General features: G+C 43.2%; 1 protein-coding gene across 3 annotated transcripts; it reads right to left on the bottom strand.

The window, feature by feature from the left end:
* Positions 1-49,414: 49,414 nt before the first annotated feature.
* Positions 49,415-55,942, bottom strand: LOC117353995 (elastin-like). Of its 3 annotated transcripts, XM_033930674.1 has the most exons (3): positions 54,596-55,940; positions 52,080-52,180; positions 49,415-51,103 (listed from the first exon to the last, which is right to left on the bottom strand). In XM_033930674.1, the coding sequence occupies exons 1-3, from the start codon at positions 55,650-55,652 to the stop codon at positions 50,987-50,989; spliced, it is 1,275 nt and encodes a 424-aa protein (XP_033786565.1). In that variant the 5' UTR covers positions 55,653-55,940; the 3' UTR covers positions 49,415-50,986. The 3 variants fall into 3 exon arrangements, with proteins under 3 accessions (XP_033786565.1, XP_033786564.1, XP_033786563.1); XM_033930673.1 differs by lacking the exon at positions 52,080-52,180 and having other exon boundaries at positions 54,596-55,938; XM_033930672.1 differs by lacking the exon at positions 49,415-51,103 and having other exon boundaries at positions 51,122-52,180; positions 54,596-55,942.
* Positions 55,943-72,089: the final 16,147 nt, after the last annotated feature.

Here is a 72,089-nt window from a genome sequence, read left to right as displayed (position 1 = left end):
ATGAATTATAAAGATGCTCCTAATATAAGCTCTTTCCCCAAAATAAGCCCTAGTTAAGATTAATCCCCAAAGACCCCCCCCCACACACACACACACAAATGTCCCTGATGATCCCCGACTCCATCCCTGACACTAGTGTTGCCCAATTCACCTAAAAAAATAGGACTCATCAATTCAGTGATCCCCATCCCGGTGAGACCTGACATACCTCTGTTCTGAGTCTTTCAAAAACAGCTGCTGTCGCTGTTGTTTTTGGAGGCCTTGGAGTGGAGGTATGCAGTCTCACGGTGGGAGGGTCAGTGGGGTTCTGTTGCACAAGGTGATAGGAGGGAGAAATAGAAAGATGCTGCAAAAGGGGATAGGTGACAGGGGAGAAAAGATGCTGCACATGGGGAGAAAGGAAAGAGGAAGAATTGGGGTGGAGGAGAGGAAGGGAGAGATGATTGTTGTACATAAAAAAAATAAATAAGACATCCCTCGAAAATAAGCCCTTATCCGTTTTTTGGAACCAAAAGTTCCAAGATTCAAGTTTTATTTTAGTTTGATGAATCGCTTATTTAGTTTTACTAAGTGAGAGACAACATTAATAAGATTTAAAAAAGCATATATTTAAACATATTGTTTAAAATTTAAAATAATGGGTTAGACCGACAGACTAATATAAGACACTGTCTTATTTTCGGGGAACCACGGTATATATCTTATGCTGTTTCATATTATTACCAAATGAAAATGAACAGAAAAGAAAGAAGAACAGAAAAGGAAAGTTGTGTTCATTGATCAATAATGCACATTGGGTGAACATAAGAATAGCCATACTAGGTCAGACCAATGGTCCATTCCAAAGTCACAAGTACCTGGCAGAAACCCAAACTATTAACATTCCATGCTACTGATCTATGCTATTATCTGTTTCATGCAGAATGTTTAGTTTGTTTGACTCAGTTCCCTATATTGCAACCCCTCCGTCCCCTCTAGTTTGAAGCAATCTATCATTGTAATATAGTTTGTACTCCTTCCACCAGGTCTCTGAGATGCCTATTATATCTATATTTTCATTTATTATGGAAATAATGTACATTTTTTTTCTAATAGTGAAAACATCACAAGTGCACAAATCATTGTGCATGTGCAAACTTGTGCACATGTAAAAACCTTGGATAAGTGTATGCCCTCTTTCTGAAATAATGTACCTTCTTTCCAAAGTGTGCACACTATTACCAGAAATTGACAAAATGACAAAATGGCCTAACAAAAACAATGTCTATAAATTTCTATAAATGACACAGGAAATGACATAAAAGGAAACATTTTTCTGGTTGCCCATCCATAATAATCATTAAAGTTCAACCATCTGACAATTGCTTCTAAGGAACTGTTCAATCAATATGCAGCTTCTGATCAGAACCAATAAAATTACATGTCATCTGCAAAAACGTATTTCGGGCCACCAAACTGCTAGAATACACAAAGAGTGGACCTACCTATTAAAAGGCAAGGGATGCTCTGACTAAGCACCCTGCCAATAACCATCTAGAATCGCTCCACTAAGAATGATTTAAGACAACTGAAAGCTACTTCCTGGTCATCCAACACCTCTAGATATTGTAGAGGCAAATTATGGCAAATTGTTTTAACGGCAGCAAGGAGATCCAGGAACACAAGAGAATCCTGATTCCTATTTGCTGCCATCTGAACCAGAAACGTTTGCAATCAATGGCCTTTCTGGAATCCTGATTAGTAAGGGTACAAAAAGGCTTAGTTGTTCTATAGAGTCTTTTTTACCAAGGTATTCCAAAAGGAGTAAGTTAGAAATCATCCTACATTCTGATGCCTCAATCAAATCCAAAACTTGTTTCTTCTGTATTGTCTGCATAACAGCCTTTTTAAGCCATACAGGGACCTCCACTTGACTTAACTTGAGGGGCAGGCTGCAAACCACAATCTGTATCACTAGAAGGGAAATGTTCCTGTAAATCAGGGTTTACAACAGGACATGAGGTTCAAATTGTTCAACTTTATTTAAAAAGTTATCATCAAGGCCAAGCTAAGCTAATTCAGTTCTGTTTATAGGACCACCCACATCCCTCATGAACTGCAACAGAGCTTTGCAGCACAAAATGGTTCTACAAATGGAACAAATATAAAATGTTCAGCTTTGCTTCAATTGGCACTTCTGATGTTCATTAAATCTGGATTTATGATGACTCATCCCTGACACACAATTTGGCCTCTTAACGTGGTCGCCAGATTAGGTGAAAAAGGTTTACTTAATGCTGAAATTCTGTTCTTAACAGCATTTCATTGGAGTTTAGCAGTAGTTGAGTAAACAAACTTTCAGGCTGAATGAAATGATATTCATCTGATTTTGTGGTAAAGTTCAATGACGGAAATGCTTTAGCTGTACTCTAATGAAATCATTCTGACATTGGCAGATGTGGTTTCCTTCCACCAACTACTCTACAGCTTCCTTCCTTACAGCAGAACAAAAAAAATCAGCTGCACAGGCAGTTGCTATGCAACCCAAAAGAAAAGTATTTCACGCCACACCACTCTCTCTTGCCACCTTCTCCCGCTTTACCCTATTGGTCTCACCTATGCCCTCTTTCCCATCCTTTTCTTCCCTACCTCTAGGGCCTAATCTGTGTTAGTTCTTTAATGCAGGAATAGCTATGTGCTAATAGCTAATGTAGCAGAAGCACCACTATACCAAATATTAGTGGTGGCAAAGTGGGTAGGTGGGGTTTGGACACTAGAGGGCAAATTGCGCAGGGTACAACTATAAGTTGGTATGGTCTGACACAGAGTAGTTAGGAAGAAATTCTATAATAAGGTACCTAGATGAAGCACGACGTTCCTTTATAGAATACTAGTGTAACCTGGTATTAATGTACCTAATGTTTGCCACCCATAGAGATGGTGCAAATGCGAGCCCCCTAAGTGTAGCAGGAACCCACCTAACTTAGATCATTCTGTAACTTAGCCCCATCTACTTATGAGCACCAAACTGTGCATGCCAATTGTGCCCTCAGATTAAAGAACAGTAGCATTTATGCATGTGGATGTTATAGATTCATGCAAGGCTAGAAGGGGAAAGGGAATGGGGACTTGTATTCTGTGTTTTTGTAGCTTTTTGACATTTCAAAGTGGTGGAGGATTAAGCGACTTGGCCAGGGTCACAAGCAGCAGCACTAGGATTTGATCTCACAACCTCTGAGTGTAGAGACAGCAGCTCTACCAGTGAGCCAATGTCCCCAGTTGAAAATGATAAACTCTAAAAGCATTGCCCCCCCTCCCCCAACACACACACACACACACACACACCTACATGCTCAGTAATCTCCAGTGGGAATCCCTGTCTGCCACAGTCCTTCCATTGACTTGAAATGTCCTGTGTGGTCCTAGTTTTGAACTTCAAAGATTTAGGAACTCCCCCCTCCCCCTTTTTCCCGGTTTAAACTAATCAGCTAGAAAAGACGTAAGTTCAGAGAAATTGCAAGAAAGGACATAAACTTAAAAAATAATCAGGTCAATATTTAAACATCAGGCATTTAAACACCAAGCATTTAAATAGGCCACAAATATTCTGTGCTACTGTCTGGATAGGCAGCAGAGCTGAACATATGTAGACGGGGGTCAACTGATGAAACCAGATGTATAGTAAATGGTTAGATGATGAACCAAGTATTAGCACCATACGTCTTTGAAATTATTCTTTATTGGTATACAATTTATAGTGGCAATGCATGGTTCATCTGCTGCTGTATTTACCAAGCCTCTGTGGTTTGCTGTAATAAATGGTTAGGTCAGCAATTTTTCTGGCTTAACTCAGTTATACAGACAAGCTCAGATTCTATATATGGCTCTCAGATTTGGGCACCCAAATTTGGACACTCATGCATGCGACGTAATTGGCTAACAATCTGTTGACTAAAAATACCTGGATGGTAATAACAACCAATTATTGACATTCATTAGCACCGCTTAGGATTTGCACATGCCTCTGGCTGTGTGCTTTTCTATAATGCAGGGCAGCAACCTCATTAATTGGCTTAAAAAATTTTAATTGGGAGATAGGTGCCTATTCGATTCTATAAAAGATAGGTGCCTATCGCAATGCGCTTAGCAGCACCTAACACTTAGGTGGGCGTTTCTTTGGGCAGAGTGCGAGTTAGGCGCTGCTAAGCATGATTCTCCAAAAACTTAGGCATCTGAAATGTAGGCCTTTAAAACCTTTCAGGCACCTAAGTTTTTACATAAGCGCTGCTTAGCCACAAGTCTGTAAACGGCACCTAAGTGTGATTGATACACATCCGGTGCCTTTTTTTAGGTGCTGGCAGATTTAAGTGTCGTTTATAGAATCAGCCCCTAAGGGCTCACATGCTAACCACATGCTAATTGGATGGCATGCGGCAATAAAGCGGTGTTAACCAATTAGCACAGAATATGCCTAGTCTTTGCCCCCAGATCCCCTCCAGAGCAAAAAAAAAAATAGAATCTATTTGTTAGCAAGAGGGTAATGTGCACCGATGCCAAAGTTACTGTGGGACACCTGAGTAATTTATTTATTAAATTTTCTATACCATTTTCCCAGGAGAGCTCAGAACGGTTTACATAAGTTTATTCAGGTACTGTCTGTCCCGCTGGGCTCACAATCTGTTTAATGTACCTGGGGCAATTGGAGGATTAAGTGACTTGCCTAGGGTCACAAGGAGCAATGTGGGCTTTAACCCACAACCCCAAGGTGCTGAGGTTGTCGCTTTAACCACTGCGCCACACTCTCCACATTTTAAGGTACGGTAAGCACATGTTAGTGCTTCCTGTAGCTTAGAAAAGGACCTCATTGTGTCTTCTAGCAATAAGGCTTCTGTTTTACCTAGGAATGAAAACGGCAAGGTAAAAAGGACCTTATTTCACCATGTGAAGCCATGTGTCTATATCCTGAACTGCTCAGGAAGCAGTGTCCCCAATTTGAGTGCTTATAAGGAACTGATCAATTTTTCTGGCCTGTGCATTTCTACAATAGATTTAGACCTTGGTCTTGACATCCCAAACCATCTACATAACTATCACGGGCACCCAGTACTTCGTGGATATTAATTTCATATATGTTGAGAAGTACTAACTATTCTTTCATTTATGAGGGCTTTTAAAGTAGAAACAATTGTGCATTAAAAATTAAACACAATATAGAGTCCTGTCTAAAATCTAATTACACATCATGATGTTAGTATGACAAAATTTGTTGTAATTATTCATATACATGATGGTATAGGAAAAGAAATCAGGGACCCCATTGCTTGCTCTTTCTAGACTCATCTTTGTTCCACTCTCCCCATGTGTTAGGGGACAGGATGGTGCATTTGCATAGGATAACTAACATATACCACATCATTTGCACGTCTGCAAGTACACTTGAGTAACCGTAATTACACGTGACACCAATTACTCTATTACTTTGTATTAAATTATAATGGAAAATTCCACAAGAGAATTGAAGCCTAATTGCATCTTAATTTGCATAATTTTGCATATTAATTACATCTCAGTTGAATAATAAATTTCAGCAGATTTTTAATTTATGCACAGACACAAAAACAAGTAGAGAAATAATTTAGAAAAAAAAACCCCAGCAGCAACTATTACTTAGGGCATTCAACTAATTTTGCTTAGTTTAGCAAAACAAAACTTCGTTTGTTTAACATAGTGTCTTTAGGCTGATTGCTGTTTATTGCACAATATGTCAGTCTTGCAGCCTAGGCAGAAGCGTGCCTTTTCTTAATGAAAAATACAGTGTTCAATTACAGTCCTTTAAATTTGAGGGTTTAGATTATGATGAAACTTTCAGAAAGACAATATTATTTAACTTGCAGTGTTTTGCAAATGGATACATTTCATTTGTACTCTTGTTGTTTTTATTTTTATTTTTTTCCCCTATACTGCAAAATAATGAGAAAAATAGAAAACGGATAGCAAGAACCAAGTAAAATTGCCAAATAAAGTAGAAACTTGAAAATCCTATCCATGCAAGATTTATTTCCTCTAGTGCTTATTTAACTAATGCCACTAGTGATTAAGTATCCATCATTCAGTTTTAGCAACCAATCTTTCTATTGTCTTGGAAGGTAAGAACCAATAGATCAAATTTGCAAAACATGTATTTATTACACAGGTGAAATACACAGATACTTGAGACGTTTAGTTCAGTGGCGTGCCACTGTTTCACATGGGGAATTTTACCTGCTGCTTTCTACTTGGGTAGATGTCTTTGTTTTCATGAAATAATTTATCAGCGGCACCTGAGAGCTCTTGAGAGCCCCCTACCACTATTTCACTAGCTTTATTACAGTCACAAAAAAACAGGAACAAATTGTGGAGAAGATTAGAATCTTACATGATGTGTACAGAAAATGAACATGACAATTCTGACTACATGGGAAAGAGGGATCTGTGTAATGGCACAATAAATTGCAGGGTATTGATTTCTAAGCCACTCTTACCGTTTATAATCTTAGGAACCTCCTTTTATCAAATACCTGAGCTGTGCAAATGGCCAATATCAAAGCAGCATTCTGACAATTTTTTTCCCCACATGCTGCAAAATGATTGTTTTAAGCTGTCTCGGGTGATACTTAGTTGTGTCTCTCAAAGATTTACTTCTTTCTATAATTTTACCCACATTCTGTTTTAGCCCAAGAGATACCATTGGATATTTTGCATTTTTAGGACAGATGCCTAAGCTGTGCTCATGTCAACGTTTCACTTTTCCAGCGGTGATTTTGAAATGAGGTGGAAGCTTGTGACAAGGTGGCTAGCACTCCGCACTGTGTTTACTCCTTGAGATCCACATCTCTGCAATTTTGAAATCACAGCAATGTGTGAAATGCTCAACTCGTATTTGAGTCCTAGTGACTTGATGAATTGCAGATCTAAAAAGAAATTGGTTTTGTTCTAGTGTGGAAAAGTCCTCCAGCGTCATCCCCATGGTTGTTTACAACGTGTCCTGCCATCTGATTGCAGGTCACTCTCCTTGTCTGGCTCAATCTTCCCAAACATGATGCAATTCTCCAGTGATCTCTCTCATCTGAAGGTGTGACCAAAATAAGACAGTGCTAACTTCATAATTTAGGCTTTGAGTGACATACCTGATCTGATCTCTTCCAGAATCGATTTGTTAGTTCTTCTGGCGGTCCACGGCATGCCTACAATCTTTCTCCAGCACCAATAATAATAATAATAATTTATTTTTATATACCGCCTAACCAGCAGTTCATAGCGGTTTACACAATAGGTACTCAGCATACAATATAATAATAACATCATACATAATAAAATTCTAAGTAACTAATACAAGCATTAAAACTAATGAATAAGGAAAACACAATATAAACTAAAATAAGTAAGGATAAAAAGATAAAAAGTACATTATAACTACATGATAATATGAAAATTAATAATGTATATTATATTTTTTAAATAAGTGGGTTTTAAAATCTTTTCAAAATTGATAGTAAGTAAGAAATGGAGAAACAAGAAGATTCAAACATGAATTTGTTAATCCTGCTTGGAATGCTAAGGTTCTATCCAAAGCTCAAATGAGTCAATCTTCTTTCTGTCTTGTTTTCGTAGTGTCCAGCTTTCACATCTGTAACTGACCATTGAGAAAATAAGTGCATGGATGTCTGATCTTCATTTGCCTTCATTTACCTACTTGCCTTTGAATACGGGCTGAAAGGACCTGCAAAGGAAGTGAAAGTATTAGGACCATTAGGAAACAGTGACCACAACATGATCCAGTTCAAAGTAAAAGTAAGAATGCCAAAGGGAAAGAGAACCATTGCAACAACGTTTAACTTCAAGAAAGGAAACTATGATGCCATGAGACTAATGATGAGAAAGAAACTCAGAAACAGCTGCAAGCCTGGTCCTTATTCAAGGACACAGTAAATGAGGCGCAAAACCCGTTTATACCCAGATGTAGAAAAGGGTGCAAAAAGAATCAAACAAAAGACCCGGCGTGGATAACCAATGAAGTAAAGAAAGCGATAGGAGACACGAAAAAAATAATTCCGGAAGTGGAAAAAGGATAAAACTGAGGAAAATTGGAAAGAGCACAGGAAGCATCAAAAAGAATGTCACCGCGTGGTCAGAAAAGCAAAAAAAGAATACGAAGAGAGACTAGCCAGGGAAGCACAAAATTTTAAACTGTTCTTCCGATATGTGAAAGGAAAGCAGCCGGCGAGGGATGAGGTGGGACCTCTGGATGAGGGAGACAGGAAGGGAGTGGTGAAGGAGGAAAAAGAGGTGGCAGACAGACTAAACACGTTCTTCTCTGCGGTCTTTACAAGAGAGGACACATCCAATGTACCAGAACCGGAAAAAATCTTCAAGGGAAATCAAGAGGAAAAATTATCATGCATGGAGGTAAGCCTCGAAGACGTATTCAAACAGATAGATAGATTAAAAACTGACAAATCTCCGGGCCCAGACGGAATCCACCCAAGAATAATGAGAGCTCAGAGACGAAACAGTGGAGTTATTGCAGCAGATTTGTAACCTATCCTGGAGGACTGGAGGATAGTGAATGTTACACCTATCTTCAAAAAAGGATCGAGAGGTGACCCGGGGAACTACAGCTTGACCTCAGTTCCGGGGAAGATGGCCGAATCATTGATCAAGGACAGTATCAATGAGCATATAGAAAAAAATAAACTGATGAGAACAAGCCAGCATGGTTTTTGTACAGGAAGATCATGCCAAACGAATCTACTGCACTTCTTTGAGGGGATAAGCGAACAATTGGACAAAAGTGACCACATAGACATCGTATATCTCGATTTCCAAAAAGCCTTCAACAAGGTACCCCATGAGCACCTACTGAAGAAACTGTGGAGCCATGGGGTGGAAGGGGACGTGCACAGATGGATCAAAAATTGGCTGGCGGACAGGAAACAGAGAGTAGGGGTAAAGGAATACCACTCTGACTAGAAAGGGGTCACAAGTGGTGTCCCACAGGGGTCAGTACTGGGACCGCTGCTGTTCAACATATTCATTAATGACCTGGAAACAGGGACGAAGTGCGAAGTTATAAAATTTGCGGATGACACAAAACTCTCCAGTAGGGTTAGAACTGTTGAGGAATGTAAAGAACTACAAAGAGACCTGAATAAACTGAGTGAGTGGGCAAAAAAATGGCAATGAGCTTCAATGTAGAGAAATGTAAAGTCTTGCACATTATCAAAAAAGGTATCTCGACCAGAACGAAGGAAGTTATCCTGCTACTGTATTGGATGATGGCGCACCCGCATCTGGAGTACTGCATCCAATACTGGTCGCCATACCTTAAGAAGGATATGGTGATACTCGAGAGGGTCCAGAGAAGAGCAACAAGGATGATAAAGGGCATGGAAAACCTTTCATATGCTGAAAGGCTGGAGAAGCTGGGGCTCTTTTTCCTGGAAAAGCGGAGACTTAGAGGGGACATGATAGAGACTTATAAGATCATGAAAGACATAGAGAAGGTGGAGAGGGACAGACTCTTTAGACTAACGGGGACAACAAAAACAAGAGGGCATCCAGAAAAATTGAAAGGAGACAGATTCAGAACAAATGCTAGGAAGTTCTTCTTCACTCAGAGGGTGGTAACATAGAAACATAGAAATAGATGGCAGAAAAGGGCCACGGCCCATCTAGTCTGCCCACCCTAATGTCCCTCCCCTACCTTTGCCCTGTGAATAGATCCCATGTGCTGATCCCATTTGGCCTTAAAATCAGGCACGCTGCTGACCTCAATCACCTGTAGTGGAAGACTAATCCAGCGAGCAACCACCCTTTCAGTGAAAAATAATTTCCTGGTGTCATCTCGTAGTTTCCCGCTCCTGATTTTCCACGGATGCCCTCTTGTTGTCATGGGGTCCTTGAAAAAGAAGATATCTTTCTCCACCTCGATGCGGCCCGTAAGATACTTGAACGTCTCGATCATGTCCCCCCTCTCTCTGCGTTCCTCGAGCGAGAATAGCTGTAATTTGTCAAGCCATTCTTCGTATGGAAGATCCTTGAGTCCTGAGACCATCCGGGTGGCCATTCTCTGCACCGACTCCAGTCTCAGCACATCCTTGCGATAATGCGGCCTCCAGAATTGCACACAGTATTCCAGGTGGGGCCTCACCATGGATCTATACAATGGCATAATGACTTCCGCCTTACGGCTGACGAAACCCCTTCGTATGCAACCCATGATTTGTCTTGCCTTGGACGAAGCCTGTTCCACTTGATTGGCAGACTTCATGTCCTCACTGACGATTACCCCCAAGTCTCGTTCTGCTACCGTTTTTGCTAGGATCTCACCATTAAGGGTATAAGACTTGCATGGATTTTGGCTGCCCAGGTGCATAACTTTGCATTTTTTGGCATTGAAGTTGAGTTGCCATGTCCGAGACCAATGCTCCAGTAGGAGTAGGTTGTGCATCATGTTTTCAGGCATTGAATCTTCGTCTGTTGTGCATTTGCCCACTACATTACTTAGTTTGGCGTCATCGGCGAATAATGTTATTTTACCTCGAAGCCCTTCTGCCAAGTCCCTTATAAAGATGTTGAATAGGATTGGGCCCAAGACTGAGCCCTGTGGCACTCCACTGATCACCTCCGTCATTTCGGAGGGGGTGCCGTTCATCACCACCCTTTGAAGCCTACCTCCAAGTCAGTTCCCAACCCATTTCGTCAATGTGTCACCTAATCCTATAGAACTCATCTTGCTCAGCAACCTGCGGTGTGGTACGCTATCGAATGCTTTGCTAAAGTCCAGGTACACAATGTCCAGGGACTCCCTAATATCCAGCTTCCCCGTCACCCAATCAAAGAAGCTGATCAGGTTGGATTGGCATGATCTCCCCTTAGTAAATCCATGTTGTCGGGGATCCCATAGATTCTCCTCATCCAGGATCTTATCCAATTGGTGTTTGATTAGAGTTTCCATTAGTTTGCTCACTATCGATGTTAGACTCACTGGTCTGTAGTTTGCTGTCTCCATCTTTGAGCCTTTCTTGTGGAGTGAAATGACGCTAGCCGTCCTCCAGTCCAACAGGACACTGCCTGTAATAAGGAAGAGGTTGAAGAGCGCGGACAGTGGCTCCGCCAAGACATCACTCAGCTCCCTAAGCACCCTGGGGTGCAGGTTGTCCGGCCCCATTGCTTTGTTAACCTTGAGCTTTGACAGCTCACCGTAGACACTGCTGGGCGTAAACTCAAAGTTACTAAACGGGTCAACTGAGCCAACCCTTGTCTGTAGCTGAGGGCCAAGCCCCGGCGCTTCTCGGGTGAAGACTGAGCAGAAGTATTCATTTAATAGTTGGGCTTTTTCCGAATCTTTTTCCACATAGTCTCCGTCTGGATTCCTAAGACGTACAATCCCGCCTGAGTTTTTTCTTCTGTCACTGATATACCTGAAGAAGGATTTATCTCCCTTCTGGATGTTCTTTGCCAGAGACTCCTCCATGTGGAATTTAGCCTCCCTGACTGCTGTTTTGACGGCTTTTGATTTGGTCAGGTAGTCTGCTCTAGAGTCCTGCTTCCCCGATTGTTTGTAAGAGATGAATGCTTTTTTCTTCTCCTTGATGAGGTCTGAGATCTCCGCAGTAAACCACTGTGGCTTATTGTTCCTTCGCTGTTTACTTACTGATTTAACATAGCGGTTTGTTGCTTCTTGTATCGTGGCTTTCAAAGTCAACCACATTTCTTCCATGTTATCGGTTTCTGCTTGGCTTTGTAGCGCCTGGTGAACGAAGTCTCCCATTTCTTTGAAGTTTGTGTCCTTGAATTTGAGGACCTTGGTCAGTGTGGTAGATTTAGTGAAACCTTTCCTGAGATTGAACCATACCATGTTGTGGTCACTGGAGGCCAATGTGTCGCCCACCGAGACCTCTGTGACACTTTCTCCATTGGTAAGTATCAGGTCCAGTATTGCCTGATCCCTTGTTGGTTCCAACACCAGTTGCCTGAGTCTTGCTCCCTTCATAGAGTTTATGGAATGCGCTTCCAGAAGAAGTGATAGGACAGAGTATGATATTGGGTTTCAAAAAGGGATTGGATGATTTCCTGAAGGAGAAGGGGATTGAAGGGTATAGATAGAGGGTTACTAAACAGGATATTAAATGATTAGGGAATAAAAGGTTTAGGTAAAGGATCACCTACAGGTTATGGACCTGGGGGGCCGCCGTGGGAGCGGACTGCTGGGCATGATGGACCCCTGGTCTGACCCAGGAGAGGCAATGCTTATGTTCTTATGTTCTTATTACTTTGTCAAGATGATTCATTGAAGAGTGACCAAGTGCTATTCTGCATAGTATTTCCTCCTTGCTAGTTGCTTCTTTTTTTACAAAAGAGCCCAGGAAATAGAATAGAATTTGTAAAGGATTTCAATCGCCTTCAAGCTCAAAATTTTCATCATTTTCCATGTTCATGATTCTCATCTTGTTATGGTCAGTTCTAATGCCATGTTATTACTTTTGGCTTTAACTTTTCTCAGTAGATATAGCATGCCTTCTTTGCTCCTGGTGCTGTTCAGCCGACCTGCCACCAATGTTCAGCAACAGGGCAGTGCTGCCAAATATTAGCACTAACTGGCTATGTTAAGAACATAAGAATAGCCTTACTGGATCTGACCAATGGTCCATCAAGCCCAGTAGCCCATTCTCACGGTGGCCAATCTAGGTCACTATTACCTGGCCAAAACCCAAGGAGTTGCAACATTCAATGCTACTGATCCAGGGCAAGCAGTGGCTTCCCCCATGTATTTCTCAATAACAGACTATGGACTTTTCCTCCAGGAAATTGTCCAAACCTTTCTTAAAAACAGCTATGCTATCCTCTCTTACCACAATCTCTGGCAATGCGTTCTAGAGCTTAACTATTCTCTGAGTGAAAAAAAAAAATGTCCTCCTATTAGTTTTAAAAGTATTTCCCTGTAACTTCATCGGGTGTTCCCTAGTCTTTGTAATTTTTGACAGAGTGAAAAATCTATCCATTCTACTCCACTCAGGATTTTGTAGACTTCAATCATATCTCCCCTCAGCCATCTCTTTCCAAGATGAAGAGCCCTAACCTTTTCTAGAGCTGCTATATCTTTTTTGAGATAAGTAGACCAGAATTGAACACAATACTCCAGATGAGGTCACACCATGGAGCGATATAGTGGCATTATAACATTCTTAGTCTTGTTAACCATCCCTTTTTTAATCATTCCTAACATCCTGTTTGCTTTTTTGGCTGCCGCCACTCATTGAACAGAAAGTTTCATCATATTGTCTACAATGATACCCAGGTCCTTTTCTTGTGTGCTAACTCCCATAGGTGAACTCCAGCATCCGGTAACTGTGATTTTGGTTATTCTTCCCAATGTGCATCACTTTGCATTTGTCCACATTAAATTTCATCTTCCACTTAGATGCTCAGTCTTCTAAGGTCTGCCTGCAATTTTTCACAATCTGTATGTGCTTTAACAGTTTAAGGCCATCTGCAAATTTAATCACCTCACTCATCATTCCAATTTCCAGATCATTTATAAATAAGTTAAATAGCACTGGTCCCAGTATAGAACCCTGAAGCACTCCACTGTTTACTCTCCTCCATTGAGAAAAATGATTGTGAGGGGTCTAGTTAGGGAAATCATCTCTAAAAATAAATGTTTCAAAAACCAATTTTAAATTTATGGTATATGGTTTATGCTTTGTTTGGCTTAATAAACTACTTTTCCAAAAGCTTTAACAGAGAGGTATATAAATTAAGATAATATTTATTATTTTTAGTATTTATATATCACTTATAGCCTAAATGGTTTACATTCAGGTACCTAAGCATTTTTCCCTATCTATCCTGGTGGGCTTACACTCTATGTAATAATGTACCTGGGGCAATGGGGGATTAAGGGCCTGTTTTACAAAGCCGCGCTAGTGGCTGCTGCGCGGTAACGGCCCCGAAGTCCATAGAGATTTAAAGGGCTTCGGGGCTGATGCCGCGTGGCAGCTGCTAGAGCGGCTTTGTAAAACAGGCTGTAAGTGACTTGCCCATGGTCAGAAGTTGAGGCTGTAGCTCTAACCACTGCGCCACACACAGGGGAAAAAAAGGAATACCATTTCTGATAGAAAAGAGAGGAAGAGATAGAATCAGTATGGAGCAGAAAATTGATTTGCTCCTGGACCACCATCGGTTTGCCATTCATACAGTAAATACTTGCTGGGAAAGGTAAGTTTTCAGGGACATTAAAAACACACATTTTTGTGGATATCTTTTGTTTCATGAGTAAATCGAGGAAAGTTTTTGTTGTCACTTTCTTTTCCAGAGATCAATAAAAAAAGATTTGACGTTGATATGTGAACATTTATTAAGAAAGAACTGAATATTTCATGAGGTGTCCTAATTTTTTCACATGACTGTATACGAGTCGTATATGCAGTATATGCAGTTCACAGGTTGTTGTGAAAACTACCTTTAATGCTGAGCCTCTACAACCTCTCTCTTAGAACCAGGCTTACTGAGGGCTAGGCACTAGGCCAGCGTTCCTAATGTCCAGGTGTTTGCTCAGTGGGCAGTAGTGATCACTCATAGAGTGGTTTGATATGTACAAGTTAAAGTGGAGTCACATCAAACTCAAAGTCTTGGATTTTAAACATGTTGATTCAGTAAAATGGGGAAGTGCTTCAAGAAAGAACTTGCAGGATGGATGGACTAAGGGAAAGTGGAAACACTGTGGGCTAAACTGAAAGGAACTTTGAAGAGAGAAATGGATCTTCATGTAAGGCAATAAAAGCAAAAAGGAAAAGAGAATCAATATGGTTCTCCAAAGTGGCTGAAATACAAAGGCAAAAGAGGTAGCATTCGCAAAATACAGAAGATCACAAGAAGTACCAAGAAAAGAATATCAGGTTCAAGAGTTTCTACTCAATCTTTTTTCTTCTTGATTTTGACTCTCAGATCTACCTCTCCATCTGATTGCATATTGCTCTCTTTGCCTGGTTTTTTCAATCATCCCAAACATGATGTCCTTCTCCAGTGATCTCTTTCTTCTGATGGTGTAACCAAAATAAGACAGTTGTAACATCATCATTGGTACACATCCATTATTATAAAAAAAAAAATACCCATAAAAGATTTTTCACGTTTTAAAAATTTTTAAGGGATTCTTTGCCCTATACAAACTGAGATATTTTACCAATTGAAAATCTACTTGTATGTATGTTGTTAAATGTAATTGCAATTAATTGTACATAGGAAAAATGATCAGGACATTAGGAGTAAGAATGGGAAAACATAAATCAAAGTTGAAAAGGAAGAGAAATGAGGCACCACTTGTGACGCACCATTTACAATTCACCACATATTTGATGATTTACGAGTTTTTGCCCTTGAACAAGTTTATAGCCATATTAGGGGTAGAGAGTGAGGCTGAATTCTTTGGCAGAGAGAACAATACTGGATTGAGAAGTTGGGTACTTTAGAACCCAGAGTGTTAAATTGCCACATGGAACTGGCAGCTTTTTTATGAACAATTTTATTTTTTAATCTAGACAGCAGTGTTAGACGCGCACACTTGGGATTTCCATCAATTGGGTACGTCATTTTGACATTGGCATGCTAGTAACATCATCTTTGAGAATCTTTATTAGTGCCATAGAGCCAGCACTGGTCGGGTTTGTAGTTGCAAGAGCAGACAACATTGTAACCACACACAAGTGAGCATTGTTTAATTGTATTTTTTTAGTTCTATAATAAAACAAAGCAGAATATGTGAGGTGTAGTTTAGTGTACTGAGATTAATTTTTATAGTCTGAGTAATGTAGATTCAACATAATATATAGTTTACTGGAGTGACAGTAGGAGAAATGGTGATCAGTAGATTGGTGGAGATGGGATCAGAAGAACAGGTAGTAAGTTTGGAGGAGGAAATAAAATGTGCAGAGAAAGAAGGAAGGAAAGGCTGCAAAGGTCAATGTAGGGTCAGCAGACTGGACTGGTGGACTGGTGGAGGCGATTCAGTCAAGAACTCAAGGTTAATCTTGTGAACATTGTTATGGAAGTTCGCAGCCATAGTTGGGAGAAAGTGAAGGAATCAGAGGTGAGGGTACTTTGTGTAGAGCAGTGGTCTCAAACTCAAACCCTTTGGAAGGCCACAGAAAAAATAGTTAATGTCTTATTAAAGAAATGATAATTTTGCATGAGGTAAAACTCTTTATAGTTTATAAATCTTTCCTTTATAAAAAGTTTTACCTCATGCAAAATTGTCATTTTTTAAACAAGACATTAACTATTTTTTCTGCAGCCCTCACATAGTTTAACATCTTTCCTTTCTCAAAACTGACACATTTCAATCACTATATTCAAAATAAAATAATTTTCCCTACCTTTGTTGTCTGGTGACTTTATTTTTCTGTGCTTTTAACTATGTTTCCAGGGCCTTCTTATCCATTGACTGTTTTACTCTCCTTCACTTTCTGCCTTGCATCCTTCTTTTGCATTAACTTAACATTCAATTTTTCCATTTTTCTGCTTTCTTCTGAAAATCTACTTTTCCATGTCTTCCCTTCCAATCTCTCTCTCCTTCCCTCCCTATTTCCATGGTCTGACATCTCTCTCCTTCCTTTCTCTCCCTCCTTCCTTCCTTCCTTTTCCCTGGTCTGGCATCTGTCTCCTTCCCTCCCCCATGCCCTGGCATCTATCCCTCCCTCTCCATGGTCTGGTATAGAAACATAGAAACATAGAAAGATGACGGCAGATAAGGGCTATAGCCCATCAAGTCTGCCCACACTATTTACCCACCCTCTTAAGTCTACTGACCCCATAAAGTATAATTGTAATTATACTGTCACTCTACTGACCCGCTCATTCAAGTCCATACCCTAGTGACCCTATCCCTTGGCATGACCCTCGTAGGGATCCCACTAGGTATGCCATTTGTTCTTGAAGTCTGGGATGCTGCGTGCCTCGACCACCTGCACTGGAAGCTTGTTCCAATGCTCAATCACTCTCTCCGTGAAGAAGTACTTCCTGGTGTCTCCACGAAACTTCCCTCCCCTGAGTTTGAGCGGATGTCCTCTTGTGGTCGAGAGTCCCTTGAGAAGAAAAATATCATCTTCCACCTCGACCCATCCCGTGATGTACTTAAATGTCTCAATCATGTCTCCCCTCTCCCTACGCTCTTCGAGAGTGTAGAGCTGTAATTTGCTCAGTCTTTCTTCGTACGGGAGACCCTTTAGCCCCGAGACCATCCTGGTGGCCATCCGCTGAACCAATTCAATTCTGAGCACATCCTTACCGTAATGTGGCCTCCAGAACTGCACACAGTATTCCAGATGAGGTCTCACCATGGCTCTGTACAATGGCATCATGACTTCAGGTTTCCTGTTGACGAAGCTTCTCTTGATACAACCTATCATATGCCGTGCTTTAGATGAAGCCTTCTCCACTTGAGTGGCTGCTTTCATGTCAGCACTGATGATTACTCCTAAGTCTCGTTCTGCCGTAGTCCTGGTTAAAGTTTCTCCATTCAGGGTGTAAGTTCTGCAAGGATTTCCGATACCGAGATGCATGACCTTACATTTCTTGGCGTTGAAGCCCAGCTGCCAGATCAAGGACCAACTTTCTAAAGTATGCAGGTCTTGCTCCATAGCATCCTGTAGATTATAGCCGTTTACTATATTGCATAGTTTGGCGTCATCAGCGAATAAGGTTACCTTGCCTTGAAGCCCTTGAGTCAGATCCCCAATGAATATGTTGAAGAGGAGTGGGCCCAGGACTGAACCCTGTGGCACTCCGCTAGTCACCTCCTTCTTTCCTTTCCTTCCATCCCATGGACTTGGCATCTCTCGTTCCTCTCCTCTCCCTTGTCTTCCTTCTCCCTCCTTTCCTCTCTCTCCCCAATTGAGTGCAGCAACGGCATTTCTCTTCCCCCTTCCCTGTTCAGCAGCAGCAGCAGCAGAAGCAGCAGCAGCAGAAGCAGCAGCAGCAGCAGCAGCATTTTTCTTCCTCTTTAGTTTCTGGCTGGCTCTCTTGCTGCAGTTGTTTTTCTTTCAAAGCCGCAGGCTGCGGCGGCTCCTCATGTGATCCACGCTTGTTGGAAGCCTTCTCTCTGATGTTGTGATGTCAGAGAGGCTTCTGATGCAGGTGCGGATTGCACGAGGAGCTGCTGCCGCCCACAGCTTTGAAGAAAAAATGACTGCAGCAAGGGAGCCGAACAGAAACTAAATACTCGATCATCGTGTCCAGACTGCGGGCCGCTAAATAGTACCTGGGGGGGCCGCATGCAGCCCAGGGGCCGTGAGTTTGAGACCGCTGGTGTAGAGAGTTGAGCATGGCAAAGAGATGTTATAAACCACTCTGAAGAGCTATCGTAGTATATCTGTCTAAACTAAACTAAAACTTAGCTTTATATACCGGGTCATTAACCAGAGGAAGCTCAACTCGGTTAACAATAATTAAGAAAGCTATGCTAAAATTTCAAGGAGATTAATTTTCAAAATGTTTAGCAAATAAAAAAGTTTTTAATGATTTGTGGAAGAATTGGAAAGGACTAGGGCATCTCAAAATTAAAGGGAGTCCCCCTCTTACTCTGCCATGACTCTCCCTATGTCTTTTTTTCTTAAATTAACCTCAGGATGCACCTTCAATTTCCAATCATTTATCTCTTTTCACAAGTCTCTTGGAATGATGGGAACCACTGAGTTTTTTGTATGACATTAAACAGGAATACCGGGTGAGTAGCCTTCTTTCCCATGTCTTCATACCTACTAATATAGCTTTACATAAACAAAGTAATCCTGGCTCCCTGGTGTAACTTGTTGTCTCTTCAGTACATTTCTAACTGTGTTTCTAGCTATACAGTGCAAGAAATGGATAATTAGCTTTTTTCTAATTATTCCACCCCTTGGTTCCAGTTCCCTTTGGAGCAACCAGTCACATTCACTATCATCCGCTATCTCCAACCCTTAGGGCTCCTTTTACTAAGCTGCTCTAGCGGTTTTAGCACGCGCTTAGTGCGTGCTGCAATGCCATGCGCGTTAGACGCTAATGCCTCCATTGAGCTGGCGTTAGTTTTTGGCATGTAGCGTGGGGTTAGCGCACGGGGCAATGTAGCAAGTGCTAAAAATGCTAGCGCAGCTTGGTAAAAGTAGCCCTTAGTTTTTGGAGAGGTTTTCCTTGATTTTTTTTTTTTTTTATAAGGTGCCTGTCATTTGAGAATCTTAATAAAACATAGGTATAACTTGTCAGCAACATTAAAATATCTCAAACCAACAGATGTTTGAAAGTATTTTTTTCACACTTCAAGCTCACATCCTATCATTTTCCTTCAAACATTTTCACGTACATCAGTTCTCAAATTTTTATGTATTAAATCATTCCCATTGAACGTTACAGAGCAACCTTGACAGCTATCATGCACATTTCTGTAAGTAGAAGAGGGAGTCTCATAAACAGGAGTTGTAACAGTTTAAATTCTTCAAGCAGGCTAACCCAAATAATTCAAGGCCAATTTGTTCCAACTTCTCTTCAGTTCTTTTCCCAGTTTCCCATATCCAATCATCCAATTTCAACCCATGAGTCCTGAGCTCCTCATCAGCTCTCCAACTTGCTCTTGTCACTGTTCCCCTCTGCACCTCTTCTTTCATTTCTGATTACCAATCACAAAACCAATTTCTATTGTACCAAGCTAGAGCTTTTCACAGTAACCTGAAATTCTCCATTAATTTCCTGAAATCAAACTCTAGAGGCCCCTTCTTTTCGCCATGGGTTAAGCTAGAAGGGGGAACTGGAGCAGACATCAAATTGGGACTGTACTATCGCCCACCTGGACAACCGTAAAAAATCGACCAGGACCTGGAAGCTGAATTGAGGCAGGTATGCAAAAGCGGAAGTGTGGTGGTGATGGGGGACTTCAACTACCCTGGGATAGACTGGAGTATTGGACACTCAAACTGCATGAGGGAGACCAAATTCCTGGAGGCTATGAGGGACTGTTTCATGGAACAGCTGGTCACGGAACCAACACGGGGAGATGCCACTCTTGACATAATCCTCAACGGGCTAGGGGGACCCGCAAAGGAGGTAGTGGTACTAGCGCCAATAGGAAACAGCGATCAAAACATGATCCAATTCAAGCTAGAAAGTGGGTCAACAAAGGTGATAAGAGCCACAACGACAGCACTCAATTTCAGAAAAGGAAATTACGATGCCATGAGGAAAATGGTGGGAAAGAAACTCAGCGGCAACTCAGGGAAGATGGAGACCGTAGAAAAAGCCTGGTCCCTACTCAAAGACATGGTGTACGAGGCACAGAACCTGTACGTCCCCAGGTTCAGGAAAGGGTGCAAAAAGAATCGAACAAAAAACCCAGTGTGGATAACAACTGCGGTGAAAAAGGCAATTAATGACAAGAAAGCATCTTTCAGAAAATGGAAAAAGGACCAAACAAAGGACAACCAGAAGGAACACAAAAGACACCAGAGAGAATGTCACCGAGTGGTTAGGAAAGCAAAAAGAGAATATGAGGAGAGACTGGCGGCGGATGCAACAAACTTCAAATCATTCTTCAGGTACGTAAAGGGGAAGCAACCGGCCAGGGAAGAAGTGGGACCATTGGATGATAGAGACAGGAAGGGGGTGGTAAAGGAGGAAAAAGAGATAGCAGACAGGTTAAATAAGTTCTTCTCATCGGTCTTCACGAGAGAGGACACATCCAATATCCCAGAACCCGAGGAGTTCATAAATGGGGACCAGGATGAAAAGCTGGTCAAACTAGAGATAAGAGAAGAGGATGTCCTCCGACAGATAAACAGACTAAAGAGCGACAAATCACCGGGTCCGGACGGCATCCACCCAAGGGTAATCAAAGAGCTAAGGAACGAAATAGCGGAACCACTTCGCCAAATATGCAACCTATCCTTAAATACTGGGGAGATACCGGAGGACTGGAAAATAGCAAATGTCACGCCCATCTTTAAAAAGGGTTCAAGAGGTGACACGGGAAACTACAGGCCAGTGAGCTTGACCTCGGTTCCGTGAAAGATGATGGAAGCACTGGTAAAGGACAGCATCTGTGAACACATAGAAAACAATGGACAGCTGAAGGCGAGCCAGCACGGCTTCTGCAAGGGAAGGTCGTACCTCACAAACTTACTATACTTCTTTGAGGAAATAAACAGCCAGATGGATAAAGGGGAATCCATGGACATCATTTACCTTGACTTCCAAAAAGCCTTCGACAAGGTACCCCACGAAAGGCTGCTTAAGAAGCTGTGGAACCACGGGGTGCAGGGGGATGTCCACCGATGGATCAAAAACTGGCTGGCAAGCAGGAAACAGAGGGTTGGAGTAAAGGGCCACTATTCAGACTGGCTATGAGTGACGAGCGGAGTTCCGCAGGGGACGGTGCTGGGACTGCTCCTGTTCAATATATTTATTAACGAACTGGAGACGGGAACAAAATGTGAGGTTATAAAATCTGCGGATGACACCAAACTCTGCAGCAAGGTTAGAACCGCGGAAGACTGCGAGGACCTGCAAAGGGACCTAACGATACTGGAAGAGTAAGCAAAAAAGTGGCAAATGAGCTTTAACATAGAGAAATGAAAGGTCATGCATGTAGGGAAAAAGAACCCCATGTTCAGCTACAAAATGGGGGAATCGCTGCTAGGGTAAGTAACCTTGAAAGAGACCTGGGGGTGATGGTAGACACAACACTGAAGGTGTCAGCACAATGCGTGACGGCCTCAAGGAAAGCAAACCAAATGTTGGGTATCATTAAGAAGGGTATCACTGCCAGGACGAAGGAAGTCATCATGCCACTGCATCGTGCAATGGTGCGCCCGCACTTGGAGTACTGTGTCCAGTACTGGTCCAGTACCTCAAGAAGGATATGGCAGTACTTGAGGGAGTCCAGAGAAGGGCGACTAAACTGATAAAGGGTATGGAAAACTTCTCATATGCTGATAGATTGAAAAAGCTGGGGCTATTCTTCCTGGAAAAGCGGAGACTTAGAGGAGACATAATAGAAACCTTCAAAATCCTGAAGGGCATAGAAAAGGTAGACAGGGACAGATTCTTCACAATGTGGGAAACACAAGTACAAGAGGGCACTCGGAGAAATTAAAAGGGGGCAGTTTTAGAACAAACACTAGGAAGTTCTTTTTTACCCAGAGGGTGGTGGACACATGGAACGCGCTTCCGGAGGCCGTGATAGGCCAGACCACATTGCAGGGCTTCAAAGAATAATAATAATAATAATAGTTTATTCTTATATACCGCCATATCCAGCGAGTTCAAGGCAGTTTACATCGAATTAGATTAGGGTCTGCATAGAACGGCAGATTTACAATTATTTATCAGAATTTCAGAATTACAGAATTATTTATCAGAGTTACAGAATTACAGAATTACAATTATTTATCAGAATTACAGCTTTAATCGAACTAGACAGAGGAAGAGGAAAGTAGGGGAAAAGGGGAAGGCCTCATGAGGGAGGCGGAGTGGGGAGGGAGGGAGTTATTGTCAGGGGGGGACAATTCGGGTCTTGTTTGCTGAATAGGTAGGTTTTAAGTAATTTTCTAAAGCCGAGGTAAGTGGGGGCCTCTAGTATCATTTGTGCTAGCCATGGGTTCAGCTTAGCTGCTTGGAAGGTGAAAGTTTTGTCCAGGAATCTTTTGAAGTGACAAAGTTTGAGCGAAGGGAAGGCGAACAACTGAATACGACGGGATTTCTTGTTGGTGCGATAGAGGTTGAAGTGGGGGTTGATGTAACTTGGTGAGGAACCATTTACAGCCTTGTAGCAAAAGCATGCGAATTTGAAAAGGACTCTAGACTCGAAAGGCAGCCAGTGAAGTTGGTGGTAGAATGGGGTGACGTGTTCCCATTTCTTTAGGCCAAAGATGAGGTGCACGGCGGTATTTTGGATTATTTTAAATCTCCTGGTTGTTTTCTTCATGGCGTTAAGGTATATGATGTTGCAATAATCTAGAATGCTGAGGATGGAGGATTGTACAAGAAGGCAGAAGGAAGTGTCATTGAAGTATTTTTTTATAGTGCGAAGTTTCCAAAGTGCAGAGAAGCTTTTCCTGACGATGAGGTCGGTGTGATTTTCTAAGGAAAGATTTTTGTCCAGCGTGACTCCCAGGATTTTTAAGGTTGGTTCGAGGGGGAAGGTCATTCCTTTCAGTTGAATTGTAGCTTCTTTGATTTTGTCATTGGGGGTGGCTAGGAAGAATTTAGATTTGTCGGGGTTTAGTTTCAGTCTGAATGATAGCATCCAGAGTTCAATCTGGTTGAGAATGTTTATAATGTGGTCGAGTATTTCTTGTGAGAAATTGGTTAGTGGGATGGATATTGTGATGTCATCTGCATAAATGAAGAATTTGAGCTTGAGGTTATGAAGAAGGTTGCCTAGGGAGGCCAGGTAGATATTGAACAGGGTGGGGGATAGGGGGGAGCCTTGCGGGACCCCACAGGTGTTGTCCCAGCTATAAGAGAAAGAGTTGTTCTTGCATACTTTGTAGGATCTATTTCTTAGGAACCCCTGAAACCAGTTAAGGACCTGGTCTGAGATGCCAATGTGAGCCAGGCATTCAAAGAGAATGGTGTGGTCTACCAGGTCAAAAGCGCTGCTCAGGTCAAGTTGTATGATTAAGGCACTTGAGCCCTGACTAAAGAGCTTGTGGAGGTGGTCGAGAAGGGAGGCTAAGATGGTTTCCATGCTGTGGTCCGTGCGAAAGCCTGATTGATAGTCGCTTAGTATGTTAAATTTATCTAGGTATGCAGAGAGTTCCGCCTTTACCAGCCCCTCTGCTATTTTGGTGAATAAGGGGATACTGGCGATCGGTCTATAATTAGATGGGGAATTGGGTGGTTCTTTCGCATTTTTTATAATAGGGGTGATCATAATATGGCCTTGCTCAGACGGGAAGTTTCCTGAGGATAATAGGAAATTAACCCATGTCATCATTTTTGCTTTGAAGTGGGGGGGGGGGGTGCAGTTTTCATGATATTTGGTGGGCATGTGTCCAATTTGCAATGGGAATGTGTATATTTGTTGTAGTATGAATTGAAGGTTTGCCAGCCGATTACTGCGAATTGTTTCCAACAAAGGTCAACTCTGGCTCCTAGGTCTGGGTTTGATAAGTAGATATCTGGGAAAATGGGGAACAGCTCGAGGGGATTGGGCCTGGAGGATAGTGTTAATCTTAATTTTTGAATCTTGGTGTTGAAGAAGTCAGCAAGGGAGTTGGCAGTTAAGGTGGAATCTTCGTGTATGTTTGTGAAGGTCTCTAAGTTATATAGGTCATTGACCAGTTTGAAGAGATTACTGCTGTTGGTTTTTATGTTTCCGATTTTGAGGGAGTAGAAGTTTTTTCTTTTTTCATTAGTGAGGGTTTTGTAATTTTTTGGAAGGTTTGGATAGGTTCCTAGAGGATAAGGGGATTGAGGGGTACAGATAGAAGTTGAGCTAGGTTATAGGAATAGTGAGGGACCACTGCACAGGTGATAGGCCTGAGGGGCCGCCACGGGAGCGGACTGCTGGGCGGGATGGACCACTGGTCTGACCCAGTGGAGGCAAATTCTTATGTTCATGCTGACCCCACACCGTTAAATTTCCTCCTTCTTTACCATCCCCTCTTTACATTGCCTCTTCATTACTTTTACGGCAATTCACTATTACTGATCATTACATTTCTGCTGATAGTCCTATGATCCTAGGTAACTTCAATGTCCATTTTGATATGACTTATCCTCTTACCCGCCCCCTCCCCCTCCCACATAATATGATATTTGTTCCTGGATAGTAAGTGCAATTTCCTAATTGCTCATACCTTAAAAGTATAGAAAATGACTGTTATTTCCATAAAACTTTGCTTTTGTGACCAGGATAGTCAAATTTTGCAATTTACCTATTTAAAATGTGAAAATGCCAAATTTTCAACTTTTCATTCATATAAAGTCATAAAAAGCAACATATGAATCACATGTGGACAAGATTCAGAGAGCTACACAGCGTTTTGAACCTGCATAATATTGACAGTTTTATGTTATGTTACTTTTTGCATTGGGTCTCCTGATGAAGATGGCGAAACGTGGTCTGCGTTGGGACCAGGGACCCTTTGAAATATTCTAGAGATAAGTTTTTTTTTATAATTTAAGAAGTATTGAATTTACAACCCATTTAAACATTCAAAGCAACATTGAAAATGATTTAAACTTTCAATCATTGATACAAATACAATGATTAGGCGGTGGGTTTTCCTATAGGGATTGTCCCAGGGAGGGCTACACTCTTCTGAGCATATGTAAATTGAAAACTATTTTTGGTTTAACTAACAGTCATACTGAACTTTTTGAACACATGTTATAATTTAAGCAGTTTAGAATGTTAACCTGTCCTCACTCTGCCATGCACAGCTTCAAATAACAATAAACCTCCCCTTTTTTTTACTTTCCATTTGTACTTTGCCAGGTTTTTTGCTATTGCTTCTCTTTCTTCTGAACTCATTCCCCTTACTATCAGCTGTGGCACTGGACAGTTCAGCCATTTCCAGTGTTATCATTGTTTAATTTGGATCTAAAACACACCTATTTTCTGTTCCATTGCAAGCTGGCACATGTGAGCATGCTCACATGTGTGCCAGTGTTCCCATGCTATGCATGTCTACCTAGCAAGGCCTTGCTTCAGTTTCTTCAAGTTTTAATAGTCTCAATAGCCATTTTTTTTTCTTCCTCACAGCCCGAAACTATACCACACCACAGTGTCTTAGATTCCGCAATTCTCTATAAGGAATCTATGTAGCTTACAATAAGAATTTCTTGAAGTTACATTTTTTTAAAGTCAGATCTTGCGGATGTTAAAGGGAAGAGGTGAAAGATGCCCATGTACATGCATGACCATGTACAACACTTCCAGGTTTGCAGAGGATGCTGTGAACTGACACCGGCGCCTTGCTGCACTCCTGCCAGCCCTAAACCAATCTGCCCATACCATCACAGGGCTCAAGGTGATGCCATCAGCTAGATAGTTAGTTAGGCTCGTGCTCAAGTCCTAGTGACTTGATGAGTTACAGATCTAAAAAGAGATTGGGTTTTTTTTTTTGCTAGTCCAGTAAAGTCCTCCAGCATCATCCCTATGGTTGATTTCAATGTGTCCAGCCATCTGGTTGCAGGTCATCCTTTTCACCTGCCTCCTTCAAAATTCCCAAACATAATGTTCTTCTCCAGTAATCTTTCTTTTCTGATAGTGTGACTAAAATAGGACAGTCATAATTTCATCATTTTGACTTCGAGTGACATAACCTGTTTGACCAGAACTGATTTGTTAGTTTCTCTGGTGGTCCACGGCACACATAAAATCCTTCTCCAGCACCAAAGCTCAAAAGAGTCAATCTTCTTTCTGTCTTGTTTCCGTAGTGTCAATTAGCTATACAGGAATAAATGTCAGGAACTATGGAATACATATCAATAATGATTCTGAGTTGAAAGGGGAAAAGTGTCTAAGGGGCCATTTTACTAAAATGCAGCAAATTGTGCAGTTTCTGCAAACTTTAACATGTAATTGCAAAGCCTGTATGGCATCTATCCTGTATTTGCCGCACAGAGCAGACATTTACCAAATGGCACTACATCGAGACACCTGCTGGAGCAGATAACAAGGAAGCAAATGCAACTCCTATTTTGTATGGAACATGGTGCATGGACAGCAGCAAAGGTTCAGTCGCAGCAGTGCTCTGTCCTCTATCCCTCCCTCCAATACTCCAGTCACACAAGCAAATTGATCTCCTCTCGTGGATCCCTACCACACACTACCTGAGTCAATATAGAAGGCTCCCTATACTGCCTAATTGCAGTTCCAGGACCCCCACCCAACACACACACACACATTCTCTGATAGCAGGTCAGGTCCTCCCTGCAATAACCTGCCTCTCAACACACATACCATGAGCCTTCTTTTACAACCCCACCCCTATCAGCAACCCAACTTATAGTCCAACCATCCCCCACCCCATTCACCCCTTTCGACTTACCCAGGGATCAGCATTGGTGTCAATGGGGTCCTGAGTGTCAACGATTCCCCTTTGCTGCCGCCTAGGTTGGTGCCATCTAAAATGGCATCAATATCCCCTACACACATTATAATCTCAGTCAATACTCTGGCATTGGTAAACCATTCATAATACCACAACTATATCTCTCAATGCTGCTCTCTCTTCTTAATAAATTGCTTTAGTCAAACTATCAGGGCTTCAGACATGCCATTTGGTCACCACACAATTTTTTGTGTTTTGCTTGGTTGCCAAAATTCTTCTCATTGGCTATGGCTTCTTCACTAGCCCCTACTTAATATGTTTCACAATTTTTTGGCTTTTTTTAAGTGCTTCATTATATCTCAAACTTATTAAAGTGCCTAAAATGCTTAATGTCAATAACTTAACCATTATAAAAACTGGTTAAAACTTAAAAAAGAATATAATAAGATAAGTTTTAACCAGTTTTTATAATGGTTAAGTTATTGACATTAAGCGCTTTAATAAGTTTGAGAAATAATGAAGCACTTAAAAAAAGCCAAAAAATTGTGAAACATATTGAGTAGGGGCTAGTGAAGAAGCCATAGCTAGTGAGAAGAATTTTGGCAACCAAGCAAACACAAAAAATTGTGTGGTGACCAAATGGCATGTCTGAAGCCCTGATAGTTTGACTAAAGCAATTTATTAAGAGAGAACGGCATTGAGAGATATAGTTGTGGTATCAATATCCCCTAGACACATTTTTGCTAAAGTGTCATCTTTTCATATATAAATGCGGTATGTTTTGCCAGTAGGGGTGTCTGTGTGTCAGGGAATGGATTGTTATTGCTGGGGGACATGGAACTGCTATCAGAGGGTATGGAGGGACCTGAACTGTAATTGGGGAGTGTGGGATTGTGTCAAGTAGGATTGGGGGATATACCATTGTGTCAGTACTCACAGCACATTGCACTGCCATACTGTTGGTAGCGTGGCTGCATTCACTGCCTCCTGTTGAGGTGATGATAAGTTTGACGGCTCTGTCAATAATCCTGACAGCATATAATAATGACCCAGACACTAGCTGTCAAAAAGCCAGCCACGCCTATACCTGCCTAAGTCATGCGCTGGTTCCGCCCACTCCTGTGTTCAGACAGCTAACGTGGGATTTTTACCACAGCGGCTGCCTTTTTATCACAGGAGACGGTACCAAAGGCTGTGCTATTGTCTACTGCATGGTAAACCCCCACATTACTAAACTAAACTAAACCTTAAGTTTATATACCGCATCCTCTCCACGGAAGTGGAGCTCGGCAAGGTTTACAAGAACTTAAAATATAAGAAGAGAAAGGAAAAGGTTTACATGAGCTTATATATAGAATGGAAGAGTAAGGGGGAAAATAGAATTACATGTTAGAGAAGAGCCAAGTTTTCAGTTGCTTGAGGAATAGTTGGAGAGAGCCCAGGTTCCGCAATGGGATAGTAAGGTCATTCCAGAGACCTGTGATTTTGAAGAGAAGAGATTTTCCCAGTTTACCTGCATAGAGAATACCGCGTAGAGAGGGGAAGGATAGTTTATATCTTTGGGCGGGTCTGGTGCTTAATGAATTGATTTATTTGGATTTATTAGCTGTTTTTATGAAGAGATTCACCCAAGATGGTGTTCAGCAAGTACAATTTAATATAAAACAATTTTGTTAACAGCATAACAGTACTAAAAAGGCCAAATATAAACAAATACAATGAGTGAGGGGAAACTCAAAATCAGCTAATTGAAATTTAATAATAGGACTACTATGAAACAGTTTCTGAAATACACTTAGAACAGCACTGAAATTCAAGTAAGAGAGATATAATACAATGTCAACATGAAACAGCTTAGTAAAAGGGCCCCTGCATGAGGGGGTTCAGCTTCACAGAATTTTATTTAGTCACACTTTTGCAATTATAGTCCAGCCAAAAAAGGCCCACAATTCGAGTTACCTAAAAGTCAAAGCCAAAAACTGTTGCTGCCTTTTTTTTGTATGGCATTTTACTTTTTAGGAAAAGAACACCACAGGTATTGAAAAACAACAACCTTAAAACATCTCTATCAAGTTCCAACACAGCATGTACCATCAAATCACTTCCTCTTGAAACTGGTGGGTGGTTGTTTAACTTCCTCTTAAGCTCTTGAAACTGGTGGGTATGACTGCCCAGAAATGTTCAGAATCTTCTGGAAATGCTGCTCTAAAGTCAAAGTAGCAATGAATAGTATTTTAGGAACATTTATAAGGTGTGAAGTTCTATGCAGCACCATACTTTCTAAATTCTTAATCCTCTGATAAATTATTAGATTATCTTTCACAACTACCTGCTGCTCTGAAAATGTTTTAAACTGGTCTTCAACTTGATCTAGCTCTGTTCCCATTGTAATTACCTTTTTTTTCCTCTAATTTCTTTTCATTTTCCAATGATTGCTGTTTCTTAGATGATAACAATAAAATTTTCTTTGATAAGGAGGAATTCAACTTAGTTAAAGTATCTCAAAGTATATCCATAATAAGGAGGGAAGGTTTTACCACAAAAGTTGGGTTGTTGAGCTCTCCATAAGGGGCCCTTTTATTACCGTAATCTACAGTAAGAACTACCTTGTGCTAACTGCTCATTATAATGCAATACCGTGGGGTGGGGGTACTCATCCTATGGTATTTATTTAATTCATTTTCTATTCTGCTGTCCCCAAAGAGCTTAGAACAGGTTAAACATACATAATTTCAGGACAAGTTTATGATACAGCAAAATGGTGGATTGCACACCCAAACTTTGCACCAGAGTAGTGGGGTACCTTACAGGGCACTGTTGTAAACTTCACAAAAAGGGTGCCACATACACATCTCACCACAACAACCTTATAGGTCATGGTGAACCTCCCAAAACACCACCCCAAGAACCTACTAGACCCACCTGTCTACCACCCCAATAGCCCTTATGGCTGCAGGTGCCACTTATATGGCAATACATAAGGGTTTTGGGGGGTGAACATATTTCACCATGTGTACAGTGGTTATAGTGGCTTATGGGCCTGGGTCCTCCTCTCCATGGTTCACTAACCCCCCCCCCCCCTTACCACTTAAGCCACCTCTGTGCAGCTCTACTAGGCTTTACTAGGCCAGGCTGCTAGGTGCTGATGTTCTGGAGGCAGATATGTGACATTTTTATTACAAATTTTATTGTGTGTGTGTGGGGGGGGGGGTGGTCAGTGATCACTGGGGGAGTGTGTAGGGGTCTGTAGTTTGTCCCTGCAGTGGTTATCTGGTCACTTTGGATACCTTCTTGTGACTTAGATCTTCTTGTGACTTGTGGTTTTAGATGACCTGAGTCACAACGTCCAAGTTCCGTCTAGGCAGTGTTGTTAAACTTTCGGTTATACATGCAGTATGACTAAGTCTAGGACAGCCCATGTCCCACCCAAATCCCACCCTCACCACTCCTCCTAAAATGCCACTTTTAGCTCTGGGCATACTGCAGCACTGTGAATGCCTAAGTTGTTTTTAGATATGTCTAAAACCCGGTTTGATTATCGGCGCTTAGACGACTTGTCTCACTGATCGTCTAAGTCAGTGGTTCCCAAACCTATCCTGGAGGACCACAAGGCCAGTCGGGTTTTCAGGCTAGCCCTAATGAATATGCATAAGAGAGATCAGCATATAATGGAGGTGCCAGGCATGCAAATCTGCTCCATGCATATTCATTAGGGCTACCCTGAAAACCCGACTGGCCTGGTGGTCCTCCTGGATAGGGTTGGGAACCACTGACTTAGACGATCAGTGAGACAAGTCGTCCAAGTGCCGATAATCAAACCGGATTTTAGTCTAAGTGCTGATTTAGGCTGGTTTTTATATGTATTTCCGTTTCGATTATGAGCCCCATAATATACAGTTTACCGGTTACAATTTGCCATAGTTATCCCTACAGTGCAAGGTTTTCAGTGTAAGTTTTATCCTAATTTGACACACAGAAAGTTTACAGGCTAGATTTGCCATAGTTTCAGTGCAAGATTTTACAATACAAGTTTTCCTTACATGACACATACTGGTTCTGGTACCAATATACATTTCTTTGTAGTCCATCGGTCAAGGGCAGGGGGTTAGGTGAAGAGGTATGTTTTTAATGCTTTTCTAAAGTTGAGGAGTCATTCAAGGGATCTGATCTGCGGGGGCAGTTTATTCCAATGGGAATAGTTTTTGCATGTGCACACACTACCCACTCATTAAAAACTAAAATGTATTTTTTTTCAGCCTCGGGGTATGTTTGGGCATGGACAGTGGGTGTGGCTATGCTAATTGGTAACTCGTGAGCATTGCATGCTGATTAGTACAGGATTAACGCATGAGCCTTTATCACTTACAAAATAGGTGTCAGTAAATGTTCATGCGGTAATGATCACATGCTAATAGGAAAATTAGCATGTGCTCATTATTGCAGAATTAGGAATTCTGACCATTTACCAGCAACGCCACAAATGGCCATAGTGTATTGAAAGACGCCCAGGCCTCTTTTCAGTGCTGCTTATTAAAAGGGCCCCTGAATGTGCTCTAGTCCTGATTCAAAACATGAGGTGCTTTAGAGAGTTTCTCCATCGATCAGTAACCAAGAGGTATGGACTCTGGCTACTACTGCAGCTTCCTGCAGTAACTCTTCAGGTTAGGCAAGTCAAACTTCAGGGCTTAAACCTACATCAACACTTGCAGTGTGCAATAGTCCTCTCTGCTAGACCCGCTAGAAAAACCCAATCACCCAAGCTCATGGTGATATGGACCTCTGGCAGGGGAGCTAGTTCTCCTTCCGCTGGATTCTCCCACAGCTCAGCCACTGCACCAGACTTCTGCCAACAAAGCAATCCATCAGAACCACTGACTAAGACCCAAAAGGCACCACAGGGTAGGTGTGTGTGTCTTTGTCTTTCCTGATCACCATAGATTAGTGAATGAGGCATTTTTTTAAATAAATAATTTATTTATTCATGTAATTTTCTACACCATTCTCCCAAGAGAAGAGTTTACATGAATTTATTCAGGTACTCAAATATTTTTCCCTGTCTGTCCTTGCAGGCTCACAATCTTTCTAATGTGCCTGGGGCAATGGGGGGATTAAGTGACTTGCCCATGGGTTTGAACCCACAACCCCAGGGTGCTGGGGCTGTAGCTGTAACCACTGCACCACACACTCCCACTTCTTGGCCTTTTGGCTAAAATCAAGTGTAGTATAAAATAGAAGAAGGTCAGGAGAGTGGACACTAAGGGCCCGATTCACTAACCTGCCCGATCGTAACCGATCCGTGGCAGGCCGACCAATTCATGATGGGACAATATTCAAATGGGAGTGATCGGAGGAACGCCCCCCACCAAACGCACGGATCGCTACTGAGCGATCCCGACGTATGTGCAGACCATCTTCTTTGCCCGTAGATGGTCTGCACATGCGTTTGCTGTCTGTGCTTTTTTTATTTTTTTTTTAACTTTTTTACTTTACTTATACTCACGAGCCCATTGTTCTAACCCATGGGTTAAAAGCGGGTTAAAACCATGGGCTTGCACTGCAGGGAAGGGAGGCAGAGCTGGAGAGTTGGGCTGAACAGGGCGAAAAAAAGGCAGGAGAATTGGAGCTGAGCAGGGCGGCATGAGCAGGAGAATCGGGGCAGAGAACAGGGTTTTTACACAAGCGACTGGTCCTCAGCAACTGCTTGTTTTTGGATTGGCCAGCCCAGTTGGTGTGCCTGAATTTTGTTAGTGAATTGCGTCCTTCCTACTTTGCATGCATTTTCCCCTCATTTGCATGCATCAGCTCAGAGATTAGTGAATCGGGTCGGAGGAAAATCGGGCCACAAAGGGGTCGCAAACCGATGGTTTGCTTAGTGAATCTAGCCCTAAGAAGGCTAACTGCTAGACACCATCTTGCCCCTTACTCCTACCCTGCAATCTTAGAATTTTCTATTTGCAGTAATCAACTGTATTGTATATGTGTCAGTTTGTAGGTTAATGTATGTTAAACCAATTTCACACACATTTCCTTTTAAGGCACCCAAATGAGCTAAATGCATGCTAACAAATGCAGATCTCTAGTTATAACGTAGTGACGTTTAGATTTGTAAATTTTAATTTGTTTTTATGTTTATATCTTAAAATGGGATAAAATATATCCCATATCCCTCTCCTCTATACCACTTAGGCCAGCTTTTATGCTGGTGTACATTATCCAGATACTTGATAGATATTGGCCCTAAAAATCACCATTATCTGGATAATCTGTCTCAATTCCACTACTGGACTACCCTTGGCGGATAGCACAGGGGTGAGCAACTTGTGGCCCACCACTGAATTTTATGTGGCCTCCAAGATCATGGGAAGTATACACAGAAAACATCATTGACCAGAGGTTTGGAGATTTAAAATACTGTATTTACAAATATTTCAGAATAGCCACTCTAGAAACTTGCTTGTATCAGTTTTAGTTACATTTCTGCTTCTGTATATATCACGGAAGGTCAGTGCATTTCTAGTTCTGATATTACTTATTGTTGCAGCCCTCTGGGGGGTAGTACTGACATTCATATGGTCCTCTCTGAATAAAGGTTGCCCATCCTTGAGAGAGCAGAGGCTGCTGTCCAGACAAATATGTTTAAACATCAAGCCCCACTGATAATATTACCTCTACAAGTGAAGAAAAAGAAATGTAATCCATAAGTAACTGTGAGACATCCATGCCATTCCCTACCAGTTTCAGGGGAGCTCTGAAGTTTTTAGTACGAGTATCTTAGGAAAATTTATAAGATGTGAAGTTCTCTACACCATACCATACTTTCCAAACTCTGAATCTTTTTTTTGTTGTTGTTAATTCTTTATTAATTTTCACACTACAACTGCACCATAAATAAATCACATGTATGTACAATTGTAAAATAAGTGCAGTGAACTTTCAAATATTACTGCAGCAAAGTAATTCCCTTCACCCCCATCAAATATACAATCAGTAAATCAAACCTTCTTGAATCCATTCATAAAAATCATAAAATTCCATTCCATTCCCTTCCCTTTTGTTTTTTTTACAGGGAACTTAAACTCTCAATCTTCTGATGAATCAGATGATCTTTCATAACTACTTGCTGTGCTGAAAACTTTTTAAACACTTGAACAAAATACAAAAAACAAAAACATGAAGAATAACTAATCGAGGTTCAATACAAAATTCTTCATGAATCTCCAACAGGGAACCAATAATAAACTGTGAATAAATTAAACAGATTTAATATTGTGCAAGGTCCTCAGTTAAACACAACTCAATTTCTCGGGACAAACCTTGTAGAATGAGTTGTAAGCTGTTTAAACCCAAAAGGGTTATTAGACCATGTTACATCCCTGGACCTTTGTGCTCACGTGTTCCAACTTAAAGTGTAAAAACACCCACAATAATTATAAAGGTGCTATGATCTTAATTTTGGGGTCAGCTTCCCACAATATTCTCCCCTCCACAACGCTTTTTGCAAAAATAAAAAACAAACTTTGAGATAGAAAAGCTGTGCACTTATCTCACAAATAACGGTAAGTTATAAAAGTTGAACAATCCATAGGGCTCCTTTTACTAAGCTGTGGTAGCGTTTTAGCCACGCAGAATATTAGCGCACACTGACCCCGCGCTACGCAGCTAGAACTAACGCCAGCTCAATGGCGGCGTTAGTGTCTAGCGCACACGGCAATGTAGCGTGCGCTAAGCGCCCGCTAAAACCGCTAGCACAGCTTGGTAAAAGGAGCCCATAGTTCGTGCAATGGTAGTAATCAGAGCTCCGTTTCGGAGGCAGCAGACCTCCTTCCTCAAGAGCAACGACACTGGACTTCTCAAAATTTGAAGAGGGAAGCACAATATTAAATGTTTAATTTATTCACAGTTTATTATTGGCTCCCTGTTGGGCTTTGGTACAGATCTCCCAATATATTTGCCTGAAAACTTTTTAAGCATCTTCAACTTGATCTTCCACTTAAGTTACCTTTTCCTTTAACCCTCCTAACTTTCAACTGAGTGCTGTTCTATCACTTTTTTTTATGGTAGACCTGACCGCCTCTCTATTTGTCTTAGGGAAGTTAGATATGAAAGTCCAGTTAGACTCTTTTGAATATGGTGGGGCGTTGGCAACAAGTGTTTCCAGATCATGTCTGTCTGCCCTATTTAAAGCTTCAGTAGAACCTAGTATGTTTTATTCTGTTTTCTAAGTTTTAGGTATTGTGAGGGATAATTTGAGTTTTCAAGAGGAAGCACATTATATATGATTTTTTATGTTATGGAAATGTATGCTGTTTTGTTTGTCTCTAGGAAGATATTACCAAAAAAGTACTTTCACTATTTCAAATGCTGGTGGCTATAATGGTCTGGTATCGCAATTTAATTAATTTTCTTGTTAAGATGTTAAAAATATTTGGCCTTCAAAACAGCCTGTTCAGTAAATGTTGGGACTGCCCTTTTACTTTCTAATTATTTACACTTGGCAGGAGGAAGAGTAATGAATGAACAGAGAAACAAATGACAGCTACACACAAATTTTGAGCAATTGCTCCCTCTTGTGTAACTTCCTAAGTACTGCATCTAGAGAAAAAAAAAATCCCAGGAGAGAAGTAAAGGAGAGGTGGAATACTGCACAATTTCTTTATTCCAAATAGAAGGGTTTTAACTTTACAAAAGATTTACTAAGTCATTTTGGTAATATGTTTAAAAATCATCCTTCCTTGCTAGGAAGAAAAGGTTTTCCAATAAGATGATATGGTCAGAGATACCAAGGGCTCCTTTTACAAAGCTGCACTAGTGTTTTTAGCACACGCATCGGTTTAGCGCACACTACCCGAAAAACTACCACCTGATCAAGGGGAGGCGGTAGCAGCTAGCGCGTGGGGCAATTTAGTGCGTGCTATTCCACTCGTTAAGGCCCTAACGCACCTTTGTAAAAGGAGCCTCAAGTTACCCAGTTCCAACTTATTTGAATGTACATCTATCTGGTGCCACAATTTCATGAAAATAAATTGGATTTTTCATTCATTAATTACGATGGTTCATGTGTCATTATCTCAGAAGAAAGCTTTTTCTTTTGTGGTAGCTCTGCAGTTATGGAACTTGATTCTAGTGGAACAGGCTTAAATCGTACTATTCTCCCATTTTATTAAGCTTGACAGCACAGGCTTGCGTGGTAAATGCTCCAACACCAACAGGAATTGGGCATTGGAACATTTGCTGGGCAGCACCCAGCTGGACTGCTTAGTAAAGGGAGCCTATATTTGCTTCCAATGAGTTATTCAAAATGTGACTGTTTCCAAAATATATATCTTAATGCTTTTGTTACACTGTATAGTCCTTTTACTAAGGTGCGGTAGCCGACTTAGAGTGTGTTAAATGCTGATGCGCGCGAACATGTCCATATTATATAATGGATGCAGTAGCGTGCGCTAAAACGCCTAGCGCGCCTTAGTAAAAGGACCTCTTTATTTTGTTTCATTATCCGATTTGTATGCTTTTTGCATGATTATAAGCCTTCTTGAGCTTTTGAGTACTGACAGTATAGAAAAGCCATGCATTAGTATTAATATTAAAGTGGTGGGATTTGTAATGTTTGATCCTACTCACTGAACTCAGTGCTGTGCGTCTTATTAAGCACCAGGATAAGAGTGGTCAGAAATCCAGGATTGTCCAGGACAAGTGTCAGGAAGTTCTGCTTCACACAATGAGTGGTTGACACCCGGAATGCTCTCCCGGAGGAGGTTGTTGCGGAATCGGCCATCCTAGGATTTAAAAGTAAACTAGATGCACATCTCCTTACGAGATGTGCCGCCATCTTTCTCTTACATTTTTGGAGTCGGATGACGACAGCACACTCGGTGAGTTATTTTGTTACAACTTTTGAAATGTTTAGGATAGGTAGCTGTGTATGAAGGGGTTTTCACAGCACTTTTTCTTATACTGTTATATTGCAGGGGGACCCTTGATTAAGCATTATATGCGAAACATGTCGGGTCAGACTCCTGAGTTTTGGCTGTGAATTAAGCTGAACAATACCAAGCTAAGTAATATACAAATAAATGCATAAGCACTTTATATTTATTGCATTTCTTCTATTTATTGAAGTATTTATTCGAAGTTATATGATAGCACAACATAGCACTATAAAACAAGGATGGCCAATGATGAGGCGCCACATAAAGCTTCTCGCAAGTTGATAATACTTTTGCAGAGGAGTGGTGGGGCTGAGGCTTCCTTTAGAAGATATATGAGCATATATGGTCCAGGCTGGAGCACATTTATATAGATGATACTTGTGCATATACAATAACATCTCCTTACGAGAGGCATAGAGGGATATGGGTGACTAAAAATTACACCAGGTGTACACCTGGCTGGGCCTCCGCGTGTGCGGATCGCCGGACTTGATGGATCGAAGGTCTGATCCGGAGATGGCGCTTCTTATGTTCTTATGTCCCCAAATCTCCAGCCTGGAACTGGATAACAAGGCATCTCTGTGTGTTGGCAAAAGAAGGAATGCCTCTCACCTTTACTAAACTACACTTAGGGCTCCTTTTACAAAGGATTAGCGCGTGCTATAGCGCGCGCTAGCCAAAAATCTATCGCCTGCTCAAAAGGAGGTGGTAGCAGCTAGCGCGCGCTATTCCACGCGTTAAGGCCCTAGCGCCCCTTTGTAAAAGGAGCCCTTAATAATTGACACTTATGTAGTGGGGTCCATATTATAAACTGAGGTGCAAAATCAAACAGCAGCAATAAAGCGGTATCTAACACAATTAACTCTATTCTTTTTTTTGTATAATCATCTTTATTCTAACCAGTAGACACTTCTGCCTCTCTATCTATCTATCTATCTATCTCTCTCTTTTACTTTCTCTCCCTCTTTCTTTCCCTCTCTCTTATTTCACTCTCCCTGCTTTTCTGCCTTTCATATATCTTCTATTAGCAGTTACACATACCCTGGATTCTTTTTATTAATCTGGTTGTATGTAAATGATTGTAGATATGGACTTTTTCTACACCATTGTGTCTTATTCAGATTTTGTGTGTTTGAACTGCTTTCTGTAAATTTCTTATAATATTCAATAAAAATTATTGAACTAAAAAAAAAAAAATAATAATCATCTTTATTAAAGTGAATTGCAATCCAATACAACAGAATACATTGGATCTGTACTTCCTTGTTTGTAACTCTATTCTAATATCAGCTGGTACACAAGTTATATTAATACTGAATCTTGGTGCTGGACAGAAAGAGAGAGCAAGAAGGAAACAGTTGATATAGACTAATACTGTACGTTTAGATATTTTTGTATTTTAATTTACATCAGATGGTATCAATAAAACGTCCAGTTCCTATATTTTGAAGCTAGATTTTTACCACAGTCGAGCTCTGACTGGCACTTTCATGATGAACACCTGGTTCACATTTGTTACATCTTATGAAAAATTTGCAACCAACCTTTATATGGGGAGGAAGGTCCCCAAGCGCCAATGAACCACATTTTTACAGGGGCTGTTTTCTGAATACTGGAACAAAGGAAGAAGTTTGCAAGTTGTAAGGCATTCTTGCATCAGCACATGACTTACAAGGGGGGGGGGGAGATGAAAAGTTCTCAGCCGAACTAACCTTTCTAAATTCTGAGCGTTATTTTGCCACTGTAGCTGAAAAGAGTGTTATCTTATTTCATTAAGTGCCAATTTACAGAAACAAATTTCTATGGCCCTCTTTTACTAAGGTGCGCTAACCAATTCACGCGCGCTAATTGATTTAGTGTGCGCTAAATGCTAACATGTGCATGTAAGTCTATGGACGCGTTAGCGTTTAGCGTGCGCTAATTTGATTAGCGAGAGCTAATCGGTTAATGCACCTGAAGTTGTAATGCCGTTGTACAGGTCCATGGTGAGACCTCATCTGGAATATTGTGTTCAGTTTAGGAGGCCACATTATCAAAAGGATGTGCTGAGAATGGAGTCGGTTCAGCGAATGGCCATCAGGATGGTCTCAGGACTCAAGGATCTCCCATATGAAGAACGCCTAGGTAAGTTGCAGCTAGACTCTCTTGAAAAACGCAGAGAGAGGGAAGATATGATAGAGACGTTCAAATATGTTACTGGCCGTGTTGAGGTGGAAGAAGATATCTTTTTCCTTACAGGACCTACGGCAACAAGAGGGCATCTGTTAAAAATCAAGGGTGGGAGATTCCATGGAGACATTAGGAAGTATTTCTTCACTGAAAAGGGTGGTTGATCGTTGGAATGATCTTCCACTTCAGGTAATTGAGGCCAGCAACATGCTCGATTTTAAGAAAAAATGGGATAAATATGTGGGTTCACTTTGAGGAAGCGCTTAGAGGGGAGGGTTCTTCGAGTGGGCAGACTTGTTGGGCCGATGGCCTTTTTCTGCCGTCATATTCTACGTTTCTACCTTAGTAAAACAGGGGGTATGTTTTGACATTGTGTCAGATCATTGACTGACGTGAAGCTGGGAGTGGAAATGTCCCCCCCAAAAAGGTGGGCATGATTTGATTTTAAAAATACCTTTTATTTATCCAAAAGTGGCTCAAAAACTCAATGACTCGACATGTACATGTTTCGGCCAAACTGGCCTCCCTCAGGAGTCTGGTGAGTCTTCAGACACAAGGATATATTTACTCAATTGTTTAATGTATAGACGCTGTAATACAGCTACTAGTAACCAAATACAAACTTGTAAGGCGAAAGACGCTGGAGCCTGGGCAATCCCATGCCTTTTGAATTACACGGGCTTAGGAACGATTACCACAGCCCGCCGCAATAAGGGGGCCATTTACTAAGGTGCGCTAGCTGCTTTAGCACATGCTAAATGCTAATGCGCCCATAGAATATAATAGGCATTAGCATTTAGAGCACGCTAAATCGGCTAGCGCAGCTTAGTAAAAGACCCCCTAATTGTCTTTGTAAAAGGGGGGTCTATATTAATAATTTTAATATTTTTTGCTATTTTTTTTTTAATTTACATTTTTTGGAGATCTATTTTTCCCTTGGTTTTCTCCCTCTTTGTTTAGTTTTCCTTAGCTGGCATTGGAAAATGTGCAAGCAAGTTATTTTTAATGAAATTGTTGAAATTTATATAAATAAATGTTGACTCTTACTAAACTGTGCTAGAGCTTCTTACCATGGGCCAGTGAGGTAAATGATCCGACGCTCATAGGAATTGAATGAGCGTCGGAGCATTTACCTCGTCAGCCCATGGTAAGAAGCCCTGCCACATTTTAATAAAAGGAGCCCAAAGTAAACAACAACAACAAATAAAACGCTAAAACAAAAAGGGAATAGAACAAGATTCACACAGATTTGGAACTGGCTACTGTTATGGTGCAGTATTGGTGCCTTACCCTAGGAACACTGCTGAACGCTCTTTCAAGGCGTGAACTGCCTAGTACAGCAGAAGACTCCAGCATTGTGAAATTTTCCTCCGTTACATATTTGACAGCAGTGGAATTAGGGCCCGTTTACATAGCTATGGTAGAAATTCTCCCGTAGCCAGTGCACTGAAGCCCATGGGAATTCAGTGGGCTATGGTGCATTTACCGCAGAATTGCTACCACGGCTTTGTAAAAGGGGCCCTTAGTGAATATTTACTTTTGGATTATTTATTTATTTGGATTTAATAATTGCCTGCTTTTCTATCTGATTAGAGAAGCATTGAATCTTGGTGATGGAGTGCGTCACCCGAGGCGGCGTACAATAGCTAACAGTATGACATAAAACGTACAACTGAGTAAATCAAAGCATAAGCACAATCAATGAGGTAAACTTGGAAATAGCAAAATGAATCCTAGTAATAGAAGTAACAGTATCCTATATAATAAAACCTTACCGGCGAATGCGCTGTTAAAATAGCGTGATCCCTGCCGCTGCGGTGTGTGATCCGTGGCCATGTTCCATTTTAGAACCCGGCGGCAGGGAACATTCTGGCCACTCTCCTCCTCCCACCCTCACTCATCAACTGGAAGCGCAGGCAAGCTCTCTCCCTGCCCGCGTCCTCAGCAGGGAACACACCGCCCGCCCTCGCTCACCGCTACTGCCGCCGCTGATCCTCCTCTTCAGAGCAGCCTGCGATCGTGGCCGGCTTTAAAGAACTTCGCAGGCCGCTCTCCAACCTCAGTAGCACGTTCCCTCTGATGCATGGGATCGCGTCAGAGGGAACGTGCTACCAAGTTGGAGAGCGGCCTGCGAGGTTCACTAAAGCCGGCCACCATGATCGCAGGCTGCTTTGAAGAGGAGCAGGCCAGAAGACGCCAGGATGAAGGGAGGGTAAGAAGGGGATCAATACAGTGGGCCAGGGGGAGAGGGAAAGGGGGCTGCTTTGGGGGGGAGGGGTGTGCTGGGGGGAAACAGAAGGGGCCTTGGAGAGACAGGGAGAGGGAAAGGGGGCTGCTTTTGGGGGAGGGGTGTGCTTGGGGCAAACAGCTTTGCTCTGGGGGGGAAGACAGAACGGGCCATGGAGAGACAGGAAGAGGGAAAGGGGGCTGCTTGGGGAGAGACAGTTAGGGGGAGGGAAAGGGAGCTTCTTTGGGGGGAGGTGTGTGCTGGGGGCAGACAGCTTTGCTCGGGGGGGGGGGAGGGAAAGACAGAAGGACACAGACAGCGGCCAAGGAGAGAGAGATAAAGAAACACAGACAGACAGACACATCTATTCTAGCCCCCGTTATTGTAATGGGCTTAAAGACTAGTTAGAATTATAAACACTTAATAGCTCTGTAAAGCAATCACATTTCATCTGAATGTGAATGAGACCATAATATTTTGCTGACAGATGAAAAATTGGGAATACAGTGCTCCCCCGCAAATTCGCGGGGTTCGCGGTCCTGCTCATTTGCGGTATTTTTCGACCGCGAATGACTGGGCAGGAGAGGACAGCCGGAGCGCCGGCGAGTGAAGGAAATCTTTCGCTGTATGCCCCGACTGCCTCTTGTATGCCCGATTTCCTTCACTCGCCGGAGCTCCGGCTGCCCTCTCCTGTCTCCCCTGCCTAAAAACTATTCACGGATTTTCGAGGAGGAGTACTGTAATCAGATTTAAGCAGAGAGGCTCCTGCCTGGTTTAATTATGGTGATCTGGTCATCCCAGGCTTTTCAGTGGAACTTAATTGGATAGTGCTGCTTAAAATCTGGTGTGACCACTGGAGCACTATCCATTTAGATGAAGAGTCATAGTGATGCTAGCGTTTCCTCGGTTAACAGAGATATTCAAGGTTCTTTTTACAATGTTGCAGAAAAGGTAGCCTTAGCACACTCTTGTCCCATGCGTTAAGGTCACTTTCTACCATAGCAGTAAAATGACAGATTTCCTTTTTTTAAAAAAAATTAATGGCCACACGCTAATATAGTGGTGGAGGGGTCATTAGCAACAGTTCTAAGTCAACATTTTCATTTTTTTTTCAATTGGTCTTGTCAATATTTATTACCCTATTCACAAATTTCTGAATTGGGATTGATTTGGGTACACTTGCTAATGTGTTTTTGTTTTTTTAAACTTTATTTAGTTTTTAATGCCAACAAAAAGTGCAATACAATTTACATACAAATAATAATAATCAAATAAACACTTATAAACAATCCAGAATCTATACAAAAGATAAAACGTTGCCATAAGGGCAACATCTACAGTAAATTGATTTCTTGCTAGACCTCAAACACCCAAGGCACTACTTCTAATTCTATTCGTGCCCTTACTGGGGTGGTATTTTCATCATTGGTCTTAGCAAATAGCATGTGCAATAAATCTTTTTGTTATTTTCAACAAGCTCTGCATAAATTATAAAGTGCATACAGTGCTGTAAAAGTGCTCTATAGTGCTGTAAAGGAAAGGCACTTATCTTTGCGCCCGGACGGCTGCCCAACCGTTTCACTTCTAGTTTCGTCAGGGGCTATGCCTCCTTAGTTGCATGCACCAACATTTTTAGTTACAAAACCTTTTCTTTGAGCTGAAACCACCATTGTTCATAGCACCGCACTCAGCCTCTATCGCCTGTCACTATCTTGTATTTATATCAATTGGACATTTCTTTAAGTTTCCTTATTTAGTTGATTTGTACATAAGGGCTACAGCCATTAAAACAAACTATCACATAAGAACTTACCAACACCTATTTTGTAGATATTAAGGACTCACATGTACTAATTAGTTAATTTCATAGTGCACTAACTGATCAGTGCTGACACACCCACTTTCCACCCTGATATCCACCCCTCGCCCCCCCCCTCCGGTCATAAAATTGAGAATATTTTTAGTGCACAGTTTCAGCTCGTTAAACTCAGACTTACGGCAGGACCTCCCACAGTAAGCCCTTTCAAGTGGCAGTAAGCAACTGTTAGAGCTTACCGCAGCTTAGTTAAAGGACCCCTCAGTCAGTTACCTGTATAAAGGTATGAGTAGGACAATCTTTTACTGTCCAACCCCCCCCCCTTTTATAAAACCGTAGCAAGGTTTTTAGCATCAGCCCTGGCAGTAACAGCTCTGACGCTCATAGGAATTTTATGAGCGTTGGAGTTGTTACCAAGCAGCCAGCGCTAAAAACGGCATTATGGTTTTATAAAGTGGGGGGAGGGGGGATTATTTGGAAACTTAGGTTACCGGTCTAAATATCACCATTACTCAGATAAGTTCCGGCAGCTGGCCAGAGTAGACTTTTTGTAAAATTGCTGCCTCAGTATTGCCCCATTGGCTGTTTCTACCTGTGATCCAGATGGGTTTGTTGTGGCTGAAAGGCTGCTGGATTGGACTTGGTTAGGTCTTTAGACCTTGGCTTTAGGTTGAGTGGGTGAGTGAAGGTTTGCTCAGAATTACTTAGGCCCTCTTTTGCAAAGGCACGCTAAGTGTTTTAGCGCAGATTTAGTGCATGCTAAATCAATGCGTGCGCTAACCACTAAAGCATCTATAGGATAACATGCACACATTAGCGTTTAGCGTGTTTTTAGCGTGCGCTAAAAAGCTTGGCACACCTTTGTAAAAGAGGGGATTAGTCGTGCAGCATATTATTAATTTTAATATGTTTTTAGTATTTTGTTTACGTTGTTTCTGCAGTCTTGGGTTCTGTATATGTTAGATTTGGGTTTATATGCGTTTTTTGGAATGCTCTTTTTTTCAGAGTGCCATGTAAAATGTTTTGAAATAAATGGAACTCAGTTCAGTTCAAATAGCTCAGCATCTGAGTGAATGGGGTTTGATACTGAGTGGTATTGTAGCCATGCAACTGTTATATCCCTCCTGAGGAAGCGTCTTTTTGTGAAACTCGAGTAGAGGGAATGCAATGGTATAGAGAAAAGAGGAGACTGAGAGGGGACATGATCAAAACATTCAAGATAATGAAGGGAATAGACTTAGTAGATAAAGACAGGTTGTTTACCCTCTCTAAGGTAGAGAGAACAAGAGGGCACTCTCTACCTTAGAGATTCTTTACAAACATAAGAAAGTTCTTCTTCACCCAGAGAGTGGTAGAAAACTGAAACGCTCTTCCGGAGACTGTTATAGGGGAAAACACCCTCCAGGGATTCAAGACATAAGAACATACGGACATAAGAAGAGCCATCTCCGGATCAGACCCTAGGTCCTTCAAGTCTGGCAATCCGCACATGCGGAGGCCCCGCCAGGTGTACCCTGGCATAGTTTTAGTCCCCATATCACTCTAAGCTTCTCGTAAAGAGAAGTGCATCTAGCTTACCATTAAATCCTAGAACAGTGGATTCTGCAATTACCTATTCTGGGAGAGCATTCCAGGTGTCCACCACTCGTTGCGTGAAGCAGAACTTCCTGATATTTGTCCTGAACTTGTCCCCCCCTTAGCTTCAGTCCATGTCCTCTTGTCCGTGTCACATTGGACATTGTAAATAATGTTTTTTCCTGCTCTATTTTGTCGATTCCTTTCAGTATTTTGAAAGTCTCAATCATATCCCCTTGCAGTCTCGTTTTCTCAAGGGAGAACAACCCCAGTCTCTTAAGTCGTTCCTCGTAATCCAGGTTCTCCATACTTTTCACCAGCTTTGTTGCTCGTCTCTGAACCCTCTCCAGCAGTTTTATATCCTTCTTTAGGTATGGAGACCAATGCTGGACACAGTATTCCAAGTGTGGTCTGACCATTGCTCTATAAAGCGGCATTATAACTTTCTCTGATCTACTCGTGATTCCCTTCTTTATCATGCCTAGCATTCTATTCACGTTTTTCGCTGCTGCCGCGCATTGCACTGACGGCTTCAGAATCCTATTGATTAATACTCCTAGGTCCTTTTCCTGTTTGGTTTTACCCAGAGTTGCACCTGACATACTATACCTGTGCTCCTTATTTTTTCTGCCTAAGTGCATCACTTTGCATTTTTCCACATTAAACTTCATCTGCCATTTATCTGCCCAATTCTCCAATCGGCTCAAGTCACTCTGGAGTTCCTCACTGTCCTTCTGTGATTTGATGGCCCGGCATAGCTTTGTGTCATCTGCAAACTTGATGATCTCACTGGATGTTCCATCCTCTAGATGAAAATATTAAATAAGAATGGGCCCAATTACCGAGCCCTGGGGCACACCGCTAGTCACATTTTCCCAGTCTAAGAACTTCCCATTTATGCCCACTCTCTACCTTCTGTTCTCCAGCCATTTGCCTATTCATCTTAGTATATCTCCTTCTATTCCATGGCCCTGCAGTTTCCTGAGGAGTCTTACATGTGGAACTTTGTTGAACGCTTTCTGAAAATCCAAATATATAATATCCACCGGTTCTCCATTATCATTTTGTCTGTTCACTGTCTCAAAAAATTGAAGTAGATTCGTCAAACATGACTTCCTTTTCCTGAATCCATGTTGGCTGGCTCTCATCAGGTCGTGTGTGTCTAAGTGCCGGGTTATGCTATCCTTGATCAGCTCCTCAACTATCTTCCCAGGGACCGACGTGAGACTCATAGGTCTATAGTTGCCCGGTAATCCTCTTGATCCTTTTTTAAATATCGGTGTGATGTTCTCTATCTTCCAGTCGTCCGGTATCTGTCCTGTTTTGATTGACAGGTTGGCAAGTTTTTGCAATAGTTCTCCGATTTCCACTTTTAGCTCTTTCAAAACAAGTTCCTGCTGAACCAGAACATACGCAGGTAAGGCTAGTCTCAGTTAGGGCACTGGTCTTTGACCTAAGGGCCGCTGCGGGAGTGGACTGCTGGGCACGATGGACCGCTGGTCTGACCCAGCAGCGGCAATTCTTATGTTGGAACCGGTGAAGCAGAGAGCTGCATATGAAGGAACAACCACTCCAGTGTACAGCTAAGTGAAATTGTTTTCAATTCCATTGCCATTATTAAGAACAGTAGGAGTGGTCAGGGACTGATAAGAAGCTATGATGGTCCCTTGTACAACCTCTGCTTAATATCACTATTAGAGCACTTAGGTTATGGGTCTGAGCACTTATCACTATAATTTATGTGGTTTTTTTTATTGTTTATGTGACGAAGGTGGCTATGAGATCAAGTACTGAATGAGTGTATCCTGTGTTGGTTGAGCAATTGAAATAAATGAGAAAATGTTCTGGCAGGTAGATATTTGCTGGCATTGCAAATGTAAATGTACATGCTTTACTGATTTGTTGGAATTCTGCCAGGGTGTCAAAAAGCATAAAGAGGAAGGGGATCCATTTCATGTAATATCTTGAATTTTCCAAAGTTTTTCCATATGGTCCACCAAGAAAGAGTCTTAAGGATCAAAGTTGTCATGGGGAAAAAAAAATTAGGCTCATGACTTTAGGCAAATGAATGGCAGAGCCAAATTTATAAATAAGTTCACTTCTCCATAAAATAAATGATATTATTGAAGACTTGGGTCACAACTTCCCAAGAACCTCAGCGACACCACTTAGGGCTCAAAAAACTCTCACGGCTTTCAAGTTTTAAAGGGGGGGGGGGGTGTCCTTGAAGGAGCAGTTATGCAAATCATGTTGGGTCGCATAAGCCCTGGCTAAGTGGATAAATAAAATTATAAAGCTAACGCTAGCTTTTACAGAGCCACAGTAGAGGTTTTTACTTTGGGCCGAAGAGGTAAGTGCTCCAACGCTCATAGAATTCATATGAGTAACGGAGCATTTACCTCGCCGGGCCATGGTAGAACCCTCTACTACAGCTTTGTAATAGGAGCCCTAAGTCAATATAAAATGATAAGTGACTTGTAAATATATTATTTATGTGAGAAAAAGACTGATGAAGATTTGACACATAAAGCTTAGGGCCAAGAGAGTTTATTTGAGCCCTGAGTGGTGTCGCTGAGGTTCTTGGGAAGTTGTAACATAGCAACATGGTAAAATAGTAAATGACATAAGAACATAAGTGCTTTGACACGCAGCTCCTGATTGGTGAAGCCCGACTTTAGTGCAGGAAGAGGTGGTCAGAGCATACCGCGAGTGATTTCCTTCACTCGCCGGCGTTCCGTCTGCTCTCTCCTGCCTCTCTGGCTGCCCTCTCCTGTCTCCACCGCTGAAAACCGTATTCGCCATTTTCAAGATTTGCGGGGTTTCCTGGAACGGAACCCCTGCGAATATCGAGGGAGTACTGTATATACATAGGATGATTGATTATGCTACAAATGCGTATTGAAAACCATTTCGGAGAATGCAAACTCTGAATTGACTTCCCAGAAGCTTGCAATAAACAATATAACAAAATGTGATGCCAACGAGCAGAAAAATATTCTGATCACTGCCTTTTTCTATCTATATATAGGAAAACCAATCCCAATTCGAGTTAACCCTATCAAGTTCTACTCTGAGCTGTTAAATGTGGCTTTCTTCTGCATATGTGTGCCGGTAACCCATGTTGATGCCTACCGCTGCCTACAATCGGGACGCCGTTTATAGAATCTGGACCCTAGTGTCCAATCAATAAGGGAAATGTTGAAGTTACAATTGAGCCTGAAGCCATGGAATTTCAACTTTCCATGGTTCCAGGTTCCATTTTGCCCCATAGTCAATAATGGAGGGGGGAATATTTTGGGAATAACTTGGTCAATTTTAAAGGAAAACACTTCCCAGTCAGTGGAATTGTCAAGCACATCTCTTTTGATGACCATGTGCTTTTAAATTTTAAAACCACATGTTTTCGTGTACGTCAAACATTTTTCTCACATAATTCTCCAAAAGTGAAATAAAATTCCTAAACCATTGCACAAACTATTTTAATAAATTATTCCCTACTAACTTACACCGTTAGAACCCCGCCAAACCTCTGCAACATGACTAAGTCACTACTAGACAAACTAATTTTTTTTTACTTAACCAGACCCTCCTGATTCACCCTACGAGACTCCCTAGAAACACCCTCTAATAAAAAATTAACCCTTTAAAATTTTCCCCATGACGCAACGGAATGCGACCCAAAAAGTATATTTAAAAAATTATCTAATTAAATAAAGGGCTCAAAAACCATCTTACCTGAGACCTATTGAATTCTTCAGGTGACCTTGGCTACTGGAACCGCTTCAATAGACCCCCCCCTCCAATGACCCCAAATCTCCCGACATTGAAAATGCAAATTCCCTGGAAACTTGGGCCGAATACCTCAAAAATCAAGATCTAGGCTTTACTTGCAGCACACTGGAGCCTCCGGAACTGAACTGAGCATGTGCAGGAAGTTTGCATATGCTCAGTTGCTTCCAACCAACTAGGCCACATCCCCGGACTTTCCTGGCTCCTGTACCCGGCCAGCCCTCACTCCTCAACTGGTTGCTGATGCAGCAAGTAGCATCTGCTGCAGTTCTGCCTCCCCCTGGACCCCAAAGCCAAATCAGACCCAAAAATGGGTCCCAACGTGCCTGGACCACCTTGCCCAGAACCTGGTAGTGCTGAAAACCCTCCAGGTGCTCTAGAGAGAGGACCTCCCCCCAGGAAGTTTAAAAACTATTTTTAACCTCTGTTTAAATTTGTGCAGACTTAAAAACAAATGTTGTCCTCAACATTCTCTACCCCTACTCTTATTATACTTTTCAGCCTACTTTCACATACAATCTCAAAATCAGAAATCATCCTCATTTACAATTTTTCCCTGTTCAACAGGTTTCTTTTTACTCTAAAACAAAGTTATGTGAAAGAAATTTATGACTTATTCCTAAATTAGGTCTAGAGGACCTGCGTATTTTCATTTTATTTTTGTCCTTTAACACTTCTAGTACATCTGAAACATTTTCTATTACAATCTCTATGTAAATCGTATACCATAGGTTATAAGAATTCACAGAAATTGGCATTTAGATACATGACTCAGATCAGATTTTCTTTTACAGACCATCTTTTTCAAATTCTGGATCTTCCCACTCTAAATCAAACCACATTAACAGATTTTGAATAACAACGGGATCTGGATGGGCTCCTTTGTCCTCGTAACCCAATCCCGAGATCCCTCCACCCACCCCATTACCATTCCCGTTTAATAAACAACAAAACACCAACTCTAAATTTTTGGTAATTAGCCGCAGCTCAGTTTAATAATAATAAATTAACATATTATATTTCCATATCAACTGTAATTAACAATAAGTTCAACAGCTCCTCCCGAGCTACGAAAACAAACATTCAGTGCCCTCGACCCTGCCACTTCAACAAGGGTCAGAGGGGTGGCATGACCCTCATGCCCCATTATCCGGGTCACCTGACCCACCAGGCACGGCACCCTGCCGGCCCACCGCTCATCACCCGATGAGCCCCAATGACCTAGTAGCTCGGGAGATCCGCCCCCAGCAATATCCATAAGACAAGAAAACACAAAAAGGGGGAGGGTGGGAGGGAAATTTTTTCCTGGAGGACCCAAAACGGCTGAGTCCTCCAATGCCTGCCCTCTTTATCCCCTCGCCTCCCACGCAAAACCGCCACCGACCAATCGGTTTAAAGTTGTCCCTCAGCCTACGAAGGCACAATCAGCCCGCACCCGATTTCTCCGCCCCCCCCCTGACTCCCCCTAAGCCGCTCGACACGGAGGCACACCAGCCCCGTGTTACGTTCTTGCCCTTTGACACAAGGTCTCGGGCTTTCATTAACAACGGGATCTGGATGGGCTCCTTTGTCCTCGTAACCCAATCCCGAGATCCCTCCACCCACCCCATTACCATTCCCGTTTAATAAACAACAAAACACCAACTCTAAATTTTTGGTAATTAGCCGCAGCTCAGTTTAATAATAATAAATTAACATATTATATTTCCATATCAACTGTAATTAACAATAAGTTCAACAGCTCCTCCCGAGCTACGAAAACAAACATTCAGTGCCCTCGACCCTGCCACTTCAACAAGGGTCAGAGGGGTGGCATGACCCTCATGCCCCATTATCCGGGTCACCTGACCCACCAGGCACGGCACCCTGCCGGCCCACCGCTCATCACCCGATGAGCCCCAATGACCTAGTAGCTCGGGAGATCCGCCACAGGCCTGAGGTCCCCACAGGCCACCCCCCCAACAACCGAGCAGCGGCTAACCCAAACCTAGCACACGCTCACAACCCACCGCGAAATCGTCTAAAAGCAAATCCCAACCAATGTCAGACAAATGCACCCCATCGGTATGAAAAAGACCGCCACAACCTACCTCAACCCACCCGTGCAACAACTGTGTACCGCCCTGAGACTCCACCCACTTCCCAACCTGCCGGTTAAACTTCGCCAAACCCCGGGTCCACCGCCGAGAAGCAAGACACCGCGGGCGCGGAATAACATCCGACCATAAAATACGTGTACCCGGAAACCAAGCAAACAGAACTCGCAAATCATCCTTAATGACGTTGACTAACTGTCTGGCCGACAGTGAATCAACATCATTACCCCCCAAATGGATGATGAGCACAACCGGAGGCCGAGGACAAGACCGCAAATGCGACAAAAAGGGGAGCAGTTGATGCCATCTCATGCCTCGCTGACCCCACCAAGATACCCTTACACCCAGATGACCAAGTCCCAGATGACGACCTCCAGGGCGCACCAAAGCCCGCTCGCCAGCCCAATGTACAAAAGAATGGCCGATAATCCACACGTATCTGCTCCGGCCAGCACCTGCAAGGCAAAACACAGTGGCACAAACAGCACAAAACAGAACAAAGCAAAACAATCCCCCGTTACCCCTCAACAATTACAAACCCATCGCACTGCCCCCACGCCCCCGAGATGCCCCAGAAGGTCTAATGTACCCGCGGAAGGCCCCAGACACCCAGCGACCCAACCGTCGAATGCCCGCTTCCGACATACCTGCCGCACTAGCACAGGTGGCAGCACCGATCCGAAAGGAGTGCGTGCCGTAGCTCCGGGGCTCCTCACCGCAACGCACCAATGCCAAACGTAACACCGCTAAAAACTGAAACCGGGAAAGAGGAGCCCCGTCCGCATGAACAAAAAATTCAGAAGAAACCGCCACTCGAACCGACAAATACTCGGACAGACGAGCCACAGGGCAAGAAACACAACCCACAACCTGGTGCAGGACCAACCACTGGCCCCTACCGGCCTGATCCGTCTTAGAACTAGCCACACAAATCCGAACCTCGCTGTCACCCAACAACACGTGATGAACTAACAACCCACGCCCTCTCGCCCTGTCGGAAGCGCTGACCAACAACTCCCCCACTCGCAAAGCCCCGAAAAAGGCCAGGGAAAAAGCTGCCCGAAAAAGAGCGGACTCATAAGGGGAGTGGGCCAAGTCAGGCAGAACCGACAGAAGCTGAATGAGCAAAGCATGATGAATAGGCAAACGAGAATCCGGCCTAGCAGGTACAACCCTTCCCATAGCACGAAGTAACCGGCGGACAATGAAACCCGAAGAAGGACAATTCCAGCCCAACGCCCGACAGAAAAAGGCGAATCCCGCCAACCGTCCCTGCACCACCCGTTTGGAGACCCCCGCTCTGCTTGAATCCAGCACGAAATCCTCGAGAAAGGACTCGGCCACATCCCCCGGAACCCAACCCCTGCTGAACAAAAAGGCAGAAACCACCCGAAACCCCGTGGAATAGTGCGACCAGGTAGCAGGCGCTACCGACAGGCGGAGCATTTCCCACACTCCTTCTCGACCAGGTTCCACAAATGCTCCGGCATCACTGAACCTTCCTCGTGAGCCTCTGGCGCCAGCCGACGAAACTGCGGAAAATGGAAACGAGAGAGAGCATCAGCAATGCCATTCTGACAACCGGGAACATGCCGAGCCCTGAGGAACACGTTAAGACGCAGACAGCGCAAGACCAACGCCCTAACCAGCACGTTCACCGACAGACAGTGCGCCGTCTGACGGTTAACCACCTCCACCACCCCCAAGTTATCGCACCAAAACACCACACGCCTATCCCTCAATTTCTCGGGCCACAGCTCAAAGGCAACAACCAAGGGGAACAACTCCAAAAGCGTGATGTTACGCGTGATACCCCGAGCCACCCAAGCCGGAGGCCACCGCTCAGCACACCAGGCGCCCTGAAAGTAAAGGCCAAAACCCACCCCACCTGCTGCGTCAGAAAAGAGCTCTAAGTCCCCATTAGCAATCTCCGGCGCCTGCATGGGCAGGCACCCGTTAAAATCCTGCAAAAAACTAGCCCACATGCGAAGATCCGCCCGAACCCCAGCCGACAGACGCAAAAAATGGCGCTTGTCACGGACCCCAGCCGTGGAAGCAGCCAACCGACGCGAAAAAGCGCGACCCATGGGCAAAACCCGGCAAGCAAAATTAAGTGAGCCAATCAAGGACTGAACCACATGCAAAGTAGTCTTTGGAGTAGCTAAGACACGCCCAATAAGATCGAGCAACTGCCGGACCTTAGCCACAGGCAAGCGAGTCACCAACGCAACAGAATCCAATTCAATCCCCAGAAAAACCAGGGACGTAACCGGGCCTTCAGACTTATCGAGCGCTAATGGTATGCCAAAGTCAGCGGCCATCGCTTCGAAACTGCCCTTAAGACGCCCGCAGTCATCCGAATCCCCAGGACCAACAAACAAAAAATCATCCAGATAGTGTACCACAGCGTCCAACCCGGAACGCTGAACCACCACCCAATGAAGGAACGTGCTGAACATCTCGAAATAGGCACACGAGATAGAACAACCCATCGGAAGACAACGATCGTAATAATAAGCCCCACCGAAACGAAACCCAAGCAAATGGTAAGAGTGAGGATGCACAGGCAACAACCTGAAGGCCGACTGAATGTCCACCTTCGCCAGCAGTGCACCGCGACCAGCCCTGAGAACGAGCCGCAATGCGCAGTCCACCGAGGAATACCGCACAGTACACAGATCCCGCGGAATACCATCATTAACGGAAAACCCCACCGGACGGGATAAATTGTGAATGAGGCGGAACTTGCCACGGTCCTTCTTAGGGACGATGGCCAGTGGGGAAACCATCATGACCGGAAATGGTCGCTCCCGGAAGGGACCAGCAATCCGCCCCAGCCGCAATTCCTCATCCAATTTCTTCTGGACCACTGCACTCAAATGAACAACAGACGACGCATTGCGCGACCGCGCCCCCGACAACTCTCCCCGAAACGGAATCTCGAAACCAACTGAAAACCCACGCTCCAACAGAGCAGCTACGCGCACAGGCCGATAACGACGCAGCCACGGCACAAGGGCGCCTACCAAAACAGGCGTGGGAACTACACCCGAACTACCCTTATTTACCAGCCCCCGCGGTCGCCCCGGCCGGCTTCTTAGGGCACTTAAGCAGGGAATGTGGCTGCCCACACTGGGAGCACGCGTGACGGAACCTGCAGTCGGAGAAAGAGCAGCCAGACTTGTTGAATCTCCAACAAACGTCACTGACCGCTCCCCCGCCCGATCCCGCCCCCGCCCCGGACCGAAAGGGCCGCCCGCCGCCCGGAACACCCACCGACACGCGCCCACCACTCCCAGAAGCCTGCCCAGACTTGGAGGACATATGCGTAAGCCACAGGTTAACATCCTGTGTTCCCCACGACATATGAGAGTTCTCCTCCATCTTATCCCTAAAAGCCTCATCATAATTTAACCACGTCCAGCCACCGAAGCGCTGGTACGCATCGAGCACAGAGTCAGCATATGCCAACAGCAAACCATAATCACTAGGATGAGCTCGCCCCCAAACACTGGCCAGTCGCATAAAAGCACGGATCCAATTGATAATGGACCGGGCCACTGGGAAAATCTTCAAAGCCCCTGCCTCCCGCTTCGACTTCTTACGCCCCCGCCGATGCACCCTGCCTTCCATAAGGCGAAAAATATCAACGCAAGAACGCCTTCTAATCTTACGCCGCAAAGCACGCGGCACTCGCTCCCAAAGTTCCGTCAGGGCCACCAGCGCAGGCACGCCCCGACCCTCACTCTGCGAGGGCACGCTACTACTTCCGACAAGACCCGCCCCCTCCCCCGACCCAGGGACCGAAGAAGAAGAGGCCGACGAAGAAGAGGAGGACGAGGACGAAGACCGACTCGATGAAGAGGACGCACGCCTGCGCCTACGCTTCCCTTTACCCTTCCTAGTACGTGTCTTACCCCCAGCAACCCCAGCAGGTGCCACCTTACCCGAAACAGGAGGTCCCTCCACAGGAACAGAGATGCCACCGGAAACAACCTCCAAGGACGCCACCTCCGGACGCTCCACGACAGTGACGCCTCGACCAGCAACCACCACATCAGCCGAGGTACCAGTAGCGCCCCCGCCAACAGCCACTGGCTCCGACACAGAAACAACTGAAGCTCTTTCGCTATGCTGCTGCTCCGCCGCTCCACCGACGCTGACAGATGAAGGTCCTGGAACTCTGTCACTCACACCACAAGGAGACTCCTGCACAGGCATCGGACTCTGTGAAGAAAAACCGAAACCAGGAACAGAGCCCAGGAAACCAACCCCAGGCGCCCCCCAACCAGCACCCCCAGCCCCATGCGGCGACGGAGCACCCATCCATCCTAGAGGCACCCCTCCACCCCAGTAAGGAGAGAACCAACCGGGCCCCCAGCCTGGCTGCCCAGAACACCACCCCTGCTGCACAGGACCCCCCGGGAAGGACCCGAAAGGTAACCCCATAGGTCCCCCAGCCCCAGAACCCCAGGCCCCAGCGCCCCAGGAAGTGGAAGGCAGGGGCGACGCTTGTAACAGGCCCCCCTCTCCACGAGCAGACCCCTCTGTGCCCAAACCCAGAGACGCCTGCACCTCCGCCGCACTGCTCCCGGCAGGAGGCAATGGAAGAACTAGAGGTGCAGGCAAATCCCCTGCAGCCGCGCAAGAAACGGAAGCCAAACCCCCGGCCCCAGGACTAGAAACAGCCACTGAGCTGCTGCTCTCTTGCCGAACGGGAAGCCGCCCGCCCGACTTGCCCCGCCCACCAGATTTTGCTCTCCCAGCCGCTTCACGCGGCCCCGCCGCGAGCTGAGCCGCCCCCGACGTCGAAGACCGACCACCCCCGCGGCCCGCGATCCCAGCTACCGCGAGGGCCGAAAGCGCATCACGCTTGGATCTGCGCTCCGGCCTACCACGAGCCGCCTCGACGACAGTACCCACCTGCTCGTCGGGATCTTCAAGCAGGGAATCGCCGGCCCTAAAAGATATCTCCGCCACATCCGACCGTCTCGCGCCAGCCATCGCCGCCCTCACGACCGCGCCGCCACCAAAACAAACGCGGTAGGTCAACGAAATTTTTTCCTGGAGGACCCAAAACGGCTGAGTCCTCCAATGCCTGCCCTCTTTATCCCCTCGCCTCCCACGCAAAACCGCCACCGACCAATCGGTTTAAAGTTGTCCCTCAGCCTACGAAGGCACAATCAGCCCGCACCCGATTTCTCCGCCCCCCCCCTGACTCCCCCTAAGCCGCTCGACACGGAGGCACACCAGCCCCGTGTTACGTTCTTGCCCTTTGACACAAGGTCTCGGGCTTTCATTTATCAAAAAAAATTATTTGTCTTCAGACAAAAATTTTATCCTCATGCAAACCCCACAAATTTATTATACCAGATATCTACTTCTTTAAAAATGTTTTTGTAACACCATCTTTTGGAATCGTATAGCCTTTTCTACCATATTGCAATCCTTTTTTCTTCTGCCCAGAACTTTAATTTGTTTTTTCTCTCTTTTGCAGGATTTTTTGTGCTGCCTTAACGTGTCTGCAAATCTGTACTCTGACAAGCTGCTGCTTCTATTCTGTAACAGACTTCTCATATGCACAGGATGTCTGGTGCTATACTCGGAGAGAGCCACCAGGAAAGAGACTTGGGAGTACTTGTAGACAAGTCAATGAAACCGGCCACGCAATGCACGGCGGCGGCAAAAAGGGCAAACAGAATGCTAGGAATGATTAAAAAGGGGATCACGAACAGATCTGAAAAGGTTATCAGGCCGTTATACCGGGCCATGGAAAGCCCCCTCCTGAAATACTGTGTCCAACACTGGTCGCTGTACATGAAAAAGGACATAGTACTACTCAAAAGGGTCCTGAGAAGAGCAACTAAAATGGTTAAGGGACTTGGGGAGTTGCTGTACAATGAGAGGCTAGAGAAACTGGGCTTCTTGTGCTTTGAAAAGAGAAGACTTCGAGGGGACATGATCGAAACATTCAAGATATTGAAGGGAATAGACTTAGTAGAGACAGAGAGATTGTTCACCCTCTCAAAGGTGAAGAGAACGAGAGGGCACTCGCTAAAGTTAGAAGGGAAAAGATTCCGTACAAACGTAAGGAAGTTCTTCTTCACCCAGAGAGTGGTGGAGTTCTAGAGCACTCCCCTGGAGACTGTTATAGGGGAAAGCACCCTTCAGGGATTCAAGACAACGTTGGATAAGTTCCTACTGGAACAGAACATACGCAAGTAAGGCTAGATTAAAATAGGGCACTGGTCTTTGACCTAAGGGCCGCCGCGTGAGTGGACTTCTGGGCACGATGGACCACTGGTCTGACCTAGCAGCAGCAAATCGTATGTTCTTATGTTCTTCTTAAAATTGCTGTTCAGTCTCACATGCTTTTCTGTAACTGTTCTTTTTGAGTATTTTACTAGTACTTCCCGACTGAACTCTAGGTCATTTGTCTTTTCTAGCTTTCTCCATTTTATAATTGCACTTTCTTGATCTCATACTAGTTGTAGATAAACATTTGAGCAAGGACTGTGTCCTTCAAGACTATGCACAGTACTGCAGACGTCTGGTAGTACTCCAGAAATAATTAATAACAGCAATAATTTTATATGTTAATGTTGACTCTTAATTTTTCCTCATGACCTTTAGACCTCCTTGACCTTTTGAATAAAATCATCTGCAAATACGAGTATGTCTTAAATGTTCTGGTTTTCTCTGATACACCTTTCTCCTTTTGTTATTCCTTTTCAATCAGGAAAGTTTTCTTCCCTCCATAGCTTCTATTCAGCTTATTCTCCTTCCTATTATATTTCTTAATGTTTTTAAAACATTTGACTGATTCTGCCACATTAGAGCACTCTTTATCTACTTCCTCGCAGTATTCATTCTGCCCAGTCTTCTGCTCACAATCTTTATGTTCCTCATACTCTTCAACAGTAGAGATTTTCTCTTCAGCTGGTAACATCATAATTTCCCTTAGCAAAATCAAGGGAGCTACTTCAGTGGAACCTTCTTCTGCCTCCTCCTTTTTGCCAACTTTATGGTTCTCCGTCATCTCATTTCCTCCAGACTCTGCTGTGCCTCAGCATCCTACTCATCTTTGGACGTAATCAGCTCAAAATCTTTAATACTCACATTTTCACCTTTTTCAATGAGTTCATCACCATCAAAATTCAGTGTGATGGCATCTTTAGCCTGGATTGTAATTGAAATATTATCATCCTCCACTTCTTTTACAGATGTGGTAGCCTCCTTTTTTTCAGGAGCAGCCTGCTCAGTTTCAGCTGCTCCTGTTGAAAAAAGCGGTTTAGATATTTCTGGTGTAGCATCACCTGAGGGGTTTCTATGGGGTCCCTTAGTATGAATTAGGAGTGTCTCGTTGGGTAAAAAAGAGAGCCAGGTTGCAGAGGTTTGGTGGGGTTTTGAGCATGCATTTGAAGGGTTTGATGGTGTAAGTTAGTAGGGAATAATTTATTAAAATAATTTATGTAATGTTTGGGAATTGTATTGCATTTTTGGAGAATTATGTGAGAAAAATGTGTGATGCACACAAAAACGTGCAGTTTTAAATTTTAAAAGCACAGGGTCATCAAAAGAGACATGCTTGGCAATTCTACTGACTAAGAAGTATTTTCTTTTAAAATTGGCCAAGTTATTCTAAAAGTTCCTCTATTAGCACATTTCCTTAACTGTCCTACCAGCAAATTCCATTGCTTTACTCCAACACAACAAAAGTTTCTAGGCGCAAGAAAACATAGAAACATGATGGCAGATAAAGGCCAAATGGCCCATCTAGTCTGCACATCCACAGTAACCATTATCTCTTTCTTTCTCCGAGAGATCTCACGTGCCTATCCCAGGCCCTTTTGAATTCAGACACAGTCTCTGTCTCCACCACCTCTTCTGGGAGACTGTTTCATGCATCGACTACCCTTTCTTTGAAAAATATTTCCTTAGATTACTCCGGAGCCATCACCTCTTAACTTCATCCTATGCCCTCTCATTACAGAGTTTCCTTTCAAATGAAAGAGACTCGACTCATGAGCATTTACATTACGTAGGCCAAGGTTTTAAAAGCCTACCAAGGTTTTAAAGGCTTACAATTACATTACATTAGTGATTTTTATTCCGCCATTACCTTGCAGTTCAAGGCGGATTACAGAAGAGGATTTCTGGACATAACCAGAGGTGTTACAGAATAGAGCGGGTTGCTTCAGAGGATTGAAATGTTTCAATGAAAGAGACTCGACTTATGCGCATTTACATTACGTAGGCCAAGGTTTTAAAGGCCTACAATGCTAGCATCTAAGTGCACCTGGTGATGCCTAAGAGCGGTGCTGTCCCTAAACATGCCTACTTCCACATTAGGCTTCACTAGGTGCTGCTAGAGACATAGGTGCCAGTCCTGGAAAGTGCCTAGCACTGTCTAATTTTATTTTTTGTTTTTTTAAATTGACTTTTAATGGCTCATTCAATTATCACACCACTTAGAGCCAATTAAAAAATTAAGTTAGGTGCCGGTAGGTGTGATCTAGATTAGAGAATGACACGGGGAAAAAATCTGTCCCCGTCACCGGCCCACCATCCTCTGCACCGCCCCGTCACCGCCGTTCCCTTCACCGCCCCGTCACCGTCACCGCCATCCCTTTCACCGCCCCGTCACCGCCACTGCCATCCCATTCACCGCCCCGTCACCATCCCCGCTGCATCCATATAAGCCTTAGTACTGTAATATTTAGCTTATTCCTTTCTTATAAATCAAAGTTCCTGCTGCTGAACTAGAGAAAGAGATGTTCAGCTGGCAGGGCTTTGTTTATAAATTTTTATCAACACAACTAATATACTATTTTATCCTAAAGCAAAAAATAAATAAATAAATATAATTTTTTTTTCTACCTTTGTTGTCTGGTTTCTGCTTTCCACATCTTCTCATTGAATTCCTTCCATCCACTGTGTGTCTTCTCTCTGTGTCTTCCATTTGCTGTTACTGTGCCTCTCCCTTAACCCCCCCCCCCAATTGGTCTAGCACCCATCTTCTTCCCTCCGCTCCCGCATAGTCTGGCATCTGTCTTCTTCCCACTCTGTCTTCCACATTTCCCTTGGGGGTCTGTTCCTCTCCACCCTCCTTCAATGTCTGTTCTATTCCTTTCCACCACCACCCTTCCCTCCCTCCTTTACCATCTGTTCCTTTCTACTACCCTTCAGCTCCTCTCACGTGGCTTATCTATCTACCTTCCTCCCTCTTATTTTCATGGCACGTTACAATATAATTTGTGCAAGCCACTGGAGCCTGCGAGCTCGGTCCCTGTCCCATCCCCACAAACCATCTCGCTTCTGTGCTCCTATTTTCTCCATTTCTAATATCTCCCCTATGTATCTGTCATTGCCCCCCCTGTGTCCATATACCATCCCCATGGCATGTCCCCTTTATGTCTCTTGTCCCTATGCCCCATGCACATAATTTCCCCTCTTTCTGTTACCTTCCTGTGTCCAGATTTCCCCTATATTCCTCTTCCATACCAGTGTGTCTCTTCTTTTCAACCCCATCTAGCTTTTTTCCCTCTTTCTTCCCTCCCCCCCTGCTTCTAGCATCTGGCTCACCTGCCAGTCCTTCCCTTTCTTTCCTGCTGTGGGTTTTTCTTTCCGACTTCATCCCCTTGGCCCAGAATCCTTTTCCCTTTCACTCCCTCCTTCCAATTTGAGCCGGGATGGGAACACTAGCGATCGCACGGTCCCCGCAGCCACTACCTGCCTGCCCAATCGATCCTAGTGTTTGGCCAGCTCTCTCCCTTCTCCTCACCTTAGTTTATAGGTTTTCTTTTTTGGCGACCTGCACGCTTTCCCAAAGAGCCGCACACGCGCGGCTGCTCAGTGTTCAATCTTCTGCTCTGCTGCAACTTCCTGTTTCCGGTTGCGTCAGAGCAGAAGATGAAACTGAGCAGCAGCAGGTGCGTGGCTCTCTGATAGCGTGCGGGTCGCCGAAAAAGAAAATCTACAAACTAAGGTGAGGAGAAGGGAGAGAGCTGGCTAAACACTAGAATCGATTGGGCAGGCGGGTGTGAGCTGCGGGGACCGCGCGATCCTTCATGCCTCACTGCGGGGACAAGACCATTCACCGCCCCGCGGGCGGTGAATGGCCTTGTCCCCGTCACCGCAGCGACTGCTAGTTTTCTTCCCCGTTTTCGGCGGGTGACCCGCGGCTAAAATGCGGTGGCCGCAAGTAAACCGCCACCATGTCATTCTCTAATCTAGATGTCAACTGGCGCCTAACATTAGGTGGCCCTTTCAGAATTTCCCCCAATATGTGTTCCTGCTGTTTACATCAGTGTTTTTCAACCTTTTTACACCTATGGACTGGAAGAAATAAAATAATTATTCTGTGGACCGGCATTGATCCGTGGACCGGCGGTTGAAGAACACTGGGCTAAGTCGTGGGCCAGACCCCGCCCACCTCTACCCAATGTCCACCCCAGACCCCGCCCCCATAATAGTACTAATTGCACCTTACACATCCCGTGCCTCATCTGGAAGCCTTCCCTCTGACGTTGCAACGTCAGAGAGAAGGCGTCCGGTTCAGGCGCAGGATGCCCGTAGGAGCCACTGCCTGTGTTTTTGTGCACTGAATCAGTTAGGAAGAAGGAGCTGGCTCGAAGATAACGCCGCATCGATCGCACCGTGGACAGGCAGTTGAAGAACACTGTTTTGGGTCTGATGCACGTGCTAGCCCTGTGGACCGGCAGGAAATTTCTATGGACCGGCACTGGACCATGGACTGGTGGTTGAAGAACACTGGTTTACATAGAAATATTGCAAAATAGAAAGACAGTCTTTTATTAGGTTAACAATGCTTTCTTTTTCTTTTTTATCCCACCTAGACAAGATGGTTAAAGAATCAGACACTTAATGAACCAAGCTGAAATGTAATATTCAAATAAATTTAAATATGATTAAGTTAATTAAAAATACAGCATATTAGCATTGGTCTAAATAACTAACAGCCCCTTTTATCAAACTTTGCTAGAGGTTTTTAGCGTGGGCCAGAGTGGTAAATGCTCTGACACTCATAGAATTCTTATGCGCATCGGGACCCTTATCTCACCGACCCGCACTAAAAACCTCTAGTGCATCTTGATAAAAGGGGAGGTAATTTCCTTACAAAAAGTGTGCCTTTTGTTTGATTAGCAGAATAAAATGGCTTTGGGAGATTAGTCTTGAGATGGGGGTCTCTGTGGTCTCAAAAAGAGAATATATACTGAAGTTCTGAAGCCTCATAGGATCCAGTAAAAGGTATACGAGCTTTTAAACAAAAAAAACCCAGTTTCCTTCAGGATCTGTGACTATGAGAATATGCAAAAAGAATTCGGACAGGTAGTAAATTACCGGCAGGCAATCAAGCTCAAAATAATCCTCATGTGCCTATTTTCTTCCAGCAGCATTGTTTTACGCTGCAGAGCTGCTCACTATTCTTCTTCCCCCCTCCACCCCCCATTTTACATATGTAGATAAAAGAATGTTTAAAAACTGTGCTAAAATAATTCAGAAACACCTTCTAAAGATGCCATTGCTTAAAGTGATTTGGATAATTGTGTTCAATGGCAACCATTATTTAAAAATATAATTAGTTGCTGAACTCAGAGAAAGGAGGAAATTCTGCAGGTGTTTCTCATTATTTGTTATGCATACCAAATATCTGCATAAATTACCATTATTATCCCAATGTATGCTAAAAGACAATAAGGCATTAGCAAGCAATAAAGATTGCTGTTGACCCACAATCTGGGATAGCAGCATGAAAATAATGTGTTTTGGCCTTAAGTGCTATTAACGCACATGTGCAACTGCATTCAAGCCTGAAAGAGCAATTTTGCACCTGTAGCAGCATCTCCTATATATCAAAACTTCATCAGAAGATATTGAAAAATGCTGAAAACAAAAGCAGTACTGCAAATGCCGGGACGGTTTTTATTATTATTATTTTGATAACTTAAATAATTCTGTTGAATTTTTGCATTAAGATCAGATGTTTAGACTTATATTGTGACACAATCATGGAGTCCACTAAAATTCAGCCTGATTGAACAAAGGGAGAGAATGATTTAATCTGTGCAAGCTCTATCATCTTATCTCCCACAGGCTTCAAGAGGCTTTATTATTCCATTGACCATAGCACTGAATAGGCAGACAATATTGCAATTGACATATTGATCTCTAATTCTCCGGTTGTATTTTGGACTAGTTTCTGCAATACAGAAATAGAAATGAACCATTTTTGACAAGAAATAGATCAGACGTTTACTTGGGAGAAATTGCTATAGACCAGTGTCTCTCAAACTTTGTACCATTGCACAGTGGTGTGCCCCAAAGAGATTTTGGGTGTGCCACGAGAGATTCCAGAATTTTACTTTATTTTTAGAAATTCTCTTCATAAATTACTTGACATGTATGTCGCATATGCAAGAGTCTGTCAAAGTTATGAGCGTCTGTGTGCGAACAGATACAACCGCCCAGACAAGCATCATTTTTTTTACAACTACCCTTACATAGCTTGAAAAACTTTAAATAAATAACTCTCAAATTTAATTTTTTTGTTGGTTTTGGAGTTTTATAATTTCAATCATAATGTGCCGCAAAAAATATTTGTTCCATTTAGTGTGCCGCAAAAAACATCTACTCTGTTTAGTGTACCAGAGCTTAAAAAAGTTTGTGATACATTGCTGTAGACTATCTCACTCTTTTACGAAACTGCGATAGCAGTTTCTAGTGCAGTGAGCCGTGCTGAATGGCCTGCACTGCTCCCGACGCTCATAGGAACTCAGTGAGCGTCGGGAGCAGCACGGGCCATTCAGCGGGGCAGTTTCTTAAAAGAAGGGATATGACCCTTTGGTTTGAATGAGCCTGGAATCTTTGATCTGCAACAGGTCAGCATTAACTTTCAGGTTCAAAGGGCAGTAACTGATTGAGGTAGAAACTTCAATAGCTTTGAGTATGGCATTGCAAGATACCTTTGCTATTAGGGATGCATATGAATGATGAAATTAAATTTAAAAAAAAACAAACCAAAACACCACAAGGAAAAAGACTTTTCAATTCAATTCATTTTCAAAGGAAATAAAAAAATGGTGGCAATGAAATGATCGATTTTGTTTTATTGTTGCTTCCCACTGAAGTATATGGATTCCTAAAGTCTATGAGGATACAGAAGAAGTGCTTGTTTTCTTTTCAGTCCAGAAAATATGCAGTCATACTGAGGATGAGGAAAGGAGCAAAACCAATCCCTTGCAAGCTGTTTTTTTGTGTGGTTTTTTTTTAAACAAACAAATCCCAAATTCCAACGAATTCTTAAACTGTAACAAAACAGTCAACATTCTTTTCTTTTAAGTTCCAAAAGTTTTTATTGATTTTAGCATATAAAAGTACAATAAATGTTAACAAGGCAGGATGCATAAAAGCTGCATCAATGCAAGGAGTCACAGTTCTGTGTGAATCATTTTAGACGAGTTAGAGACAAATTCTGAGGCTCCCTGTTTCTCAAAGCTCAGAAATAGCAAAGAGGTTTAAAATATAAGAGAAAATGAGCTGTCACTGCATTAGTACATTCTCAGTACTGTGCTGCTGCTACATGTTCATGGACAAGGTGTGCAGTGCTAGAAGCTGTGGGGGGTCACTATTCAGTGAGACCTCCAGATAGGTAGCGTACTCCAAATTTGAGTACATTGATACATAATAGAATTCACCAAATGCTGCTTACGTTTTGCTCCCTTGAAAAATGGACTTGCTAAATAAAAACGGTGAATTAGACGACTAGAATTCACCCTAACCGAAAGGGAGATTAGATGAGTCGCCTGAACTAGGATAAGACCGTATAAAATCTTAAAAACAATACAACATAATTCAACAGTTATTCTAGCTTGTAATGGCGGCCAATGCAACTTCTTAAACAGAGGAGAAACATGGCAAAATTAATTTAAAAATTCATCTTGCTGCTGTTATTTTGCAGCAATGGCAGCCACCATTTTAGTTTAATTGACAAACCCTGATACAGAACATCACAATAATCTGAGTGTGACGTAATCCCACTCTGAACCAACAATCCAAAACGCTGCTCATGAAAATATGCTTGCATTGATCTTGATTGCCTAAGTTTGAAGAAAACATTTCTAAATAGATTATCTATCTGCATTTCAAAGGACAAAGTGGAATCTAAAATTACTCCCAATATTCTGGAAGCTCTTTCTACCTTCAAGCAAACATATTGAGCAATTTGTATAGAATTTGAAACAGCTTCAGGTTGGTTAGTAAACCATAAAACCTTAGGGATCCTTTTACAAAGCCGCAGTAGAGGTTTCTACCATGGGTTGGCGAGGTAAATGCTCCAATGTTCATAGGAATGCTATGAGCGTCAGAGCATTTATCTTGCTGTGGTAGGAACCTCTATTGCGGCTTTGTAAAAACCAGTGTTAGGTTTGGCAGAATTTAGCTTAAGTTTTGAAGAAATAGCCTAATGTTTCAGTTTATCTATATTGGACTAGCACAAAACCGATCTCTTTTTAGATTTGTGATTCATCAAGTCATTAAGATTCAAACATGAGTCGATGGCACCTAACCATATAGCACACCTTAGTAAAAGGACTCCTAACTAATCTATTTTACAAAGCTTTAGTAGTGATTCTTCTCTGGCAAATGCACTGAAGACCATAGGAATTGAATGGGCTTCGGTGCATTTGTCGTGGGAAAAGCACTACCTTGGTTTGTAAAAGGGGCCCTAAGTCATTAGTTACAGAGACCAATATGAAAATATCATCGCTGCATATTTTTAATCCCAAACTGCAAAGTATCCTCTGGAACAACTTCTAGTAAGCATGTGATCTCCATTTTATACACTCAATATTGTACCTTGATGCACTGGTCAAACTGGTGACAGCAAATGGCAGTAGCATCTGTTTACAGGTCTGGATGAGTCAAATGCTACCCATGCCTATCTCTCTCTGACAGTACACAAGTGGTATCTAGAAGGGCTAGCATTAGGGGGTGACACATAGGGCAAATGCCCTAGGATCCTATGTTACAGGGTTACCCAAGCTTGCTTGAAGCTAAAGAAGGCACAGCCTGTAATTGGGCTTGATGACCTGCTCCCAGGTCCAGAGTATCTAACATTGGCTCTGGTTGCTGGAGAAGGTGGCTCAACAAAGAAAAATGGGGAGACCCAATGATCCACAGTAAAAACAATCCACCGATGAAAACAAAAAAACTATGGATACAGATGTTCTGTAGATAATTTATTATACACTGACATATAAAAACATGAAAATTCAATGAAAAAAGTACATTGATAAAAAATACAGTGGTAAAAATCCAACCGGACCCTACACAGTCCGTGTTTCGGAGAACACGCCTTCCTCAGGGGTCCAATGGTTTGCAAACTCACATATAAAGAATTGGACTGAAAACAGTCTATTGTCTTTAAACATGTGAGCAAAGAACACCACAGACAAGCTGAAGTAGCAAAAAAACGCTATAGGAGAAGGTAGAAATAAGCAGCTAGACAGGAGCTATACTGGGAGCATACTAGTAGAGTACAGATCAGTCATGCTGCTCACACCCAGTTGCCAGAGCCAAATTTCCATCTACATCTTAGGCTGAAGATATAAATATTCCAGTTGGGTTTTTTTGTTTTAGCAACAGACTATAGAAGTAACATGTTCAGAGCAATGCACAATCAGTCCAGAAGAGAACTTAATGCTTTGAAAACTTGTTGTATTTAGAAGACCCAGAAGTAAGGGATGCCCTTGCATATGGAGTGAGGGGGGTGGAGGAGGGGGGACAAGGAAGGTATGTGATCTATAGGTGAAGAAAAATGGTCAATTGAAGTATGGTGGATAATAACTCAGTGAAGCTGGAAGAAATGGGGTGCCTCTAAAATACCTTTTGAGAGTGTGGGAAAAAAAATGAAATTCCATCTTCTTCATGATCTAAATACACAGAGAGTATGAGCTGCACTGCCGGCAACATTTTGAATCTCTCTCTCTCCCACCTTTGAGCAGGCCACAGTCGGTATTATAGTGAGGGCAGGAGGTGCCTGGCATTTCTGCCTATGGGAAGGGCCTGAAACAACCTGGCCAATCAGAGCCTCATTGCCCCAGTTACACTGGTTAGAGTTTGAGCCCACCAGGACAGATAGGGGAAAATGCTTGAGTACATGGATAAATTCATGTAAACCATTCTAAAAAAAAAAAAACCACTTGCAAATTAGGTTTGTGGAGGGTCACCAAATTTACATGAAATCAGTTGCTGGTGATAGCAATCGGCACATGAACAGAATAGTACATGTGCCGGGAAAAGCTACACCATAGGCACGCATATCATGGGTGTGTCTTATTGGAGCGCAATACGGGCACGTCATAAGTGTGTATCACATGGGGCTGTAGCCATTAGGTGCTTGTGTTGCAAAAGAGATAAAAGCCCCCGTTTTTATGGCAGTTTCATTTTCATCTTGAATTCTCACTCCTGTACTTGAAGTACAGAAGTTCGCATAAGACTCGCATTTAAAACACGTGCTTGAGATGTGTGCTTTTGAGATTTTTTTTTCCCATAAGTATTATACTACTGTGTTCTCCTGCTCATTTGCAGTTTGCAGTTCGCGGACACGGTCATTTGCGGTATTCTCTGACCGGGACTTCCTGTGCTAAAGTCGGGCTTCACCAATCAGGAGCTGCGTGTCAAAGCAGCTCCTGATTGGTGAACCCTGACTTTAGTGCAGGAAGAGGCAGTTGGAGCATACCGTGAGTGATTTCCTTCACTCGCCGACGCAACAGCTGCCCTATCCTGCCTCCCCATAAATCAGGCCTCCATGCCCTCCTCCTACACCAGACCATAGTTCCTGAAGCCCAGCCGCAGCAGGTAGTCATTCTGGATCTACAGCGGCCGCTCGTGTGGCTCCAGCCGGCAGGTGCTTTCCCCGTGCAGCTGCACATAGAGTGCGGGCAGGTGGGTGGCCTGCAGGGAGGTCACTCTCGGGCACTGGCGGGTAAGCGATGACCGGTGAGCGCTCCAGATCTGAAGGGCATCCGAAGGGCAGCCCGTCCGGGATCAAGCTGAAGTGCTCCGAGTCCATATCTGGGAGCCTCAGGGTGCGGGGCAGCGGCACCAGGTAGGGAGCATCCTCCAGCTCCTTGTCGTCCCATATTCACAGTTTTTCGATATTCGCGGAGGTTCCTGGAATGGAACCCCCACGAATATTGGGGGAGTACTGTACTATAATTTATGTGAATAGTGTGTTTTAAAATTTTTTATCATGAGCCACAGCCAAATACATGGGCTGGATACATGTTTTTCACAGTATTGGCACCCCCGGACCATCTGGTAATTTTTGGTCATTAAAAGCCAGTACTTCATTTGGAGAATAACTTGGTGACGACAGAGAATTACCTGAAGTGCTCGTTTAAATATTAATGAATCCATTTTACTACCATTTAATTATTCATGACCTCATTGTACTACATTTGTATGGCAGAGTCCGAGGCTGCTAGGAAGCTCTGAACAGACCTCAGTGACCTGTTCTGATAATCAGATGGCAAAATATTAGCGCACAACCGGCTGGAATAGGTTTAGCGACGATCATCATGGTAAGTTTTGAGGATCCGCCTAAGTGTTAAACTTTGCCTAAGAGAGCTTACCTGAGGAACAGAGCACTGCAACAATGCAATATTTAAACTTGTAAAGAAGCAAAATGTTTTTGGAAAAGTGTAAACTCAAATCATTTGCATCTACTGCTGCTTGACAGAGCAAACCACCATTGTAAAACATGGGAAAATGAAAGAGGCAGAGCCGTGGGGAGTGCATTTCAATTTCCATGTCACTATGTGCAGGGAAATACATATGTAAAAGAATGGTTGCAGACTGTAAAAGCCTAACCACTTCTTAAAGCTTGTATAGAGAAGGGACAGTTAATAAATCACCTGGGGCTCCTTTTACAAAGCAATTTAGCATTCGCTAAATATTAGAACATATTAAACGCTAATGCATCCATAGAATATAATGGACGCGTTAGCGTTTAGTGCATGCTAATATGTAGTATGCGCTAAATCGGCTAGCGCGCCTTAGTAAAAGGACCCCCTAATGAACAATTACAGGATAGAAAAGACATGTAAAAAAAGTGAACAAAAGGTTTGGGGAAAAAAAACATGATGTAAAACTTATGAACAAAGGGGGAAATTCGGTATAGGACGCTGGTCTCAGCATCCTATATAGAATCATATCTGTCCTGATGGACAGATGCCTAACCTTACCTAACTACTCCGAGTCTCTAACCGGCGTCCATGTCACAAGCACTGGTTAGAGTCAATTACCCAGAAAATCAAACACAAAAAGAAAAAAAAACAACCCCTCCAAAAGATGCTACTGAGGCGCAATAGTCTGCAAGACAGTGATCTAACAGTCAGTGGGGAAGAAACAAGACCTCAGGCATCTACTGCTAATCAGCCACATAGAACAATAAGGCCCTGATTCTATAACTGGCACCTAAAACATAGGCACCAAGGAATGCATCACATAGCGCATATCAATCTTAAATTATCATTATCGTTTATCACACTTGATGTACCACCTTAGTTGCAGCATAATTCAAGGTGGTTTACAATAAAATATATATCAAATAAAACAAAAGAAATCAAATAAAACAAAAAATGAAAAGAACGCCATTAAAATAGAATAGCAAATAGAAAGCTGAATTTCTGGTTCTCTCCCATTTTGCTTATGAAGGATGCGGAATTACTAGTCTATTGTCCCTGTAGGGATCGAAGAACTCTAGATGGGGGAATATGGCATGATTAACGATGTCAAATAATCAGGAATACCTGAATGTAATGTTTTATAAGTCAAGGTTAGAATTTTGAACTGCATTCGGAAATAAACCGGTAACCACTGTAACTGCTTTAATAAAGGGGTTACATGATCGTATTTCCATGTGTTATTAAAAACTCTCACTGCTGTATTTTGTAATGTTTAAAGATGTTTTAAGTGTCATTTATAGAATTGCACCTAGTAGCACCTAAATTGTACTTAGACACCAATAGGAGTCAAAACCTTAGGTATCCCCTATTTATGCCAGGGTTTTTTTTGTCCTAAATACAAGCGCCTAAGTTGTCTATATGCAAAACTCATCTGTGATCTATCCATAATATACCATTAACCATGCTCACTTTCTGGTAGGCGTCTTGGATTGGGCGCTTACCGAGTTAGGCATTTATCACCCAATTAAGGGCTCCTTTCATCAAGCCGCGCTAGCGGTTTAACACGTGTAATACCGCGCGCTAAACTGCCAGCCGCACTAGCCGCTAACGCCTCCCTTGGGCAGGCGTTAGTTTTTAGGCCAGCACGTGGGTTATGGCGTGATGAAACTTCACGCGCGTTAACCCCGCTAGCGCAGCTTGATAAAAGGAGCCGTAAGTTTTGCCAGTTAAGAGCTGCTAATCGTTCATTATTTGTGCCAATTATTCTTTTTATATAATTAAGTTGGGTTCCTAGATCAACTAGGCACATCGATCCAGGCATCTAACTTTAGGCATCTTTTATAAAATCTGGGTCTAAGTGCTTAAGGCTGAAAATAGTAGTCATTGGTCAGAAAGAAAAACTCCTTTCACTGAAATGTATTTTGAGACCATCTGGTTTGGTTTCAATTTTCTTCTTGGTTTGTCCAAAATAGCATGTAGGAACTGTTAGATCCCCTGATTCAGCCATCAGGCAAAGCAGGGCTTCTGCTGGATGATTGGTGTAAGAATATTTGATGAAGCCAAAATTCTGAGGGACAATACAAGCTAAGTGCCATTTTTTTGTGAGGCTTTGTTTAGATCTGGATGGACCTTAGCAATTGAAGTATTAAGTATTAAGTATTGAGAGAATCCTGGAAGGAGCAGAGACGGAAGAGACAGCAGTGATAGTCCACGTCGGGACAAACGATGTCACCAGGAGGGAATACAGCAGGAATGCACTGACTGAACAATTCAAGATCTTAGGAAGGAAACTGAAGATGAGGACCCAGAGGATAGCCTTCTCAGAGATCCTGCCAGTACCGAGGGCAGAAACGAAGAGGCAGACGGAGCTACAATCAATTAACGCATGGATGAGAAAATGGTGTGAGGAAGAGGGATTTCTCTTCGTGAGGAACTGGACAACGTTCTGGGGAAAGAACAAGCTTTACAAGAAGGATGGTCTACACCTGAGCAAGGCGGGAACTAGACAACTAGCAAATAACGTCAGAAGAGCGATAGAGCAAGCTTTAAACTAAGCAGAAGGGGAAAGCCGACAGTCGACCTGGTATCGATGGTTCGGGAAACAGTACCCAGTGAGGGTACTGAGGGGAAAGATTCTAGGGAAGACACAAGTGGTAAGCAACAGACTATGAGAAAACAAGGGAGTCAGATGAAGCGAGAGGGGGAAAGGATGAACATACTGGAAGGGGAAGTCAAAACGGGATTGGATGATGAGAAAGAACAAGAGGAGGACAATAGGAACACGCCACAAGGGGAAGACAATAGGAATCTACCACAAAGAGAGGACAAAATAGACAATACTCAGGAGTTGACAGGCCAGGAAGGGGACAGAATGAAGCATGAAATGCAAGGTAAAATAGAAAGGAAGGGAAAATGCCAAGACTTGAACTGCATGTATACAAATGCAAGGAGCCTAAAGAACAAAATGGGGGAACTAGAAGTCATGGCCAATAAGGAGAAACTAGATATCTTAGGGATCACGGAAACATGGTGGAACGAGGAAAACAAATGGGACATAGTACTGCCAGGATACAAACTCTACCGAAAAGACAGGACGTACCAGAAGGGGGGAGGAATAGCACTATACATAAGGGATACCATCCACTCAACCACTGTGGACACAGCAGAGACAAATGCCCAACTGGAGTCATTGTGGATCAAAGTACCAGGAAGCAACGGATCCGAGATAAAGATGGGACTGTTCTACCGTCCACCTGGGCAAACTGAAGCTGAAGATACAGAAATGGTAGCCGAGCTGAGAAGGGAATGCAAGAACCCAAACACCATAGTTATGGGAGATTTCAACTATCCTGGGATAGACTGGTGTCTTGGAAATTCAAAATGTGCAAGGGAAACGGAGTTCCTGGAAGCAGTCCAGGACTGCTTCATGGAACAACTAGTCGAGGCACCAACGAGAGGATCAGCGACTCTGGATCTGATCCTCAATGGGCTGAAAGGCCCCGCGAAGGATGTGGAGATCATAGGACCACTAGGAACCAGTGACCACAACATGATTCAGTTCAAAGTGCAAGTAGGACTACCTATGGGAAAGAGAACCAAGGCAACATCATTTAACTTCAAGAAAGGGAACTATGATGCCATGAGACAAATGGTGAGAAAGAAGCTCAAAAACAGCTCCAAGGAAACTCGGACTGTGGAGCAAGCCTGGTCCCTATTCAAGGACACAGTA

Source organism: Geotrypetes seraphini, chromosome 2 (genome assembly GCF_902459505.1).
Source record: "Geotrypetes seraphini chromosome 2, aGeoSer1.1, whole genome shotgun sequence".
Lineage (NCBI taxonomy): Eukaryota > Metazoa > Chordata > Amphibia > Gymnophiona > Dermophiidae > Geotrypetes > Geotrypetes seraphini.
Note: the sequence above shows the minus strand (reverse complement) of the source record. Positions and strands in the feature narration are given on the sequence as shown.

Bases quoted from the DNA above. Each gene is read 5' to 3' on its own strand.
- LOC117353995 (XM_033930672.1), bottom strand. From the start codon at position 55,652: ATGGCTGGCGCGAGACGGTCGGATGTGGCGGAGATATCTTTTAGGGCC. The intron at 52,181-54,595 runs GTAAGGTGGCAC...CATTTTCCGCAG, and splicing joins GGAGGGACCTCCTGTTTCGG to TTTCGTCGGCTGGCGCCAGA.